The sequence below is a fragment of the Achroia grisella genome, unplaced genomic scaffold, assembly GCF_030625045.1.
Source record: "Achroia grisella isolate CSIRO2021 unplaced genomic scaffold, CSIRO_AGI_Agris_v1 utg544, whole genome shotgun sequence".
NCBI lineage: Eukaryota > Metazoa > Arthropoda > Insecta > Lepidoptera > Pyralidae > Achroia > Achroia grisella.
This window is the reverse complement of record NW_026712929.1, coordinates 5,542,968-5,615,056: the sequence shown is the minus strand read 5'-3', so window position 1 is coordinate 5,615,056 and position 72,089 is coordinate 5,542,968. Positions and strand designations below refer to the sequence as shown.

General features: G+C 31.1%; 2 protein-coding genes across 2 annotated transcripts; one reads left to right on the top strand and one right to left on the bottom strand.

Moving 5' to 3' along the window:
* Positions 1-6,200: 6,200 nt before the first annotated feature.
* Positions 6,201-12,340, top strand: LOC131847982 (neuropeptide CCHamide-2-like; the record flags this gene model as incomplete). Its single annotated transcript, XM_059197712.1, has 4 exons — positions 6,201-6,274; positions 10,362-10,491; positions 11,718-11,785; positions 12,200-12,340. Coding segments are annotated over 4 exons (332 nt in total), but the record flags the coding sequence as incomplete, so codon positions are not given.
* A 24,575-nt stretch (positions 12,341-36,915) lies between these two features.
* Positions 36,916-65,483, bottom strand: LOC131847899 (neuropeptide CCHamide-1). Its single transcript, XM_059197595.1, has 7 exons — positions 65,353-65,483; positions 58,143-58,220; positions 46,856-46,891; positions 40,075-40,166; positions 39,255-39,343; positions 38,880-38,988; positions 36,916-37,173 (listed from the first exon to the last, which is right to left on the bottom strand). Exons 1-7 carry the CDS (start codon positions 65,456-65,458, stop codon positions 37,150-37,152), a joined length of 534 nt encoding a protein of 177 aa, XP_059053578.1. The 5' UTR covers positions 65,459-65,483; the 3' UTR covers positions 36,916-37,149.
* Between the last annotated feature and the right edge of the window lie 6,606 nt (positions 65,484-72,089).

The following is a 72,089-nucleotide window of genomic DNA, read 5'->3' as shown; positions in this document are numbered from 1 at the left end:
ACAATTATGTTGGGTACTTTAAATACAGCAAAAATTAAGAAAAAAATTAAGAATATGTTCATGTAATTAAAATTAAGTAAAAAATAAACTGATGAAGAACGTTGTTGACGGCGCACCAATGATGGATGATAGAGGAGCAGAGATCAGATGAATTTAAAGAAGGTAATAATAAATGATAGAAAACTGATCTGCTTTTAGACATTTACCATAGAAGAGCGAATTACGTTAAGTGGTAAGTAGAAAACAATAGATAAAAAGAATATCATTTTAAATATGGATAAACGAATATACAATTGCCAGTGAATCTTATTGTAGGTCTAACAGGAATTAACTAACGATGGTTTCCAGATGAACGTGGAACTAAATGTACTATATTGCTAGCAATAATATCTAATATTAATTCACTACAATAGTAATAGGTACACATACAATACTAGCTGTCCTGCAAACGTTACTTTGTTATAAATTTTCATTTTGGCTGTGCCCGCGTTAAATTTCACAAAAAATATATCCTGTGTTATTCAGATGCATATCTAAGCTATATTAGTGTAAAGTTTCGTAAAAATCCATTCAGTAGTTTTTGCGTGAAAGAGCAACAAAGATCCATACTTATAACTTTCACGTTTAGAATATTATATTAAGATTAAGATTTCTGAAAACTATTAAAGTGTTAATCATCATAATTTCAACTTCAGGTCTACCCACAGTTGGATATAGGCCTGTCCGAATCTTGGGCTTTGGGTGGTTCGCTGCGTTTGCTACTGCCCATTTATGTACTTCCAGTGGTCGCGGGTTCGATTCCTCGACGGTGCAGATATTTGTATCTTGAGTATGATTGTTTGTGTGGGTCTGGGAGTTTTCTATGTATATGTTTCATGTATGTATATAAAATCTAAGTATTTATTGATATAAAGCTTGTGGTATGGGACAACTGATGTTGTCCCATAACACAAGCTCTTCATACCGTGTGACTAGAAGGCGCTGTTAATTGTTGAGTATTATTTATTTATTTCCAATTTTTTACACCATGTGCGATCTTCCGCCTTTTTTGCTCTATCGACTCCTTGGTCACCTTCGTGATATCGTCGGTTCATTTTGCAGGAAGGCGCTGACACTTTAACTTACATATATTAGAACTAATATCGCTATTAAAATGTAGGAGTTGATGGTAGAAGGAGGAAATGTAGGAGTTCGATGTATGTATTATTATGATTTTTTTATGATTCAGTTAACGATGAAGGTGGTCCAAATCGATAAGTTTGTTGATAACATACTAATAGACCAATCAAAATAAGAAGTAAACCAAAAAAATGTCATTGATCAAATTAATATGTTTCACACATAAAGAATCGCATTATCTCCGCAATCTATCAATGATAAATTCTAGATGAAAGCGTAATTGCGCTAAAATGCATAGTTTATACTATAGTGCATTAAGAAAAACCCAGATTATGAAAAATACTACTCCAACCTCTCAGAGATGGTACTATAATATTAGGTCCTTATGTTAAGGAATTATAGCTATTGTACTGGCCACTTTGATCTCAAATATCTCCTCTTTTCACAGGAATTCAAAGTTCAAATTTGTACAGTTATTTACTCATGATTGTTTTTCGAAAACCGTAATTTGCGTGCTTTTTCCATCTTTTGTTTTTCTTTGATGTCACTGAGTTTACAAAATGAAAACATAAAATATCGCGTTTTTTGGTGAGCATTGAATTCCGTCGTGGCACCAGTGCAGAAACACTCGAAGAATTAATGATGTGTATGGCGATGGTTTTGCAAAAGAAAACACGGTGCGTTTTGGTTCCAATGTTTTCGTTCTGAAATTTCGATCTGCAAAACAAGCCCCGTGAGCAGCCAGAGTCCAAGGTTGATAATGAAGAATTAAAAGCTAATGTGGAAGTATCCATCGATAACCACGTCCGAGTTAACTGCAGGCTGCAGTGTTAGTAACAAAATTGTTTTGATCCACTTGAAGCAAATTGGGAAGGTGAAAAAGCTTGAAAAGATCATGAATTGAATGAAGCAAATCGACAAACGCGCGTAGACTGCTTGTTATTAGCCAACCGGCATAATAATGAAGGATTTAAATCGACATTCATTACCTGTTATGGAAAAGTGGATCTTGTACGATAATCGGAAACACTCATCGCAATGGCTGAATCCTAGCAACTAACCAAATCCTGCCCCCAAGCGAAAATTCAAACTCAAAAGTTACTTGTGAGCACTTAGTGGACTAGTGCCTGTGTTGTTCACTTCAGCTTTCTTAAATATGACCAGAATATGATGGCAGATGTGTCATTGCAATTGCAAACCATATTAAAAGCATTGCTAAACAACCGAGACTGGTCAATCACCGTAGGCCACTGCTGCTTCAGGACAACGTTACGAAATTGAAGAGCTTCAAATGTCCAATATTTCCACCGTACTTCCCGGATCTTGCTTTCTTTCAAAATTTGATAACTTCTTGCAAGGGAAAAAAATTCAAATCCGATTTATCGATACTCGTCCTAATGTATTTTTTAGTAAAAGGGATCAATAAAACTTACATTTTTACATTTTGATTAAATAAATATATTATATTTTGAAAATCAACTGAAATTGGCGTTTTGTAAGGGAGTACTAGGTTACCTCTTACAAATTTCATATGTTAGGACCTAATATATTTACTACACAGTTGAGAAATTAAAGAGATTTCGGCAGATCTTCAATGTCCGTGGTGGTAACAAAAATACGCATTCGCTGATGAGACACCAAATAATAGACAAATAGAAGGGGAAGAGTTATGAGAAAAAAAGAGCTGCACACAGCGAGCCTTCTGAAATCAAGCATTAGTATGATGCACCGTTACCGATACCTAAAATATATACAAAGACTTGATGAATCTTATATAAAGATAAAAACATATCAGACGTTTTATAAGAACTTAAGTACTACATCTAAGACTAAACTAAACTAAACCACAGAGTCTGATTCAAAAGTTGAGGATAATGAACGTTAATAAAAATAATAAAATATTTCACTATTTTGAACATTTTTTGATTAAGTTGATTATATAAAATAAATATTTTTTTAAAAATAATAATAAATTAATAATAACCCTGTTTGTTTTCATATTCTCTAAATTAATTTGCCCCTATATTTATACTTTTGACTTACATGCACGCACATAATAGACTATTTACTGTGCACAGGTATTACATGATATAAATTAAATATTCAGTTACTTTCCGCATTATAAGTTACATTTTTATAAAATACACTAACTAAACTAAAAATAAATGGCTCCCAGAAATACGTAACTCGATGTACAAAAAATGATATTTCGTTAAATAACAACGTAATTATACTTGCAATTCTAGATTTTACTGAAATATAGAGATATAAAGGCGTAAGTAGAGTTAAATTTGTTCATATATGTAAAAATACATAACAATAAAGCAATAATTGTAGTTACCCTGCAAATGTTCTTTGTGTTTCGTGGAATACAGAAGTAACCGTGTTTTTTTAGATTATCTGGAAGTACATGAAGCTGTTCCTAAATTAAATGACACATGTAGTTGAAGGCAACTGTGACCTACGATTTTCTCTTGAAACTTATTTCTAGGAACTCATACAAAAAATATAGGACAGTTTTTTTAAGCTCCTGAAAAGCGGTAAAATCACTTACTTCCTTTTCCACGAATGGTGCGATTTTATAATACTCACCCGCTCATCTCTTATGACTTAAACAGCTTGGTATTTATTAGAACACGGTATCAAGTTTCATATATCGATGCCGCTTTGGCGTGCATTCGGGGCGCTTATAAAGTTTGTTGATACGAATACAGGGTAACTATGGGTCCACACCCTGTAGTTATTCTGTATTCGTGTATATGTTGTTACATATTATATTAACAAATGTAACTCAAATGTGAATTTAAGTTACATTTGTAAATATAACATATAACAATCCACTATTTTTTCATTGATGGGTACTTCTTAGCTTATTGATCTTGGTAGTCCGTTAAGCATACCGTTTTTCTTCCGTTGGTAGCGTCTTCGAATCCTGCATGGTGCAAACATTTGTATTCATAAGTATGATTGTTTGTATCGGTCTGGGGGTTTTCTATGTATGTTATGTATGTATTTACATAAAAATGTATTTATGTATTTATATCAGTTGTCTAGTACCTATAACACAAGCACTGCATAACTTGGGACTAGATGGCGCTGCGAGAATTGTCCTGAGTTTATTACATACCATTCTATAACTGAGAGAACAGACTGGTTACTAACCAGTGTTTTATTTCATGAAATAAAAATACAAATAATATATATTTTTAAAGAGACAAAATACAATTTTGAATAGTAATTTTTTATTATTTATGGTCATTTCTGAATACAGTATAAACACCTAAGAATGGGATACATACAAATAAGATATTTAAAAAAAACTTAATACAATGTTCAATCCTAACTTTTATTAATTTTATCGCCTATTCTAAACAGATTCAACTGATAAGAATAAGCAAGAAACTTAATGCATTTTAGAGTATTTATAGCTTTCGCAGACAAGCAGTGTTACTTAAAATTTTATAAAATTTCATTTTCCAAAAATAAGAAATGAGTAAATAACTATTTTTGAATAGAAATGAGTTAATAAAATAACTATTTTAGTAATAAAAAAATTAAAACCAGTCATTCTTTTGAAAACATCTGAGCACACTTTGAAATTTGTTCTCTATTAAGTTTAGTAATATATTTATACATTTATAGAAACTAATTTTATACATTATAACAATATAACTATACGTATACGTAGATTTTACGTCAATCAATGAATGATAGTTACAAGAATTGACACAATTTTTATTATTATATTATTTAGGTCAATTACAAAATAGTTTTTTTATTGACTATCTGTTAAGTCAATTTAAAACTAATTATTATTCAGAAAAAGTTAACTTAAAAGTTACGAATTAAAAATATACCTAATAAATATAATAAAACATTTTTTTTGTCATTATTATATTTATCTGATAAAAATAAAATGTTTAGTTGTATTTATATATTTATCGGAGGAACAAATTTGCTCTTATTAGAAGATTATATGTAAGAATGACAACACTCGGTACATTTTTTTATAGTCACCTTAATTACCAAAAATCGTCTCGTCTGCTCAAAATTTCGCACGGTTACTGAAAACGGGACAATTTTGAGTCCCAGAATTCTTATCTGGGACACCGGGACTCGTATTAATATAGTAAAATAGTACTATTATATAGCAAAAAAGGGACTGTCCTATTCAAAACGGGAATTCTGGTCACATTAGCCTTTACATATACATTATTATTACTTGACTGATAGAAATACACAATCACAAAAGCGCGATGTGACGACATCGCGCTTTTGTGAATTGTTTCGATTTGTCATATTCTATTTCCTATTTTCTCTAAAAGGTAACGTTAGGTGTGATATTTTTATTTGCATAATTCACTGTAGAAAATGATGTATTAATACTACTTAGATTTATATATATATATGTATATATATATATATATATATACTAACGCACTCGGCGAACGTTGTTTTGCCATAAAATATAAAATATATATATAAAAAATAGGTGTTGGTGTTGGACTGATGAGAGATGTAAATTTAGGGTTTTATGTATTTTTTAATACTACATTATAAAGAAATGTCCAATAAATAAAAAAAATAGGGGTGGACAACCCTTATCCCTTAGGGGTATGAAAAAAGACATTAGCCGAATCTCAGACTAACTGAATATGTATATAAAATTTCATAAAAATCGGTCAAGCTGTTTCGGAGGAATATAGTAACTAAGATATACGAGAATTTTATATATAAGATAATGATTTATTAACATTTTTAGAATTACATCTTCAGTGGTCTAGAAGTTTAGTAGGATGAGCTTTGATTAGTTGCGTAAAACACATATGTACGCACCAGTTCCACTCGCGTGTCATTATTATAAGGTTATATTTAGGTTTCAATTCGATATTTTCATTTTCCCGTACGATAATTGATTCATACAGTCATTCTGTTGCCCCGCCACCGTATACCGTTAGGTGGGGGGTATAGTACTTTGCTAGTACCGTCAATAGACGAATTATTCCATAATCAGAAAAAAATATATATATGTCAAGTGGGTGTACCATTCTATTATAATATATAGATTGTTATTGTTACAGGAGGTTGCTCTGCATTCGGTCACTCGTGTTTCGGTGGACATGGCAAAAGATCTGGAGATACTTCTGGTATGGAGGTAAGAGGACTACTTACTTCGACAGCTCGAGTACGTCGTTGATTATAAATTTTCGTAGTTTTTTATTTATTTCACTATGTCAATATTAAGAGAAGTGTATGTACGCAATAAAATTATGATATTGGTATTCTTCAGTTTTAAAGTTTATAAAATTTATCAAAAAATCTGTCACATCCTTCTCTCTATTGCTACTCTATTACTCTATTACTACCTTGCCTTCTTTCCTTGTCTAAGTGCGATGCAATACTTTCCATCGAAATTTTGCTGTAAATATTTATGCTTTGCTTTACTCGGCTTACCCTATATGTTACAGTAAATATAAAGTTATTTTTCTTATTTTAAAAATTCATAATAATTCCAATGTCTTGCACATTTTTCAAATTCTCATACTGTTGTGGATTGTTCATGCGGTTGAACTAAACAGAGGTCCTTTCTTGCTGATAATAGTGTTTTTCAGTTACGTGTAATTTTAAAACAAACTTTTTGAAAGAAAATCTGACTAGTGTGAATCGTTGATTATAGTTGCCTTCTTAGTCAAAAATTTTTGATCATCATCATCTGCTTCATCCTTATCCCATTTATTTGGGGTCGGCGTAATATGTTTTTCGTTTCCATTCATCCCTGTTCGCAGTCATCGCGTTATTTACTTCCTTTCTTACCATATCATCTTTCACACAGTCCATCCATCTCTTTTTTGGCCTTCCTCTGCCCTTATAACCATCCACATTCATTTGTAACATCTTTCTTAAAATATTATCCTCGTTCCTACGCATTACATGTCCATACCATGATAGACGATAGATTTTTTTTTTTTAGTCAAAAATTTTTGATATGTATTAGTTATTGTAAAAAAATTCACATTTTCATAAATTTCGAAAAAAAAATTTCATGAACTTGTCTACAATTGTAGTTGCCTTATTCTATGGACAAAATATATAGAATTTTATATTTTCATATATTTAGAAAAAAAATAGAAAAATTTATGAAATTAGAAAAAATTATAAAATTTTCTAGGATATGCAGCACACAATGACACATACAGGTTTAATACTAGTCTAGATAAACTTTATGTTAAACTATGTTGGTATGTTATCGAATTAATTTCAGTGCAGCAGTGTTACTTGTTTAAATCACATTAACTTGCCGCATAGTAATTGAACGCCCGACGACGACGTTATTGACAAGTACTTAAATTACATAAACCGCAAATGAAATTCATGTACGTGTTAAATTTAAACCAAGCGACTTTCATTATTGATCAATTACTTATACAAACTTTTAAACAATACATTTTTATTTTTGGATTATTTTCCCAGCGCTGTCTAGTCCCACGAGAGAGCAGCAGAGCTTATGTTACCCGTAATATAAGCTCTGCTGCTCTCTCTATATGTACTTATATCACTTGTCTGGTACCCGTACTAGAAAAGTGATATACGTATATATGTACATAGTATATAGAAAACACCCAGACCGATACAAACAATCATGTATACAAATGTTTGCACCGTGCGAGGAATAGAACCTGCGACCATCGGAAGTAAAACGGTGTACTAAACCGCTACACCACCGAGGCCGTCTAATAAAGATTAAATTGTTAACAGACACTAAGTCAATACTTACTGGTGATAGTGGTAGAGGTGACGACCTCGGTGGTCTAGCGGTCTAGCACACCGCTTTATGTCACCACTGTATGGTCGCGGGTTCGATTCCTCAAACATTCGTATTCATGGGTATGATTGTTTGTATCTGGTCTGGGTGTTCCTTATGAATAATTTGTATTGACGAAAAAAAAAATTTCTATGTACTTGTATTAGTTATCGTAACACAAGCTTCAGCTAGCTTAACTTGGGACTAGATGGTGCTGTGTGAATTGTCCTGAGATGATGATTATTATTATTTTTATATAGTAATGAATTTTAAATGACGAGTTGTTTTAATGTATAACAATGGAATGGTGTACCCGCCTGCGCGTTGGCGGGCACCAGTGGAAGATTGTTCATCTTATCATCCTCCACTTTGGTCAGGTCAATTTGTCAATCATGATATATTCACTAGGAATTTATCATAACGGTTTCTACGGGGGAAGTTAGTATAGTACACAGGTACATTTTTTAATATGATAATGGTGTTAAATGGTAATCACCTGATAGGAAACCATTACCGTATCCCATGGAAACTTGAAAAAAAAGGCTTCAAATGCCCCTTACCAAATTACAAGTTAATTATATAAAGGTATTAATTTGTCTTTGCTAAGCGCATTTTTTAGTAATGAGCAATTAAAAGCTGCAAATTTCGACTTGATCTTTGCAGTCTCTATAATAATGGACATCCTTTGTAATTTTATACAAAACTAGATACTCGCCCCGGCTTCACCCGGCTGTACACGTATTATATATAAACCGTCCTCTAGATTCACTTTATCTATTAAAAGAAATCACTTCAAAATCCGTTGTGTAGTTTTAAAGATTTAAGTATACATAGGGACAGACAGACAGCGACAGCGACTTTGTTTTATGCTGTGTAATAATAATGATGATACAAATAATTATTTATTTTTACAAATGTAATTTTCTCATTTATTAGTAATCTTTATTAGTTTCAAACCTACTGTTCTCATAATTGAAATTTTTAGTGAAAGCTATGGCAAGTCAATCCACCAGATGGAAAGCAACCATCGGCCTATATAGATGAACTATCACGTCATCACGCGTGACCCGTGATACCTATCAGGCATTAGGATGGAAGGGATAGCAATGTGGACTGACGACCGCTAGCAATATAGCAGGTTGAGCTTCACGCAGTTCCCTGGAAACCATCATAATAAATTCCTAGTGATTTTGCCACCATAGGCTAACACAGTTGATCGTTTATTTTATTATGCTCCACTAGTGCCCCGCCAGTGAAAACCGTTAGCATACCTTTCCATTATCATCTAACAAACCCCTCATGCGTTAGGGGAAAGGGGACTATTAGTAATGTGGAATAATAATAATAATACTCTTCGTGCATGGCAATAGTTGTTCATGCACGGGATTTTCATTTAATGTTAGACATAGACACCTATATAAATATACATTGTAAATAAACTGGCTTTTAAAAAAAAGTAATTCAATTGAGTTTCTTGCCAGTTCTTCTCAATTGGATCTATATATACCGAACTGGACGGTAGGGAAAAAAATAAATAATAAATTCAAATTAAAAAAATTCAAAAATAAAATTCAAAATATCTTTATTCATGTCTATTACAGACTCTTATGATATGTCAATTCTACCGTCAGTTCGGAATTATTCCGAGATGAGAAGAACTGACAAGAAACTCAGCTGGTATATTTTTTTTTATTAATGTAAAAAATTTGACGTTCGTCGTTCATAAGCGGTTAATATGTCCTACATGAATAAATGATTTTTGAATTTGAATTTGAATTTACTGTGTTAACAGTAACACAGTAAATTCAAATTCAAATTTTTTACCAGGTTGACTGGTAGACATCTCTTTTAGAGATAAGTAGTCATTATATTTAATTAAGTTTTCTACTCTGTTTAAAGTGCAATAAAGAATAATAACTCCTATTCCCATTACTAGCCATATAATTATATTGGTAGCGTCAAAGGTAAAGACAGGAATGGAAAGTCTTCACGAATTGCAATTCCTGATGACTGATGTATAACTGTCATTCTCTCTTCAAACAGAACTATGGCTTATATAGATGTTTGCAGGCAGTAATAATAATAATAATTTTAGGATAATTCACACAGTGCTATCTAGACCCAAGTTAAGCTAGCTAAAACTTGTGTTATGGGTATGATAACTTATATAAATACATATATTTTTTTTCGTAAATACGTACAAATTATACATAGAGAACACCCATATCTTTACAAACAGCCATAGGCATGAATACAAAATATTTGTGCCATGCGAGGAATCGAACCCGCGACTATCGAAAGTAAGGCGGTGTTCCAAACCGCTAGACCACCGAGGTCATCAATCTATGCGGCACCTACGAGTATGTTTGTATAGTCAACATACAATGTCTTGGTGTTTGTCGTAGAAATTTTTAAACTGTATTAATTTGTTTTGTTTCAGCCGAGTTCTGAAATGATAGCCAGGCATCAGCTAGGACAAGAGGAGACGGCCCCACATCCCATTTACCCAAACTCTGGTTACAGTGGGGTGCTGCCTCCTGGTGATGACATTATCCCCGTCAGAGATGGCGGTGAGTTCTCAGACCAACGTTGTGCATGCGATTTTCTTTGTTCTCCTACATTTGTTCTTCCGGTTGTCTGTAAGAGATTGCTTTAAGCAATAAGGTCGCCTTTTGTTTAGCCTATTTATGTAAAGTTTTCTTTTTATAAATATATTTATGTGGGTTATAGTGCTATTATTATTATTATTTATTCTTCTTTTTTATTTGCCGTCTCCTACTGGAGTTTGGCATCATCATTGCGATCTTAATTTTCTAGTCTACCATTATTCTGAAGGATCTGGTGCTAATCCCAAACCACTGTCTTAAGTTCTTTAGCCATGATATGCGCCTGCCCAGTCTTTTTATTATTATTTAATTTAATTAGACGTTATTTATAACTACCCGTAAATTATGTATTTCATGCATCAGGAACATAGACAACAAATCCTATTAATTTATAATAAACAAAAAAATATTATACAGCAAATTAAATGTAAAGATTTCATTTTTGAATTTATTTGTATAACTGTACAAGGTTAAGTTATCACAGATTTGTAGAATAAGTTGAAGATTTACTTGACTTACGCCCACTTAAACATAATAAGATTTAATACCACAGAATAAATGCAGGCAGTATCACAAAGTAATATTTTCGTTTATTTATATGTATATCTTTTTCAGTAGTAAGCTATATTAAATTTCTTCAGTGATGGTAAAGATTCTTTGCTTTTAAATTTATATCATAAAATAATGATTCATAATAATCCAATACAAATGACCGTAATATTACTAATTATTATATTTTTTCCTGTTAATAATCGGATAATAATATTAACTATTATTATTAGTAAGTATATTTATTTATTATTATTTAAGAGAATTATTGTACCTTCTGTAGAAATATTCCTTATTGTTTATATATTTTGGATTATTGGCCTGTAGCACCAGTACATGTAGCACCTTATATAATTATTTCTTAATTAAACATTACGACATTGCAGTTACTAAAATCAATTAATTCATGTAATCACCTCAGATTTACTATAATCTAATAATATGATCTTAAATAGACTCAATGTGCTTCGCTAACATAAATGTGCATTAAAATTGAAAAGGTTAATTGAATTTAAAACAGTTCTATTCTATTTCAAAAATAGATAAATTTTAACTCTCTACTTAAATAGAAAATAGTTCACCTCTATTCTAAAACAGGTTTCGACCTACTGGTTTATATAAACTGTAATATTGTTGCTCAGGTGTGTACGACGACAGCGCCGCCCGAGACGTAATGAAGTTTAAACTACGAAACATCATCAAACATTGGGTGAGAATTATTTAGACAACACTTGATAGAGTGCTTGTTACTTGTTCGATGTAGAAACAGCAACCGCTGGACATTGTCACATATTGTTAAGTGACACTTCGGCTTAACTATCCTGATTGAACTGTTAATATTAATTATATGTGCGGAATATGTTTGTACAATGTTTAGGTTAGTTTAGACAAGTTTGTACGTGTAAATTGTTTGGCTCGAATAGTTTAAGATATCTAATAGTTATAGACTCGTAGTCGTACTCGTAACTTAATATTATACATTAAGTTACGATATTATTTTATTTTTAATATTGTTGTAATTCATCATAAATTTGTAGTCATATTTTTTTAAAAACTTTATTTGCGATAGAAAAGTCTATAGGAAATATCAATCATGTCTTAATCAAATACATTTTTTTTTCAGATGGACAACTACAGACGGTCACAGCAGAACGACGACGGTTACTTCATGGAAAACTTGTAATTGAACTAAGAAATTTAAATCCCCAGTCCGTTACCTAATTAATAAATAAAACTATCTGTCATATAACCCGAGGATTTTGCTTTTTCACACATTAATATTATATCAAGTAAGTTTAGAAATTTTTGTAAAAATTAACTAAGTCACGGAAAAGGTTTCGTAGAAATTGTGATGAGTTACGAAAAGGTTTCATCCCTGGAGGGTTCAAATATCCCGGATTAATAATAAACATAACTTAATGATGTTGAAATAAGGATTGAATTGGAGTGGAGGTTAAACACTATGATGTCTATATTTATATGAGATATATATATATCTGTGGTAGAAGCCCTCCAGTGTTGAACATTCCCATTCCCATATATTAATATTCAATTGTCAAATGTGCAAATTTAGTTTCATAGCAATTAATGTAATTCTTGCTATATATTTAATTACGTATTACTATCCTATTACCAAACTTGATTCTTTATATTAAAATAAAGTGATATATTTATTATATTTCTCGTCCAGAATAGAAATAATGATGGGCTAGACACAGCCTACATTTTGTAAGAAATCTATCAAAAATTATTAAGAAATTTGTTAATAAGTGGTTAAGAAATCGTCAACGATGACTTGTATACCAGGTAGACTTATCTTGAACTTAGTCATATCCCATATTCTTTCGTTGTAAATTCCTTCAGCTAATGCTTAGACACAACATAATAGTTAAAAAAAACTACAATAAATATAAATCGAATCTTTGTGATTTAAAATATTTACATGAATTTAAAAAAAAAAACAAAATTTATTAAGTTGTTTTTGTAGAAATTTCTAACAAAATTTTATTTAATATCTGTTATTATTTTTGTTTATTTTCGAATTGTAACACAATAATTTTTATTTTATTTTTCGTTGTACAATGATAAAATAAAATGGATTTGTGACAAAATTTGCATAAAAAGAAATGTAAAAAACGGAATTCCTCCTATTTCTTTATTCTCATTAAATATCATAAGTATATTCATATATCTAGTCAATTATAAAGTGTATTTTAAATAAAAAACTGTTATGTAGATACAAGATCTTTTTATTATGTACGTTAAAGTCTATTTTTGTGTAAAGGCTGGCATTTACTTTATAACTATTGTATAGGTATGCTTATGTAAAAATTGCTTTTCTAAAATATCTATCATACTTAGTACATACTGATTTCGAAATAGATGTCTCGCGGCGTTAACTGTTTGTATTTTAATGCTATAAAAAAAAAGGTTTTACTTATTTTTTGTATTGGATGATTAAAAAACATTTACTTTTATAAATTCCTTCAATCATAGAAAGATACTTTACAGTATAATATGGGTTAGATTTTATTAAAAAATAATAGAGATTCCAAAAATTGCACGTGAAGTAATTTTTTAAATTATGTCCGAACATCGAGATAAGAAGTCCCAATCGACTTTGAAAACGTGAAAGTATATTGTTTGATACGGCTGAAAGGATTTAAATAAAATTGGCATATGTATGTGTATTTATATTACCCTAAATTTACACAGGTTTCTTTTTACGCGGGGTATTAGTTATATATATTTTTTTTATTCCGCGAGCTGTCTTTTTCGAGGCTTCAACATATTGTCTAAAAACTGTAAACATTTGAAAATTATTGTCTCCGTACCTGACCATTGTATTGCAGTATTTCTTTAGTATACAACGTAAGTTTACCATCAAAATAAAATTTTATTAATAATTACGTAGTAGAAAAATAACTATATCTGTGAATAATGTTTTGCGTATTAAATAAATGGTTAGATACAATACATTGTGCAAATATTTTTTTCTTGAACTACGAACGACCTTTGCAGAAGTGAGAATTCCCTGTCTAATTCAAACGGGGATCGAAATTACGGCGGCCTGAACTGTGGTTCGAACCCCTAGCTGTGTTCTCAGACTAAAGTCGTATCCGTTAGGATTTGGCCTTCAACCGATCCTTAAGTCTTTACGCAGGTTTGGAGTGCCATCTGCACTCGCCTATCCTATCTTCTGACAAAGCAGTAAAAGCCAGCTGCGGTCAACAGCATTAGAGTTGTTAAAAAAAACGTAGAAACAGAGGAGTAAAGGAGAAAGTAGAGACAGAGGGACATTGATAAATAAACAACTCTGATTTTTAAAAACTCGTATCAGCTCAAATGTTTTCATGTAGATTGAGATTCGTAAATTTTATGTAATTACAATGGTATACAAACTGATGGTAAATGGTAACCGTCGCCTACTACTACTACATGAACAGTAGCATATATTGGTTTATTTTTATATGTAACTAGCTGCCCCGCGCGACTTCGTCTGCATCACACTTATCATTATATATCGCCCAATTTATATAAGATATTTCTAATGATATTTTACCTCCTTAAGGGTAAAATTTTTACAAATTTGATTGTCATATTTAATCAACAGCCTCAAAAATAAGTTTCAAGCTTTTAGCTTCAAAAATGACGATTCTTCCTTACAATCTTTCAACCCCTTACAACCCTTTTTTCGCATTCAAAAGTAGCCTATGTCCTTTCTCAGGGTCCAGACTATCTGCGTACCAAATTTCATTTAAATCGGTTCAGTAGTTTTGACGGGAAAGCGAGACAGTAAGGATTAGAAAGGCACACCATCTGACATCCTACCTAACGTGGTAACCGTCGCTTATATATACGAGTATGAACAATACTACGAACATCATGTGAAACCATTATTCCCAAGGACTAAGATGTCAAATGTCTTATTCTCTAATGTCACTGCCGATGCCGATGCGCTTCATTTGCCGCTTGGCAAATGAAATAGGTGAGACTATAAACCAACAAAATCTACTCAAGTTCTATGTGAATTGAACTCAATTGCTTAATAATTGATAGTTAATATTTATTGCATTTCATAATGTCTACAGTACAGGTATTTACAATTGATATGTATATCATGTGTGTCCCCAAGTATCGTTTAGAAAAAGTCAATAAGTCTTATGGGAATAGGTATAAAAATTTACAATAAGATACCAAAGGATATATTGGAATTACCCTTAAATTAATTCAAAACATCTGTTAAATCATATTTACTGAGAAAGTTAAGTTATCACTATTACTCACTAAACGATTACTTGAATGACGAGCGTGCATGGCAATAGTTTTCATGTACGGGATTTTCATTTAATGTTATACATAGACACCTATATAAATATATATGCATTGTAAATAAACTGGCTTTTAAAAGAAAAGTAATTCAATTGAGTTTCTTGTCAGTTCTTCTCAATTGGATCTATATGTATACCGAACTGGACGGTAGGGAAAAAAAAAATTATAAAATAAAAATTTTACGTTCATAAGCGGCTAAAATGTCCTACATTAATAAATGATTTTTTAATTTGAATTTGAATTTGAACCCCGTTCGGGCACCCAAACAATAAAATTAAGGAGTAGATACTACATTGTAGATATGATTAACACGCAATATTTAATTAATAATGATTAATACTTTTCTTCATCATTAGCTGACAAATAGGGGTTGATGGTATAAAGGTGAAGATTTTGGGGTTGTATGTACTTTTTAATGCCACATCATAAAAATATATTTATTTTATCAAAAAAAAAATTTAGGAGTGAGTCACCCGTATCATTGAGCAGCATAAAAAATAGATGTTGGCTGATTCTCGACCTACCCGATATGCACACGTAATTTCATAAAAATCGGTAAAACCGTTTCAGAGGAAGTGAGTACTATACCAAAACGTGTATCCAAAGCTGCATTACCGGACCAGCTCTGGTTGGGCAGGAAGATAAACACGAGCTTTGAAGGTGAGTGTTGATGGAACTCAAGTCCTGGGGACTGCTCGAGGTTTCCCTCTCTGCCACACGATGGACCCGGCACTTGTACGGTGAATTCATGTAATGCTAAGAATATTTCTATATTTTATTTTATATATGTAGTAATAATATTGGCACTGTCAAATCTATAGCTGTATAGTTACAGCTATAGATTTGACAGTTATTATTAAATATAGTTATTTATAATCACAACTACTACTTTTTATTACAAAATAAATAGACAAAGTCAAGAGTAACGGCTAGTTTACTATATTTTCAATTCTAATTGCATTTTTATGCTTTACATTTAATACTAAGAATGGCAAAATGGAAAGTATGGCAAAACACAGGTTCTTGTCTCTAAATTTTTACCTTTCTTCTGTATTTTAAGAGAGAAAAAAAAAAATAATTATTGAATAAAAATAATTAAAAACATCTCCATGTTGTAGAAATAATCTTTAAATAGTATAAAATGAAATCGCTGCCGCTGACTGTTAGCTTAGTTCTTTTAAACCACGCCACAGGTTTTAATGTACTTTTTAGAATAGTTATTATATAATATAATAATATATATAATAAATATTTAATTGTATAATAATTATAATATAATATAATTGCAGTAGATATAATGATTCAAGTCTAAGGTTTATATGTACAATAGGTACCTACATGTACACCCTTGCGAAGTCGGGGCAGGTAGCGAATAGATAATAATATTAAGAAGCTGTGTAATTCAAATTACATTCAAATACACTGTGATCTATAAATACTTGCTAAATACTCAACTATTGCTCTATATTATTTAATATTTAATTGAACGGAACATAGTGAAACATCTCGACTCGAATATTCTGTAGAGATTTCTGGACAGATATCTAATGTCATTATTGGTATTAAACATTTACGACCGAACACAGATCTAATAAATAGTTGTACAACTTAGTCAAAGGATTCAGATGGGGGAACGAAATGTAGAAATTTTAGGAAATTCACTATGTGCTATTTATGTATCATTATAGTGAACAAAATGAAGAAATTTTAGGAAATTTACTATGTGCTAGTTATGTATCATACAGTGAACAAAATGAAGAAATTTTAGGAAATTTATTATGTGCTATTTATGTATCATACAGTGAACAAAATGAAGAAATTTTGGGAAATTTACCATGTAAATGCTATTTATTTATATTATATAGAGTTGTGTTGGCCTCAGTGGTCTAGCGATTTAGCACACTACATTATTTCCAATGGTCGCGGGTTCCATTTCATACACGGTAAAAACATTTGTATTCATTAGGACGATTTTTCGTATCCCACTGGATGTTTTCACAGTATGTATTGACAGAAAACATACTAGATGCATGTTTTCTGTTAATACATACTGTCATATATCTGTATCAGTATGTCTGTCAGTTGTTCTTGTATTACTTGCGATGGTCACGGGTTCGATTTCTCGCGCAGTACAAACATTTATGAGTATGTTTCTGTATGTATTTACATAATAATATATTTGACTATTTCGATAAGTTTTGACCCATAATACAAGCTCTGCATAGCTTGGGATTAGACGGCGCTATACCTATGTATTGTCCAAGTATATTATTATATATATATATATGTACATTTTCCAGCCGGACGAAGCCGTGGTAAGTGGCTAGTGGTACATATGTATACAATATAATCAACGACACGCCCTCAATTCCGAGTGTTTCGCTGCAGATAATTAAAAAAAACCTTTTTCATCCATTAACGAATTACGCACGTATTTTTTTTTTTTAATATTTTCAGAAAATCTCTGAAAGGTTTATTTTTTCTGTATCGATATATAGCTTCAATATATATACGTAAATAATTACAAACAAGCTTTTGTTAAAAAATGGTCTTTATTTAGATTTTATAGTACAAACAAAATTGATTGTTTTATAAAGATAGCCTTTCGCTAACAAACTCAGATTACTGAGCGACGGCAGCAGGCTTCAATCTTGGTATTTTTGAAGCAAATATTTGTGATGAGTCTAATGCAAAAATAAATAGCTTTGGACAACTCATCATTTGTTGAGCACCTAAAATATACACTCTACTGGCTTCATTGTTAGTAATGTACTTATAGAGCAAGAGCCCACGACTGCCAGATATTCGTCATTTTCACAGTCAGAGAACTCTCAATAATATATATAAATTTTAGCTTTATTAAAATGACGTAAGTTTATTTATAAAATAGTATAGTTTAGGGGGTCCGGCGGGGGTTGGAACCACACTAAGTGTCTGGCAACGAGCAGAGTTATAATAATGCTACGAACAATATATGAAAATATGGAGTTTCTTAAAATAACGACTTTGATATGATTTTTTTTACACCTTTGTTACCTGGTACCTGCCAAAGGAACCACGATCCAGGTTTCATGTTTGGGGATCGTTCTTACCTGTGTTGGGGACACACATACAAGAACTTTCACGTTTACTAAAATGACGTATGACTGGCAGTCGTGGACTCTTGGGCTATTAGTGTATTGCAGACTTCTGGAAAGGGTATTTATTTATATCAGGGATGTTTGGAGCTCCGTAACTGTAACCGAATATCGAACCTATCGGATATCCGATATATAAAAATATTCGTAACCGTAACCGAATCCGAAATAAAAGTTTCGGATAGGGCCGGAGCCTAATTGAGAGAGAGCTATTTGTTTTTTACTTTTGAAATTCCTTAAAAAATTATTATCCGAAACTAACAGATGATCCGAAATAATTCCATATCCGCATCCGTATCCGTATCCGGTATAATAATCATTACTATATCCGAAACCTATCCATATCCATAACAATCCTGATTTATAAACTCTTTATTGCACCAATAGAATTATAATTATGAAAGAGATATGGATGTATAAAAGGCGGTCTTATCACAAGAAGCAATATCTTCCAGACAACCTAATAAGGTACATTTAGTTTAAAATTTTTGTACGAAAGAAGACGAGGCAGACATTCAAAGTACAGTATTTAATTCCTATTAAATTCCCACTTGATGAAATCAGAGGGACTGACTTCATCCTCAGCCGCTCTCTGCCTCGCAACAATCAGTCCACAATCATTTATCATTACATAGTATATAACAAATTCGCTGTCGCCGTCTGTCCGTCCCTATGCTTATAGTATGCTTTAGTCTTAAACACGCAACGGATTTTGAAGCGGTTTTTTTAATACATAGAGTAATTCAAGAGGATGGTTTATATGTATAATACATGTACACCCAGGTAAAGCCGGGGCGAGTAGCTAGTTAAAAATGAAATATAAACTCTTATAAGTTTGTTATTGAATGGAGACTAAGTTACAGATATAGATATATCTATACAATAGCTACGATTATTGATATCGAGCGATAGTTGAGTTGTACATTATTTTGGTTCATGGATTCAATGATCTAAATAATAAGCCACTTCCTTTATTACAATTTATTTTTAGGTAAATGCCAAATGTTGAGTATATGTGGGTATTCTTTTTATGTGATTAAAATGTCATACACGCTGACCGTCCATTTGCAGGTAAGTAGTCGTTTTATTTGTTACATTACTATTATTATTTAGTATTTAAAAATTCATTTATTTTATGAATAAATAAAAAAAATATATATTCATTGGTTTATGCTGGCGGAGCACCAGTGGAGCATGACAAGATGACCACGACGTCAGGTCAGCCCATCGTGGCAAATTCACCAAGAATTTATCACGATAGTTTCCAGGGGGAACCGCGTAGTTTCAACCTGATATGTACATTGCTAGCAATGAGATCGTCAGTCCACATTACTAAAAATCTTCCTTCCATTTATATACTTTTTTTATGGCTGATAATGGAGCACCTGCCTGCGCTAACGGTTTACGCTGGCGGGGCACCAGTGGAGGATGGTAAGAAGAGCATGGTGTCAAGCCACTTAGACCATCGTTGTAAATTCACCAAAAATTATCACGATGATTTCCAGCGGTAACCTGACAAGGTATATTGCTAGCAATGGGGTCATCAGTTCATTAGGTCACATTACTAACACACCTGTTTCCCTCCAATTATATTCCGTTACATCTATGCATGAATAGCACCACGGAGATCACGTTATCATGTGACATATATATATATATATATATATATATATATGTATATCGCGGAGCACTGAGATATCACATCTCTTAATCTGTAATATACTGCCTGATCTCAACTTAAAACCCAAATAAAACGTCTACGTTACAATATTAACTTATAGCCAATTTTCCAGTAAATTTGTATCGTAAACGTCAAAGTTAACTTTTAAAAGTTCGCTAGGTTAGGTATCCGGTGACTCATAGTTTTCACGCTCTATTGATATATGCCTACACATGTTTTATTTTAATAATAGATATTTCATATTTATATACTGTTTACTATTGTTTCCAATATTTATATCTGTTTGAAAAAAAAATTGGGACCAGAGTATTCCCAATTTTGTTTTTTAAACGGATATGACATTGAAGATCGCTTAAGTTCTAAAAGTAGTAAATAAATATATATATTTATCAATATAATTATGATCGGCGAACAGAGGCAAATCTGATCAACTTTTTAATGAGATTAAAATCTAATTCGGGACGGAGCACAGGGCTGTGCTATATCTAGATTATCCATCCTCACTGACTTCGGCGTCTCTGCAAACTTTAGCTTAACTTCACTGCACAGTTGGTTCAAATCTGTATAGTGACGCATCTGCATAGATGCATATAACGGTTATATTTTGAAGGTTTCGTTGTTCTAGCGCCGCACACCGCCTTAATTCTAATGCTCGCGGGTTTGATTCCTCGCACGGCACAAACATTTCTGTTCATGAGTATGATTGTTTGTATCGGTTTGGGTGTTTTCTATGTATAATATGAATGTATTTACAAAAAAAGACATGTTTGTGTATTTATGTCAGTTGTGTAGTATACATAATACAAATTCTTCTTAACTTAGGACTAGATGGCACTTTGTGAATTGTCCTAGCATATCTTATCTAAATATACATATATGTAACTCAAAGGTGACTGACTTAGTGATCTATCAACGCACAGCCCAAACTACTGGACGGATCGGGCTGAAATTTAGCATGCAGGTTGATGTTATATCGTAGGCATCCGCTAAGAAAGGATTTTGATTAATTCTACCCCCAAGGGGATAAAATAGGGGATGAAAGTTTGTATGAAACTTTGTCAATTTTAAACCGATCGGGCTGACTTTGCATAAATACAGCTACTATGACGTAGGCATCGAAACGGCTTGACCGATTTTTATGAAATTTTATATGCATATTTAGTAGGTCTGAGAATCGGCTACTATATATTTTTCATACCCCTAAGTGATAAGGGTTGTCCACACCTAGCATTATTTATATATTTTTTTATATATATTTGTTTATTATGTGTCATTAAAAATACATACAACCCTAAATTTTCACCCTTCTATCACCAACCCCTATTTTTTATAACGTTATTAATTTATATGGCAAAACAACGTTTGGCGGGTCAGCTACTTATTATTACAATATTTCTGACAAAAGTACTTGATTTTACGTTGTGTGTTTAGAAATGACTTCATTGATATATAATGCGATCGTTAGGGATTAAGTCTATGTTTAAATCCTAATATTAAGTCAAGAATTGTGTCTATTGTTTGAGAAGAACAATATAAATACTAACCTCCTGATCTTTGTTAGGATTACAATACTTTGGCACATTGTTTTATAGTATAAGATAGTAACCAACGTGGAATAGACTGGTTTTTTTTTATATGTGACTAACTGTTACGACAAACTTTGTTATACCATATAACATAAAATCACTTTTTAAAAAATAGTGCATCATGCTAGAAGGGTGAAAATTTAGGGTAGTATTTATTTTTAATGCCACATAATAAAAATTTTTTTAATCTTTTACACCCTTAACACAGGATATAAAAATTATGTATGAACTATTCTTAGACTTACTGAACATACATATAAAATTTCATTATAATCAGTCAAGCCGTTTCAGAGGAGTGTAAACACGAAATCTGTGACACGAGAATTTTATATATTAGATTGAACTGGTAAGCACGGACGATCCATCTGATTGTAAACGGTAATCATCGCTTATATATAAGAACAGCACTACTAATATTACGGTAACGCGCACTGCCATACCTGATGATAAGGTGAGATGTATAGCCACTTATTCTGTACACGTAATTTCATTGCTTAATCTGTTCTCTACAACTAAAAACAGCTTATAGAGCGAGATGCTTGGCTAGTAGAGATTGACCCATGCAGATGTTTATTTACAGTCGTCTGATCTTGTTAACTATTACGGATCATAAAAAATGACACTTATCACACTAAAATATAACACACACATAAAAAATCTTTTCTATCTGTGAATAAAGTTTATTATTTATTATTAATTTTATATACAATAAATAAAAATAGATAACGGATAGATAATATGTTTTCAATTATGCTATAAAAAAATAAAAAAACAAAATTAGTGGTGAAGCACAAATAGATAGCATATATTGCTAGCAATGAATTTAACGGTCCCCATTACCACAGCAGTCTAAATATATATAACTCAAAGATGACTGACATAGTGATCTATCAACGCACAGCCCAAACCACTGGACAGATCGGGCTGAAATTTGGCATGCAGGTAGATGTTATGACATAGGCATCCGCTAAGAAAGGATTTTGATTTATCCCCAAGGGGATAAAATAGGGGATGAAAGTATGTCAATTTTAAACCGATCGGGCTGAGATTTTGCACATATAAAGCTACTACGACGTAGGCGTCCCCATAGAAAGGATTTTGATAAATTCCACCCTTAAGGGGATAAATTAACGCGAGCGAAGTCGCAGGCAAAAGCTAATATATAGTTTAAGAATAATAAAACTCTTTATTGTGCATAAAAAACTAATAATTAAAAAAGAAAAAATATAAATATGCAAACAAAAGGCGGCCGTATCGCTGAAAGCAACTTCTTACAGACAACCTTGTATATAATAGGATATAATATATAATACAGTAGTATAGAAATATTACTTTTTTTTTAATTCAATTCAAAATATCTATATTCATGTAGGTCTATTACAGGCTATAATATGTCAAATCTACCGTCAGTTCGGAATGATTTCGAGATGAGAAGAACTCGCTCCGATTTCGCACGGGTTTATTATATATATTAACCTATCTCTAGAATCACTCTACCTATTAATAAACCGCATCAATATCCGTTGCGTAGTTTTAAAGATTTAAGCATACAGAAGGACAGACAGCGACAGCGACTTTATTTTATACTATGTACTATACTGTATTATCTACAGTCTTCTAGTAATAAGAGGAAAATATTGTTAAATGTAATATCAATAAAGTTTAAATTTAATTACCAGTGAGTAAAATAGGCTGGTTTTCATTTTCAAAACAATTGCAAATCTCTAAACTAATTAAAAACGCGCGAAGACGGGGCGAATCGTAGCTAAGTATAAAATCTAAAAACATATTCGCTTCCAGCAAACAATTGTGTTTGTTCAGTTTTACAAAACCGATTATGAATATAAATCGAGAGACAAGCACGCAATTATACAAAAGCCGAGGTTTAACACGATAAAGTTTGATATACAACACGTTACGGCTTCAATTTCGCATTCGGGGCGTTAGGATTATTTTTGAGTCAAAGATATAAATTGTGCACTCCCGGAAATTCAAAGGTTACATGTCTATACCATTCTATTCCTAACTAATATTATAATATTTGCATGAAAACAAAAGTAAATATTAAAAAAAAAACAGATACAGTTTCATCAGTTTTCGATATATAAAGCAGCTCATGAAATACGCGTGCTTTATAAACGCGAATAATGAAGTTATATTCCATAACCACACTATTTGTTTTTTTTTATCAAATTCCGACTTGGCCGCCGCGCGGCGCCACCAGCCCGTAGGTAATGCGCTGATTTAAAAAAAAGTTAAACGGCGGGAAAGCAACACATTTATGTACATTTGTTTTTTAATTTGTAAATATTTTCTGTGCACAACTATTATTATTACTAATATTTGGTTACTATACTGTGAGTTTGTTTGCCATTCTGTGTGTCATTTCTAAATAAAATCGGTATTTTATTATCTCATTAAAACCTAAACCGTCAAAGCAATGTTTTTGACCTTTAACTCTTATGGAGGTTGTATTTATTTTAATCACTTAATTAAATTTTATTTTTAAAACAGAAAAAAGAAATGTATTTTTTTTTTATAAGATCTTAGAAAATATATTAAAGAATGGTCTTTAGAAAAGAATGGTTGGAAACAAAAATAATATTTAACACTTGAGTGAAGCGAAAGAATAATACAAGGGGTTTTTAATTATAGAAGATGTCTGCTTTATGGGCGAGTCGAGTTATGAACAAAATTTTGTTTATACACTTTATTAGTAGTTATAGTACGCGGTTTCATCTGTATGTGTGTCTATTGTAGGTATTCGTAAAGTGTTAGAAGGGAAAATATTTCCTCATTGATAGTTTATAGATAGTTATTTGGTTTATACATAGCAGCTAAGTTCTTACCAGGGATGTTATGGATATGAAATTTCAGATATGGATACGTTTCGGATATACGAATGATTATTATACCGGATACGGATACGGATGCGGATATGAAATTATTTCGGATTATCCGTTAGTTTCGGATAATTTCGGTTACGGATATAATTTTTTTAAAGAATTTCAAAGTTAAATTCAAATAGCTAATAAAATGGTGTAACTATAACGTGTCTCAATTAGGCTCCGCTTCTATCCGATATTATCCGAAACTTATTTTGGATTCGGTTACGGTTACAGAGATCCCTAACATCCCTGGTTCATACTGTATCGACACATCGAGGTCTATCTTATAAAATGTTAAATCCATTTAAAGTTAGTTCCAATAAAGAAATAGAAGCAAGCAAATGTATTTTAATTCTTTGCAAAATAAATAGTACAGAATGAAGCAACCAAAAATGGACCATATTATAAAGAACACTCATACTTTGTTCAATTTTTTTATTAATTATATTATCTGTTATTACGGTTTTATCAAAAATAGTTCTGTTTTAATTTTGGCGGTCCTGCATATATGCACAAAATCTTCAAAATATATCTGTAAAAAAAACTGTTACACAGATTCATACAAAATGTATTTTTTTGTTTCCAATGACACAAACTTGACAAATACTGAAACTATAGGAATTGAGAATAGTTACAAACTGAAATTTTTTAAATCGTTTAACTACTTATTTTCCTAATTTATTTTTGGAATTGCCTCTAACTATTTATTATTAATACCATAACTTGTCTAAGTTTAATTAAAAAATAAATAAATACAATTGATTAAATTTCATTCCCACTTAATAATACAAAATACAACATTACATATCACAAAATAAACTAAAATAAATTAATCATCTCTATCGAAATTCAATAGAATACATACGATGGAATTTGAAAATGATTTATACCTTATAAATAACTTGTAAGTATTGGAAGTTATTGCTTTGTTTTTTAGACCTTTGTGGTTTTAAACGAACAAAATCGCGTACTTTGTTTATTGGTGAATTGTGGCAAAATATTTATTTTGAACACTTTATACAAAGTTTATAAAGTTGAATAAAGTATAACGCTAAGTTGATGGAATATCAGCAAGAGTTTTGTTGATATTTTTCTTTACATTGAAAAATAATTTTAATGAATCAACATTTTATATTTTATTTTTAAACCTACAAAACGTAGCTACTCTGTCACTATTGTGGGTGGTTGTAGGTAAAAGTAGACGTATTTCCTAGTACAAAATCTATTTAAAGAATAACCTATTTATTATTAAAAAGAAAATTTGTCACAAATAATTTGGGATTACTATTGGAGTTTTATATCACACTAACTGTGCCTGCAGTGCTGTGGGTGAACCACATGAAATTTGTAGTATATGTATTATTCTGAAGTATAAGCTATATAACTGTAAAATTTTATCAAAATTTGTTCAATAGTTTTTGCGTGAACGAGTATCAAATATCCATCCATACTCACAAACTTATACGTTTATAATATTATTAAGATTTAGCACACTTTACTTCAGATGTTCGCGGGTTCGATTGTCACGTTTTAAAAATTTGTATTCCTGAGTACGATTATTTGCATTTTTTTCATTGGGTTGTTTGGGCTATTGTCAGGTGATTGTAGCACCTGTAGCACTGCGACCTACATAGATCTATTGTGCTCGCCTTTTTTTCAGAGTTCGCTACCTAGACCCGTCAGGGACAAGAATTGAAGGATATTCTTAGGAGCGATGGTTTTAACTCCTCGGGAAAGAGTGTAAACTTTCCAAAGGAGATATTTCGTTTATGCATGAGTGGGCTATAACCATATAGGATGTGTAGTAGCGTTTTCTCTTCAATTTATGTGGAATGTAATTTGAAAAAGGAATTAAATAAAAGTACTGCTGCATCGACGTATCATATCTGAAACTTCCCAATACTATATACATATATATATTTACTTATATATATGTATATATATATTTACTTTATTTATTCCTACTTACTTATTTATTTTCATGTTATTTTCTTAATAATGCACCGCCCACTAATCTCTGTTTACCTCATGGTCGACTGGGAGAAAATGCCTTATGGTGTTAAGTCCGCCATTTGCACCTTTATTTTTTGTATTTGTGCATTAAAGTTTTAATAAATAAATAATTATACACTGTCCAGCCGGGCGAAGCTGTGGTAAGTGGCTAGTGGTAGGTGATTGCTTATTTCGGTCTGAGTGTTTGGCTTAAGAGACGTTAATGTACGTTATGATAATATATGATGAATGATATCTATCATCACCTTAGTCATCTCCCTATTAGTATATAGTATTAATTTAGACAGTGAGTGAGTGAGAAATGGGTATGAAAATTTTATTTTCCGTTCATTCCATTATTTTATGCAGTAAATATTTAATGAGATCTGATTCCTCCATTATTTCATAACCATTAGTTGAATCCAGCTCATATTATCTGTACCGTTTGCATTTCAAGTTTTATAGTTAGTTATTAACAGTATGTTTGTTTATGTATCTCTCTCTTGACGGCCTCGGTGGACTAGCAGTTTAGCACACCGCCTTGTTTCTGATGGTCGCCGGTTCAATTCCTCCAACGACACAAACATTTTTATTCGTGACTATGATTATTTGTATCAGTTTGGGTGTTATATATATATATAAAAACATGTATGTAGTTACGAAAAAAAATCTATGTGTCTGTACAGTACAGTTATCTATACCCATAGCTTTAGCTAGCTTAACTTGAGTGTAGATGGCGCTGTGTGAATTGTCCTAAGATTATTATTATATTCTGTTTATTCTTTATTGTACACGCACAGGAAAAACAGTAATGTAATAAATATACAAGGGCTACCTTATCTCTAAGAAGAGATTTTCCAGCAATTCTAGAAAATGTTGTATGATAATGTATTCACTAGATCTAGTGTACATACATATACGAAAAAATCTTAATACAATAATATCTTAATATCTTCAATATTAAGATATTATCGTACATATAATAAAAGTCAAAACTATAATGAATACATATATGAAACGAAAGACATACACAAATTTAATATTAGTAATGCAAGAATATATATAAATTATATATATATATATATATATACTGCGATTGTATTTATCACTCAAATATTTTATATAGATAACTGGCGACTGGTTTTTATAATTACTTTGTCTAAATACAGATGTTTACTATTTATACTAAAATATTCTTTTGTTTATACTAAAACTTTCTATGTAACCAAGAAGTAAAAAGCCTTTTTTCTTTTATTATTTTTTATTTATATAGATATACAAGGTCGAAAGTATTTCGTGTAAAAAGAACTTAATTATATTTATTTTCACCGACAAAAATATCTTATTCTTAACGATATTAAGATTTTTCTGGAATTACAATTTGAACAAATTAATAAGCTATTTTCTTTTTAATATACTTTATTTAAAAAAAATGGAGTGTAGCCTGTTGACTGGGTAAATTTACGAAAATAAAAATTGTTATTAAGCAACACGAAAAATATGAAGAACCCTTTTTAACTTTAATTGAAACAATTAGTACAAAATATTTAATTTTAAACGTCGGATACACATTTATCAACGCGCAAATTAAGGGTGCTAGTCTAATTAATTTTATATAAAAGAACTAATTTAGGGTTTTTATATATAATAAATTTAGACAGTTTTTTATTGTAAAAGTTAGTGGTGGTAGTTATTTATTTTTATTCCCATGCATTTGTTATAACACTAAATCCAGTAAGGTCCTGAGAAAATATCAGTAATATAATTATTGCCCATTTTTCCAGAGATTTTACAAGTTTTTTGATAGTATTATAGGCTTTTATTTTCTTAGTAGCTTGTAAGATTAAATACATACTTTTGTTACTTTGTTCAATATTGTAAGTTTCCTTGCGAGCAGTAAATAAAGATTATTATTATTATTAATACAGAAATATTATAACAATCGTATTCTATTCTAGTGATTTATAAAAAAAACAATCCTAAACTACCATAAATATAAATAAAAATTACAGCATAGTTAAGAGTTCCGGACTAAAATTCATTATATGTCTTGTATTGTACATCAAAATAGAATATATTTATAGAAAACTAATGCTACTATATATAATATGTATATTACTATTAAGATATTAAATAGAAATGCCAAAAATTCAGCAACAAAATCGACTAAATTATAAAACACAACACATTTATTGCTTATTCCATACAAAGTGGTTTAAATAAAACTACCATAATATAAATATTGTCTAATGTAAATATAAAGGTAAGATTTCAGATCCCGTATCGATTACGCCCGGATAGTTACCGATTATACTGCTGTCCATTGAATCTCCCGATCGCGTCATTTTCCGGTATTTACGACAGTATGCCAATACATGGCTGAATAAGGAAATGAGCTCAGTAACGAGCCTCGTTATGGATGCATGTGATAGTTTTTTACAGGGTTGATAAATCGAAATAGCCATTTTTAAGGTTATATTAAGGTGAATATAAAAATTTCCGTCTTTAAGTTTGATACTTTTTCACGACTAAACGGCTCTTTGAAAGAAAGCAAGGCTTGAATGAATCTTAATGAAAATTGATCACAAGTATAGACATAAACAATCTCAAAAGAAAAGCAACTAAATCATATGTACTACTACGACGTCCTCGGTGGTCTAGCGGTTTAGCACACTGCCTTACTTCCGAGGGTCGCGGATTCGATTCCTCGTACGGCACAAACTTTTGTATTCATGAGTATGATAATTTGTATTAATCTGGGTGTTTTCTATTGGCCTGTATAATATGGAGAACCTTCCATTCATAGTACATAAGCGATACATAAACCTGTGAAAGATGTATTGTCGAAAAAAAAATCTATGTATTTGTATCAGTTATGTGGTAACACAAGCCTTATCTAGCTTAATTCGGGTCTAGATGGCGCTGTGGGAATCGTCCTAAGATTATTATTACTATATATATTTATGTTACTAAACATATCTCTTTGGGGGGGGGGGGGGAAGGGATTATTAGTAATGGGAACAGTAGCCCCAATGCTAATAATTTATCATGTTAGGTCGACCTCCACGCGGTCCCCCCCGGAAACCATCGTGGTTAATTCCTAGTGAATTCGTCACGATGGGCTAACTGGCCTAACTTCATGCTCATCCTATCATCCTCCACTGGTGCCCTGCCAGCGTAAACCATTAGCGCAGGCGGCAGGGTGCATTATATCATTAACATCTATAAAAAAAACATACCTCTTTTAATATATATACAATATCAACAGCAGTTAGTTAGCAATATTTTTTACTTTACCCTATAGCAATTTACCTTTGACATATTCTAGCAAATAATCCAGTCAGCCGGACTTTCTATAAAAGTTAAAATTCTAACTGCGTTGTTTAAAGTGTAAAACGAGGGTATTAGCCGCCTGTCAGTAACCTATGCACGAGACACGGAAACGTTTAAATATCGGGTAATACTGTAGATGAAAAATTCAATTTAACTTACTCCCAGTAACCGGTCCTCGAATATGCGCAGATGGCAAAATAGTAGAAGTGGTATTATTATTTGTAATGTTCTGATTAATGGTATAGCATAGAATAGAATAGAAAATGCAATACAAAACAATTTTATTGATGTGGGTTTTCCAGTTACAGTTTTCGTATAATGGCAATCTTAAAAAATATAATAATAGATATAGAACATTGTTATGTACTTGGCTTAGGCCCGTACATACCAAGATTACCGGCGAAAGTCGAGAAAAAATAATATAAAAAAAAAAAAAATAATAATTTATTTTTTTCTTTCACATATTTTTACAAATAATTTATGAAGTCCCTGACTTCTGAGGTAGGTATAGAAAATACCTGTGGTTCAGAAGTCAGTGTCCTCTTCCATATTGAGATGTACTTTAAGTGAGTTTGTTATGATATTTTACAATTTAAGTACGTTGGTGTAATCGTAGGTGTGTGTGTGTAATTAGTATATATACGTCTATATATATAAATTGTAGTGTCTGCCTGTAATATTGAAATAACAGTTTTTTTACTACATGCATATGAATATAAATAAGTTACATACACCAAAATAATATTTTTTCAATTTTTGTCTGTCTGTCTGTTTGTTCCGGCTAATCTCTGAAATGGCTGGACCGATTTTGACGGGACTTTTTTGGCAGGTTTTAGCTGATGTAATAAGGAATAACTTAGGCTACTTTTATTTTAGAAAAAGAAAGTTAAATTCCATGAGGACAAAGTCGCGAGTGCAGCTAGTATAATATATAATCCGAATCAATCAATACTTTAAAGCTAAGGTCAAAGTTTGATCAATAGTAATAATTTAAATTTTGTACCACTTACTTTAGATCTTTGTAAATCCATATTCAGTGAACGAATTTTGCAGTTTTGAATTTTAAATATCACGAATGTGAAATTGTAGTATTTGACACGTTGTATAGATGTTGTTTTGTTGCTTGCCCCGGAAAATATTAACCGATTGAATTTGAATTCAATATCGCATTTTGTTTTTTGAAATTTTACTTTTCTACTGATGCTATGTTGACAAAATAAATTTATTAAATGACGTTTTATTTGACCTTGAAAATATTAGCTTATTTTTTTAGCATTATTTTATAACAATTTTGCATAATTTTGGCAAAATTTTAAGAGCAACCAGTTTAGTAAATATTGTATTAGTCATGTTGGCAACACTGTACGTAACCTACTACTACCTATTTGTAATAGGGTACTCCCACGTACACTTAGATTGCGAAATGAACTACCTGTCGAGGTTTTCTCACGAGCCTACAGCATAGGGTTCTACAAGAAGTGTTTATCAAGGCTTCTAGAAGGTCTTCAACGCAGATGTGACACCACTGGTGCCTCTGACGTCTATAGGCTACGGTAACCATTTACCATGAGATGGGCCGTAAGCTTGTTTGCCAATATCGTAGTACAAAAAAAGGCTGTTTACCATAAAATTGTACTAATTATTTTAATAAATATATATATATTACATTTTTACCAAGGGGACCGGAGCTGGCACTCCTAAACACAGGCACAGTCTATCTCGTTAGCTACCTTCTTTACTATTACCTATATTTTTATATTACTCTTATTTTAGAACCTATTATAACTACAAAAACATTTTTGAATCAATTAATTTAATTTCATATTAGGCATTTTTCCCTTTTATGATGACGTAATTATAAGAATATGCACTAGAAGCACATTACACTATATTACAGCCTTCCGATCGATCCCCTGTTCAATTCAAATGAGGATCGTAATTACGACGGCCTGAGCCGAGACTCGAACCACTAGCGATGCCCTCAGACGTGCCTGACGTCAGGCGTGTGTATTCCATAAGTCCTTCCGCTGATTTGGAGTGCCATCTGCATTCACCCCGTATCGTCCTGTAAAGCTGTAAAGACCAGCTGCGGCCAACAGCAGCAGAGTAGGCCGAAAAAATCTATTTTACAAATTTAAGTGAGAAACAGTATGTTGAAATATTACCAGTAGGAAATTTCTGTTTCTTTGCTCTGCTAAAAAGCACTCTTTTTCTATTATCATAGACTATAGGTATGAAAAACTATGGAGAAAAAAATAAGTTTTTTTATAGGATAATAACTCTTTGAATCGTTAAAATCATTTTTGTTTCGTTAAAATCAGTTTTTACTGATTTTAACGAATAATATAAAATGTCATCTTTTTTTTAAACTACAGTTTTATTTGTATTTTATTTTTAAATAATTAAATAAGTTCTATGTCTTACTATACCTCTAGTTTGTGTTACAGATTAGGACAATTTTTAAAGATTTTCAGGTAGCAGAAATACAGTTAATGGTACAAGGAAGGTCAATACATCTTAGTTGCGTTCTAACACTACAATAACACGAATCTGTCAAGAACTGAATAGAGGATGTGCGACCATATGAACTGTGAATATGGGTAGCAATTCAACAAGTAAGAGAGTACCTACATACGAGGTACCAGCATCTTATTGTGGAATTGCGGTAAAATTCTAACGCAAGTTCGTATTTCAGACAATGGCGGATCAGAGCTATTTCGTCTGGGTTTTAATGCACAAAAATTTCACAGTCCACACCTGCACTCCCTCATGTGGGGGGATAGCCTGTAAAAGATTTCGGTAGCTGTAGGGTTGGATCAATTGGTCACGAATTTCAAGTCAAAGCTACATATTACCGGAATGTCACTACATTCTCCCTAATTGAATTAATATGAATTTGTATTTTTGTCATCACATGCGTGAGCTTCATTTGAAAAGTATAAAAGCTGAGATTCTTGACAGTTCTCCCTAACTCTAAAATATTCCGAACTAACGTTAGATGTGATATATCATAACACTATATAGACTTTTGTTAATAATACTAATCTCAGTACAATTCACACAGCGCCATCTAGACCCAAGTTAAGCTATCTAAAGCTTGTGTTATGGGTACTAGATAACTGAAACAACCATACTAAACGACGACGATACTAAAAATACGAGCTGAGTTTCTTATCAGTTCTTCTCATTTCGAAATCACTCCAAACTGACGGTAGATTTGACATATCATAAGAGTCTGCAATAGACATGAATAATGATATTTTGAATTTTTGATACAAACACATAGATATTTCTTTGTTTTTTGTAAATACATACATATTATACATAGAAAAGACTAAACCGATACAATAAATCAGACAGATGAATACAAATGTTTGTCGTGCGAGGAATCGAATCCCGCGACCATGGAAAGTAAGGCAATGTACTAAATCGATAGGTCACCAAGGCCGTCTAACATAAATATAATCCTGGTAATTTGCTACAATGGGTTAACGGACCTGTCTTTATGTTTATCTTATCTTCTTCCACTGGTGCCCCGCCAGTGTAGACTGCTACAAGACTCGGTTGCATCATTTATCACGCATCCATTATCATTATTGAAAAAAACTCTTGTTTTTTTCGTCACCATAAGAGAGATATGTCATAGGTTTATAGTTTTCGTTGTTGGTGGCAGTTTTGTCGTCAGTAGCGAGGTGGCACTTTTCGTGTTAAATGACCAATGACGCTATATGTGAACGGTGATTTCTCACAACACTGGACAATATGTTATTTTTGTCCAGTTATATATCTCTACTTTGCCAACTCCTGTTTGGAGGACAGGTTATATTTGTAACGTCTATTTTTTAGAGGGCGTCCTGGTCTAGCGATTGACTACCGCGACCTACACCCAAAGGTGGTAAGTTCGAATCTGCTCCTCACTATATTTACGAAAATATCATGTATGCCAGGTCTTATAATACATGTAAAAAAGCTGGTTATAAAAATTAAGAGTTTATAAATGATAATAATATTTTTGTAGAGAAATTAACTTAAAATTCTTAGCATTGACAATATTATCTGATTGCACATAGATTGAATGCCTAGCGATTTCATACATTGACCATCGCATGCCTAATCCTTGTTAATATGTATTTACTTAGAACAACATTTATTTACAACAGTAAAATGCAAGTTATCTTCATAGGTAATATTATTTAATTTTTATATATTGTTTGGTTTTATATACGGTTTAAAGAATACTTCAGTATTTTTATAGCGATTTATAAATTACATTGTTTTAAAAGAAGATACCCTATTAAACACTTTGTGAACTAAAAATGCAACAGATAGAGAACCTACACCCGCTCTCATAGCGGTCAAGTATGTTCGCTAATAGGGCCCGCTAGTATTTTGATGGTCATCCAGTTCAGGGTTGGTCCAAATTATGAGCGGATATAATAATATTTCAGACATCCTCTGAAAAATTGAAGTCACAAAAAATTACCAAAGATATACTGCAAATAATCGTCTGTGTGTGTGCCTCAGTATAAACTATATTAGTTGTCAATCAGTTTGCTTTGTAAGTGTTGTGTTTCGGTTGTAGGGCGTAAATTAAGTAGTGAATTAACTGGATAAGAGAGATGACATCTTAGTCCTCAAGAACGGTGTTTCCCAATTAGTGGTACACGTACCCTCAGGGGTACGTAAAGTTGCATCAAGGGGTACGTGCGGCTATCAGTAAAACAAACATACACACCCATTCACAAACTTTTACATTTATAATATTAGTATCACACTAATACAATAAGTGGTACGCAGCAAAAACTATTTGAGAATTGCTAAACATTGCTCTAGAATGACTACACATGAGTGACGTGCCGACTGTTAAATTTAGTATGTATATAAAATAACTGATTACATTTTTTTCTTTTGTACAAAATCGTGTGAACGGCAGAACCGCCATCGGCTATTGCAACAAATTGTAATAGCCGATGGCGGATGCAGAGCATTTCCCGCGGCGCTTATGAATTGGACCCTTTTTATTTAAGCAATTAGCGCTACATTTATCCGTCGAGAGTTATATAGCAACAAAGCTTTTAGTGAACTGGCCTTTACCTTGTGTGTAAAGTTATTTGGCATTTCTTTTATTAGTTGTGAGTTTAGTACAGGTAGGATGGACATATATATGGAATACTGCATTATTATAGAATGGTTAATTTCAAAATAATTACATACGTTTACAATACAGCACAGATTAAAAATAAATAAACGTACATATACTTATTAAGATATATAATTGTACGGTATTACAAAATGTAAATTCAAAATGGTTTTTCAAATTTTAAAATTTATTCATACTCAATATTTCAATATCTAGCAATGTTATTTTTCTTTAAATTTAACTATGTATTGATTGGTTGATTGATTGATTTATTTAATCTGAAATGTTTTTGATTCAAATCGTAGGTACTTATATGTTTATTGTCAGAAATCATTACTTATTAATCAGTGTAATTATACTGGATTTCGCTTATTTGTAGTTTTAACAATGTTGCTGGCAGCTTCCTCATCTATCCTTCTTTTTATAAACGTTATATTATTTTGATATCTGTTTTTTATGTTATTTTTTTACTTCTTTACTGAGCCCTTTTGGGAAATATACACCTATTATTCTGATTATGAACAAAATAGTTATTGTAAATAATTTCTAATGGTATACTATTATAATGTAAAAACTTGACGTTCATAAGCGGCTAAGATAGCCAACACGAATAAATGTTTTTTGAAATTGAATTTGAATTGTAAATAGTCCCGCTTCAGTCACAAATTATTTGAAGAATGATCTGATTATAAACGATTTATTTCTTCTATAATAATAAAATAAAATAAATAATGTAAACTTGAACCTTGTGAGGGATCTCCTCTCTACCGGTTTGAGTATAATTTGTTTCAATTAAATACAAATATTATCTAATTTTAGAGTAATTGCAAAACGTAGATGGAGGAATATTAATATTTCTTATAATACATTTATAAAAAAACATGATAGGTTCTATAATAGTGTGAGTTCCTATGTATAAGAGCGTTATAATTTCTACAATTATATTAGAAATGTGGTTGTATTTTAATAGTAACATATGAAACCAATATTACCCTCAAATACATAATAAAAATTAGAAAGGGATATGCCTATTAGTTGAAATATATAAATGAATACGCCACAATAAATCTGCTATGTATTTCATTTCACAGTTCCAATTTATATATTACATTCAATAAACATGAAACAATGTTAGCAATTTTACACGTAAATAACATTTTCTTTTTATAGAAAACAAAGTATCAGACAAAGCATTTGTTTTCATTACCCGTATGTATACATGATTTATCTAGTTTCACTTTCGACGATTCATTGCTACATTACGTAACAGTCACGTGATAGTTTAGTAACTACTATTAATAATTTAGTTTAACTAAATTAATTAAATATAATCTTTTTTTGTTTAGTATCATTGTTATAACATATGATAGAAATGTATATATAGAGATATCTAGATTTGGAATAAGGTTTACTAGCATTATCATAATATGATCATAGACCTTAAAAAAATTGAGTTAAAAAAAATAGTTGTAATGATTTTGTGTAGCTTTAGAACTAAATTAATATAAACTTATATTTTTCATTGCGTTTCTAACTAGAAACATAATAAAAACTATAAGTTATTATTAATAAGTTATTGTAATACAAAAACACAGAAATATTTCAATTAATATAAATGAATAGAGTTAAATTTAAACAATATTATTAACTCAGTTATGAAGATAAATATGTTTTTATAATTCATTTCGATAAAATAATGTTAAGGAAACTAAATTAAAAAGTAAATTAGTTTTATTAATCTTAAAGTGATACGAAGTGGATGTTATAACAGCTTTATTAACATGGAGTGGCACATTTTATACTATAGTCTATATTATACAAGCTACGGTCAATTGTAACCCAGCCTTACAATTGACAATATTAACTAAATACGATGAATAGACTTTTATTAACTATGTTAACAATTAAATAAATTATTAAATAAAATTTTTGAAAATGAAGTGTGGAAAATAACGTCAGTCCATATAATTGTTTATTTTGCTATTCATTTGTCGTCTGTCGCGTCTCTCTGAAAAAAATTTTTGCAAAATTATTAATGTTAGTATATATAAATGTTAGTTACCCTACTAAAACCTATATAAAAACTAAAACACATAAAAATAAAAACACATGTTAGGGGTGGACAACCCTTATCACTTAGGGGTATGAAGAATATATATATAAAATTTCATAAAAATCGATCAACCCGTTTCGGAGGAGTATGGTAACTAACATTGTGACACGAGAATTTTATATATAAGAAGATATATATGTATATAATGAAAATTATTCTAATCGCCGTCTGTACATAGAAGATATACCAGAAATCTATTATTATACGACATTATTAATATAACAGAATATAAAGCTATGATTCCTAGAATTATTGTTTGTTTGTCGATGAGGTTGTGCTCGCTAATTTCAGAAACAGATTCACCGTTTTGAAGGCGTATTTCAATAATGTGTAGCAGATTATATTAATTACATTTACTTAAAACTTTTTGATTGTTTTATTCTAATCACCTTAGTAACAAAAATGATTTGGAAATAGAAATAATCTTAATACAAATGAACTCAATATTGAAAAGCATTATTGCATTATTAAAAAGTCATATTTTTGATTCTACCACTCATTCGGAATGCAGATTCATCACAAGAAGATTGAGCAAGAAACTTCTGTGTTGTTCCTTGGAATAGTTGTTTTTTTATATAAATAATTACACAATAACAAGTAAGAGGCATGCAATAATCAACATAGAAACCGCTAGTTCAATCATATAATATTGTCAGCGCTATGAATTTTAAGTATTTCTACAAAAACATTACTATCCTTAACGAACTCTTTAATTTTATAATATGTTTTTTTACAAAGGAAGTGTTTTATACGACATTTAAATCTTTTTTCAGATTTAGAACAGTTGTATGAATGATATAAAGTATTTTTAGTCTGAATGCCACGGCGCATGGCATAGTTTCGGGCTCAGTCAGTAATTAACATAATTAATTAAATAGATTACAAATAAAGTTGTTTCCGTGAGATATACCGAGTTGTAAAATTATAATTACAGACAGCCTCGGTGGTCTAGCGGTTAAGCACACCGCTTTACTTCCGATGGTCGCGGGTTCGATTCCTCGCACGGTGCAAACATTTGTATTTGTATCGGTCCGGACGTTTTCCATGTATATTATGCATGTATTTACAAAAAAATATGATATCTGAGTATTTCTATCAGTTTTTTAATAACCATAACACAAGCTCTGCTTACCGTGGGACTATAGAGTGCGCTGTGTTAATTGCCCAGGGGTTATTTATTTATTTATGTGGTATACAGGCAGGTAACATTACTCGGAATACAAGTTCCTCAAGTAATGTTCGTAGTCCTGTTCGTGTATGTAGGCGACGGTTACCACTTACCATCATGTGGGCTGTTAACTTGTTTACCATTACAATAAAAAATCAACATTATAGTTCTCGAGAGAAGTGTATAAATCGTTAAAATTTTGTATAAATTCTGGACAGGTCGCTTTTTTATAGCTTAGCTTTGGTTTCAGCTGGTGGTAAGTGCCCGTCCATGATCACCTGCAACACCAGGGGAATAGCAAGTGCTTTGTCGGCCTTTCAAGAAGGAATACTTGAAGGTAATATCGTATCGGTTCGGAAATACCATTGCTGAATGGTGATTCCACAATATGATTGTCCACAGTAAGTAATAAAGTATTTTGTTTCCATTTTACCATCATTTGCCAGAGCTTGATCTTCGCCAGTAGTTCATCATCTAACATGGGTTTTGCTTCAACGTTCCTGCTGGCTGTGGAGTCCACGATGATGTTTTCATTGTCAACGCTGGAATTTTTTTTTTATTAAAAACACATTATTATAGCGTTCCTTGATAAGTACTAAATTACGATTGTACACGACACACCTCTATACATAATATTTGTCATTTTTATCTATTATTTAATATACAAAAATATATATGTAACAAACATCTATCCATACCCACAAAATTTAGCGTTTATTATTAACATTAATGTTATTAAATCTAAAATAAAGTCATGATGTTAACTACTGCTATCTGTTAAAGTATATAAAAAATATTAAACCCTTACTTCAGTTTGTCCGCAGCGCTCGAGTCATTTGGTGTGTCCACCTGGTAGATGGCGACATCATTCCTTGAATCAATTGGCTGAGGGTGAGCCTGTAAGTTTATAGGTACAATAGATAGATGGCGTTGTATATTAAAACAAAATATTTGATAACAGATGTCGCTCTATGTTAATGTTAATTATTAAAGAACTCAAGAGGGAAAGTGGAAATTCGTTATAAATATTTTTTTTAATTACAACTGTACGCTCACTTATTTTTTGTAATGTAACGGAAGGGCAAATAAGCTGATGGTCTACTGCATACATTAATGTATAATATCTCGGGACAATTCAGACAGCTTTGTCTAGTCCCAAATTAAGCAGTGCTTTTGAGTCAGCGCTTAGATAGACTAGGTAATTATTTTTGGTAAATAAATTAATATACATAGAAAACACCTAGACCGATATAAAGTGTCATACACATACATGCCGGTTGTAATTTTTATATTAACTTCTAATAAGCGAGTTTTATTTAGTTGTAAATGGTTATTTTGTTTTAAATTTCTCATTTAAAAAAACACATGGATATGGAAGGACGGGATTCCTGGCTGTATCATAATAGAACATCCCATAACTATACTATTATAATCCAATTGTTTTTTAGGTAAATCATATTTTTTCTTTTTTCATTTCATTGCATACAAATGTGTGACAAAGCTAAACACAGCTTGTGTTATTAATACTACATAACTGATAAAAATTCTTAAATACAATGGAAAAGGCCTTACATACAGACGTAACTGTGAATAGATACATGCTGAAGTGATAACGATAATTTACTGACCAGTTCCGAGTTAGAAGCTATACGTCGCAGCATCCTTGTGAGGTACCAATCTGGGGCACTCACCGGTGGTCTGCCTGATCGCTTTCCGTGGGCTGTAATTGTAAAAAAAAATTGGTTTATTTTTAATCTATGATAGAGTTATAATTTATTTATGATTATTAATTAAAAACAGAAAAAAAACTTTGGTTCTCAAATATTGATTTTGTGTAAATTAGAGTCCAGTCGAACTAGAGTAAAGTGGTAACCCTCGCATCTAAACATTATAATTGACCTCACGTCTTCACATGACGCGTGGTATCCCTGATAAGTTCCTATTCCTTTGGATTAGGGCATCGCCACCTTACTCTGTACCTTCATACCACTACCCTTTTTTTGATTGAAAGGTTTGTGCTACTACTCAGTGTTTTACATGAGTAGCACTGCGGCCTACAGAGATCTATTCTGCTTGCCCTATTTCAGAGTTCACTTACTAAGGCCGTCAGGGGCAAGAATTAAAGGAAATCTTATAAGAGAAGGTTTTTATCTCCTCAGGATAGAGTGTATTCTTTGCAAAAGAGATATTTCGTGTATGCATAAGTTGGCTTCAACCACGTATAATAAGATGTGTAGTGACGCTTCCTCTTCAAAACAAAAGGCACAATACTACATATACAGACGACTTTTTTTATAGATGATATTGAAATGGTACACCCGTCTGTGCTTACGGCTTATGCTGGTGGAGCACCAGTGAATAATGATAGGATGAACACGAGGCCAGGTTAGTTAACCCACCGTAACAAATTCAGAAGGAATTCACCACGATGGTTTCTTGGAGAAACCGCATGGAGGTCATGGTACATTACCAATAATCCCCTTACATCGATCTGCATGGGACGTATGGCTAATCTTTTTTGAGCATACATGTTCAAACATGTTTTAAAAGGTGTTCAAACATTTGCAGCACTGTTTGTTGTCGGAGTTATATGTATTAATGATCTATAAATCCCTTACAAGTCACGCAAGCAATCGGCAATTTTTTTTAGCAAACATGTCCAAATATTTTTTAAAAGGTGTTCATACATTTTTAGCAATGTTTGTTGTCGGAATTATATTAATGATCGATAAATGCCTTACAAGTCACGCAAGCAATCGGCTAGTTGTTCCAAACTTAGTTCTCTGGGTAAATCCGGCTCTTTGTGTGAGTTCACACGAAAATTTGCCATATCATTTGTATTAATTTAATATTTCGGGTAGTTCTTGTAGGTAGGAAATAATAACTTTACCATACTGTATGCTTTTAGGTATATTTCTACGTGTACACTCTACTTATGTAATTACTTTTTGCGGAGAAATTTTATGCGTAGGTTTTGAGAAGCATGTATGTATGAACTAGTATGTTTAATTGCTGCTTTGCCCAATTCAATTAGTGTAATAATATAACAATAATAATCCTGAACAATACACACAGTGCCATCTTCTTCCAAACTAAGCCGATCTTGTGTCATAAGTACTAGTAAAGTACAATATTTTTGTTTATTCATATAAATAACTTAATATGTGTCATTATTATAAATAAAAATGTAAAAATAATGTCCGTCTTTTCCTATATTTTTACCTTTTCTAATAAAAAAAATACATGACGATACAAGTGCAGATATATAAAAAATAATATTGAATGGGAGATGTAAAATTGGACACGAAAAGTCTCGGGTTACGGTTTGTTTTATATATAAAAAGAAAAAAATATTATAATAATATATATAAAATTTCAGACTACTGAAGTTTCATACTCTCGTATATGAATGATGCATCCACAGACAAAAAAGAACTTTATTTTTATTCCATACTTTGAACCATTCACAGGCAATTTTCATTTTTCATAGTGTTGAATTGACCTATAATAATAATAGTAATTTTATTACGCCGTGTAAATGCAAATTCATACATCCAACCAGCACATTGTATGTGGGTATGTCTCACCGTTATCAACGCCTTTTAATTACAGTTGTAATTATAATCGCTGGCTTGACGGAACAGCTTAAAGTAGTCAGTTGTCGGCTTCACAATTAAATTTACCGTCACCTTATTGAAAACAGCGGGCGAGGGATCCTTGCCTTTGCCGTGAGAAGCTTCATAAGAATTGTAATACTATAGAAGTTAATTTACTAACGACCTTACATACGACATTTCGTGAAATATGAAAGTAATGTGACTTCTTGGGCATTTTTGATCCCTCCACTAGTTACATTTATGTCCAAAGTGGAGCCTCTAATTAATAAGCCTAAGATATAAGTATATATAAAAAAATAGGTTTTGCCCGCGGCATCGCTCGCGTTAATTTATCCCCTTAGGGTTCAAATTTATCAAAATCTATTTTTATGGGATGCCTACATCATAGTAGCTTTATGCATGCAAAGTCTCAGCCCGATCGGTTTAAAATTGACAAAGTTTCATATAAACTTTCATCCCCTATTTTATCCCTTTGGGGGTAGAATTAATCAAAATCCTTTCTTAGTGGATGCCTGCGTCATAACATCTACCTGCATGCCAAATTTCAGCCCGATCCGTCGAGTGGTTTGGACTGTATGTTGATAGATCACTACGTCAGTCACCTTTAAGTTATATATATTTAGATAGAGGTTGATGGTGAATAGGCGAAATTTTAGGAGGATGTATGTATTACACTACGAAAGCAAAAAAAGTAAATAAATAAATAACAACAGATTCTCAGACCCATCGAATATACGCGCATAAGCTGCATCGGAGTATATACTACTAATAATAACTAATAATAACACGAGAATTTTTATATTACAGATATATATATATATATATATATATATATATATATATATATGTTTCAGTGATCAATTATTTAATTTATACCAACAAATACTGATGCAAAACAACATTATTCTAAGAATTTTAATATTATGTACGAACTAATAGGTAGTCATATTTATTATTTGAAGCCTATGACACGTATAAGCTAATAAAACGATTAAACGTAAGCTAACGGATTAAAATAACACCGTTATTGATGATACGGCGGTAACGATAAATGAAAGATATTACCCGCTGCTACTATCTGCGTTGAACTATCATTGTAATCAACAATATTATCATATTGGTGCAATAATTGCATTTATATAACTAGCTGACCATGTAAACGTTGTTTTGCCATATAAATTGAAATCGCTATTAATAGAGGTTGACGGTAGTAGGGTGAAAATTTAGGGTTGTATGTAATTTAAATGCCACATAAAAACAAATTGGCAAAAAACAAATGTTACAGGTGGACAACCCTTATCACTTAGGCGTATGTAAAATTTATAGATTATCATAAAATTCCATAAAAATCGCTCAAGCCGTTTCGGAGGACTAACATTGTGCCACGAGAATTTTATACTTATATAAGATAATAATAATAATATATTTTATTTACAAATGTATCTCATTAATGAGAGGTTTACATACGCCTTGTTGTAGTCTTTTTTCGGACTGCTCTAATACTGTTGACACAGCTGGCCTTTACAGCTTAAATAATAAACTAAATAAGTAACTGTGTCCCATATACCATAAGAAACATTACTAGATTTCTTTTTCGATTTCTTTCAAATGTAATATGAACAATATATATAATCCTCCACTTTATCTCTGTTTGCTCTATGCTTAATGGGAGAAAATGCCTCATGCTCACTAAAATGTCCAGACTTGTAGCGGCGTGGTGGGCCGGGTCATTGGGCTCCCTAAAATATGGTCGAGCGCAGTGGTGGCTGGCTCATCCGTCATACTCGTGAACGGGTGCTGCTTGTGTGGACTGGTCTGCTCTAATCATTATGACTTATTTTCTCTTATTAATTGTTTAACCAGTTGTTGTATATTAAATGTTTTTTCTATTTTATTATTTCATTGAATTAGTGCTAATCGGTGGTTTGTATTCACACACTTAAACTTAAATTGTAACTAAGAATAAATTATTTAAAAGAGGAACACACAAGTTTCTTGCTTGTTCTTCTTGTGATGAGACAGCATTCCGAACGAGCGGTAGATTAAAAAAAAATGTTATGACTATTCAAAAGTGCTTCAATGTAAGTTTATTTGAATAAATGATTTTCTATTCTATTCTATTCTATTCTATGGTGTTAAGTCCACAATATGCATTTTTATTTTTGTATTTGTACATTAAAGCTCTTTTACATCGTACAATACAAACTTACAGCCGTTGTCCGTTCGCTTATATCTTTTAAATTACGCAACGAACTTTAATGCAGTTTTCAACGATAGATAGAGTGATTCAAGAGGACGTACTTGCTAGTTATTATATTGTATAGAACAAGCAGAGAAATTAAAAAAATTGTTATGCATCCGTATGAAGCCGGAACAGGTCACTAGTTAATCCTGTATTAATTGATAATAAAGGGATTATATTTTAACTGCAAAGAGAAAAAGAAATATATTAATAGAAAAAAAGTTAAACATAAAGCGATTTGACAGTTGTAACAGCAACACAAAGCGTTCAATAATAACTAAAAATATTAACTTTACCGTCTATTTATATATTGGAGATAGCTATATTTGTTCATGAGCATTTATCATATTTTAATTTTAAATGTAATAATAGATTCAAAAGCCGACTAGTCCTACTAGAACCTAAAATAGAAATATTTAGGGCAAGTCCCTATTACCGATCTATTGCAATATATAACAAAATTCCGGAAAACATTAATTTATTTAAAAAAAAGCTTGAAGAATTACTGACCGAAAAACCTTCCTATACAGTAATATAATTTTTAACAGACGTACTGTATCAGCTAAGTAGACACTACAACAGACTTAAATTTTAAAAATCGTTTTGGGAATGAGTTATCTACGTAATTGCTATACTCTTTAAACAGAGTCCATGTGTATTGTTGCTTTATTGTATGTAAATTTATGTATATACATGTGCAGTTATAAATAAATAAATAAATAATATTTGTCAATTATCCAGAAATGTATTTCAATTATACGATGAATTATTACTTACAAAATATACTGAATCGAACCCGTTGCTCAGTTATTTAAGTTAAGGGACTTAAAACTTGTTTTAATTACAGTGTATAGTGTATTGAATTCGATTTCGTTCGCTTTGGTAGAAACTAAAAGGAACCAATTTATGCAAGCGGATTAAATTCAAATTGCAAATGGCAAGCAATATGAATTTGTCCATATAAATATAATTTTCCGTTAATGGAAACACCGTTAGAGAAACAAATTAAACCATGGTATTTACAGAATACTATATTGGATTCCAATACTTATGGTTAGAAAATGTAGAAAACTTTCCAATGAAAAATAGAGCAATGAACATATTACTCTATGGTATTAACTCGGAAAGTTATTTCTTTTTCCCAAAAATAGAATACAATTTATCATTACGTTTCTATTATAAAATAATAAAACAGCGAGAATTTATATAAAAATCTGTTAGAACGAGAGACAGTTTAGTTTATCTTTTGGTAAAAAAAACAATTATGTTTTTTTTTATTTCAGCTATCTTTATAAAAGTATGTAGTTAGTTATATCAAATCAGCTTATAATAATTGCGCGCCAAAACATAAATTCTATATTTAAATGCTTTTAAATCCGATGAAAATAATTCGAAATTCAAATAAATAATTGCAATGTCTTTGAACAAATTTATACATTGTGATAACATTCTTAAAATAGAAAATGATAAATATTACATTAAAAAAAAAAAACAAAAATATGTACTAAAGTTTTAATATTGGACTAGATAAATCACAAGAAAAATAATGTGCATAAGCTTTCAACAGTTCTCTTAGATATTTTACCATGGTATACTTTGTACTAAGTCGTTTGCTTAGAATGCATATACTTCACTTATTTCTACCTACAGTATAAATTACTTTCAGTTTGTTACTGAGATGTTTCAGTAAATTACAGTCAGAGTCATATCAACTATATCTTCAGGACCATACGGTTCGTAACCGTACGGTTACCATGTATTTTGAGACAAGTGTGATGCTCTTCATGAATATAGGTGACAGTAGACCACTTTTTACTAGATGGATGGTTAGGTCGTTTGCCAGTCCAGTTATATAAAAATATTTTATGTAAGTACTTTATAATGGTTATAACACACGAGGCGAAATTTCATTACATTTGCGTAATATACCTGAGCGTGTTTAATACGCATGTTTAATGTAAGACGTTTTTCAACACACTTGTGAAGAAACAGATTAAAAAAACATCATGTTGTTTATTTTTCATAATTGAAACAGTGAAAATACAAATATTATAGTGACACATATTTCGCGCCATTTTAGTTTTTTAAATCATCGCCTACTGATGACGCCGCTCGGCAATCTGTTCGAAATTTGAAAAATAGCAACGATTATAGAATATATCTTCACTATTTACATTTATATATCAAAAACCGGTGAATTTAGATTTACGACGGCCTCAGTGGTCTAGCGGTTTACAATACCGCTATACTTCCGATAGTCGAGGGTTCGATTCCTCGTACGGTACAAACATTTGTATTCATGAAATAGTTTGTATTAGTATGGGTGTTCTCTATGTATAATATGTATGTTTTGCAGAAAAAAAATATATATCTATTTATCTATTTGTATCAGTTATCTAGTTCCTACCCATAACACAAGCTTTAGCTAGCTTAACTTGGGTCTAGATGGCACTAGGTGAATTATTCTGAGATTCTTATTATTATTATTATTATAATTTAGGCTTAGGTGTGTTAAAAATTATTTTCTTATGTATGTATATCTCTACTCACCTCCCCAACACGAGTGACCGTAGCTTAGACACGAGCCTGGAAAATAAAACCAGAATAATTTGGATGAGTTACAGAATTTAATAGTTATTTAAACAACATAGTTTCTGTTATTTTTGAATCTAATTATAAGTTTGAATTTATTAGTCGAACTACTAAAATGGACACACATAATAAATAGTTGAAAGTTATTCTTAACAAAATAAACCAAATTGAATTAATAAGTACCTCTTACAGTTTCAACTAATATAAAACATCCGTTTGGGCTTCCCACGTGTTCTTGTAGAGACCTCTATGTTTTTTTAAATAAAATAAATCTCATGATATTCGGTGATAAATTAACTTTTCAAATGTTTAAAAGATTCTTAAAAGAAGATTCATTTTATCTGTTACAAAAACGTACAAATCAAAGAAGGTTTTATCATAACAAAAAGATTAAAAAAAAAATCTGTTTAGATGGTTATTATTAAAAAAAATATATATACGTATATAGTGACTCACAAAAATGCCCCAATGTTTGACCATTTCGTATTCCATCGCCTGTTATGATATGAGGATAGTTATTAGTTGTGATAGCCCTGCTTCTTGGCTTAAGCCGCCAATGATGAATTACTATTGGCAGGCTATGATCTTATGCCACTGTAAATATAAAAACTATTGGGGCATTTTTGACCGTTTAGGACAATCTCGCGATATATGTGATATTCCGTTCGATCTACCTATCCACTGAAGATAAAAACACTAATAGCTAACTGGAAATATATCTACTTCCTCCCTCTCTTATCCAATACTTTTCATCCAACTTGACCATGAAGCCTATTTCTCCTGCCCTCAAATCCGAAGTTATCAAGCGAATTAACGAAGGCGTATCCGCCCGTAGGGTGGCCCAAGAACTTTCCGTGAGTTCTACAATACTAAAAAGGGCGCCCAAGGAAGTTATCAAAATGTGGTGAGGCTTATCATTCCCATGTTTTACCAATGCCATGGACGTCTCCACAAGTGCCGAAACTATACGTCGGACACTCAAGAAGGCCAAGCTTGGTAGATCCGCAAGCCGCTTTTAACGAAGCGTCATCGGCAAATATAGTTTGTACCGCCATTGGACGGTGGAGGATTGGCGCAGGGTCAAATAAAATAAATCTGGAAACGACCAGGTAAAACGCTAGAGACCCGCGTCATTGAGTCGACGCTGATGGTGGAGGAAATATCATGGTATGGGGCTGTATCACTGCCGATGGCCCCGGATATATTACTGATTGGAAATATGAACTCGGAGCTCTATCAAGGCATCCTTAAAGAGGAACTTTCCAGACCATTGAATGGTATGGCTTTGAAAAGTCACGCGTCATCTTTCAAATAATGACCCAAAGCATACAGCTTTGGATTCATTTTATCCAATCGAGCACAAGAAGGTCAAATTCGTCTTGCAATTGACCCAAGACGACCGAAAAACAAAGACCAGATTTTAGAGAATCATAACAAAATGCCAGAGAGGGTGCAGGCGCTTCTCCGAGCTTACAAAATACTGAAATGAAAAATGAGATGTTGTGAAATTTGATCAAACGGTCAAAAATGTTTATAACTGTTTAGTTAATCATGCAACTTATATTGTTTAATATCAATGGGAGCACTAAAAATATATATACGTATATTACTTGTATATTTAAAAAAATGTGTGCTTGGGTTGTGTGTGATCTTCATGCATGACATGTAAATTATTAAGCCAAGACAAGTCTGCCAATCGATTAGAATGTCTTAAAAATAATGAGTTTTTTATCCAAGGCAGGTCGTACTTGTATTTGCCATTTGCCACGGAGAAGTTGGACCCGTGGAACCCAGAAGCTAAATTATTTTTGGACGTGTATTCCAGCGCGGCTCCTCGAGGTTATGCGTGACCCGAGAGCTGGTTGCTTTTCTGAGAAGGTAAGCATGGCCATTCAAAGAGACAACGCTGCCAGTATCTTAGCACTGCCTCGATGTGCCGCGTGATTGTTTTTTTTTTGTGTCAATAAGTGTTATGACATGTATGATTTTTTTTTATTACATTAGCTTTATCTATATTGATATTATAAAATTGCAGTTTGTTTAGTAGGTTGACTACAGTCATCTTAGCAAAGGCTGTTTGCAATTTAAAAAAATATTTAGTATTGGATACATTTGTGTGAGAATGTTATATGACATCATGTTTACTATAGAAGCAGAACACGAAGATCATTGAAAAATGTTGCAAAAACTTGTAAAATATGATACACGTAGGTCGGCTCGTATATTAATAAGTGAAGAATAAAACATTGTTGGTATTTTAATATAAGATTTGGTATATTTGAAGTTATATGTATAAATTTAAATAAATTAAATTAAATATTCACAGGTACAGTCACTAGGTCTACGAAGTTCTTATTGTAAGGGGTACACAATACCTTCACATTGAAATAGAAACAAGTTAACATGAAAATTTAAATCGTACTTTACGAATAAATATTCTTTTAGGTATTAACGATATAAATGAAAAGCCAATTACCCCGATTTATATATTATGACAGGATCTGGAAAATAATGTTTTGCCATATAAATTAATGTCGCTGTTAAATAATAGTGGTTGATCGTAAAACGGTAAAAATAAAAATTACATCATAACAATAAAAAAATGATGTGAGCCAACCTTGTCACTCATGAGTATCGATAATAGATAACAACCTATTCTCAGACCTACAAAGTGGACATATAAAATTTCATTAAAATTGACGTTTCCGAGAAATCTGTATAACATAACTAACACGGTGACACGAGAATTTGAATTTTCGAATTAGTTGAATTCAAATGTACTTACTTATATATAAATATTTTACCAGCTCGACGTTCATCATCTAAATGTACATATATATATCGAAATTTAATATTTAACTTATTAGATTTTAATACATATACACTTTACCAGCTCTACGTCCATTATCAACTGATTCGGAGGTTGAAATACATTTCGATCCTTTTGTCACCTATATGCCATAACCTATTTCACTGTTACCACCCTATATGTCATTGCGTTCCCGTTAATACTCGTGTATACGCCTTCACTTATCGTATACGGGATGCATCGTAAACCTAACAAGACGTATTAGTCCTGAGTGACCTATAATGGGATCAGCACATCATAACATTCCCATAACACATAAATTGATAGTGAAGTCGATTATTAATAGACGTAAGGTATAATATATTTATAAACGTAAAGGTGTACCAGAGGTTAGGTACTATAAGTTTCTTAACAAGACCTTAATCGTAAAATTGCAATCGATCCAATTTTGCGTAAGATTCTACGCTAGTATCTACGCTAAATCTGACAGAGAGGCAATTCAAATTTTATATTAAACAAATGTTATGTAAAAAAGCCTATTATAGGATAGATGAATTTATAGATGATAGCAATATCTAGCAAGAATAAGTTTATTTGCGGACAACAACGTTATAATTTATTTTTCATACTGCTTTCTTGATATATGATAGCGTAGCGGCTTTTGTATTGATTGCCGCATACATCCTCATGTAAAGTGCGAATACTGTGACTACCATATAGTAATTTTAAGTAGCTGTGACGTGGTCGAGTGGAATGAGTAGTCATGATCACTAAAATGTCCATACATGTGGCGGCGTGGTGGGCCGGGTCATTGGGCTCCCTAAAATATGGTCGAGCGTAGTGATGGCTGGCTCATCCGTCATACTCGTGAGTGCTGCTTGTAGGGACTGGTCTGCTCTAATCACTACGACTGATTTAATCTTATCGTATATTTATATCTGATTCAAAAAAAATTGTGCTGGTTGGTACTTTGTATTCACACGTTTCGACTTGTAAATGTAAACTTACAAGGATTATTTAAAAGAGCAACACACAAGTGTCTTGCCTGTTTTTCTTGTGATGAGACAGCTTTCCGAACGAGTGGTAGATAAATAAAAAAAAATTGTTAAGCCTATTCAAAAGTGATTAAATTAAGTTTATTTGAATAAATGATTTTCTATTCTATTCTATTATATCTTAACACGCATTATCATCTCTTACACCGGACTTCTTCCGTGAAAGAAATAAAGAAAGTCGCGTCAAAATCGTCCAGCCCTTTCATAAATTAGCAAGAATTCATTTTGTGGTAATATGTATGGTGTGTAAAATGGTATGTAAAACTTTACGCAAATAAGGTTTTACAACAAACTACCAGAGTCTGAAAGATTTAAATGTCGTATAAAATACTTTATCTGTAAAATTTTTTATTATAAAATTGAGGAGTTTGTAAATGATGAATGAAATGATTTTGTAGAAAAAACTTAAAATTTATAGCGCTGACAATACTTTATGGTTGCACTCAGAATGAGTGCGTAGTGGTTTCAAGAAAAAGTTAAGATGTACATTAACCGATTCACATGCATATGTGAAAAAATATAGTTATATTAATATAGTTAAAACTACATATATATGTATATATGTAGTTTTAAATATAACTATATTTTTTTTACGAAAGTCAGTATATTATGTGATGAAAATTATAATAATAATATGTATTTATTGCAGTCTTAGATTGTGTTACATAATTAAGATGTACATAAGAGTAAATACAATTTAAATATACGAGTGTAATTGTGCTACCTGAACTACTATAGAATTACACTGTATATATATAAATTTTGTTATTTTTACAATGCACCTTTTTTCAGTATGCTACAAGTTAATACGGGATTTAGTCCGTCTGTGTGACATATTTCATTCAAATCCGTTAAGTTACAACCCTTCCGTAACCGGGTCGGTTCACAGGTGAGGATTTCCAGGGGGACCCAAATGTCCTTGGATGTATCCGCGGTGCAACACGAAAAATGACCCTATTAATATCCTGTCTCATCTGTCACGTGTTGCCGTATTACGTAGCGCGGTTGCTAACAATTCGAAATTGTAACAGTTTTTTTTTTAATATTTTAGTTACTTTACTTATTTTTTTATAAAATTATTTAAATATTTAAGTAACTTTATTTATATTTTCCTATAAATATATTACTTAATGGATTTGTATTATTTTATTTAATTCCTATAACTTTATATTTTATTTTTATTTTTTTATTTATAACTCTTTATTGCACCTTAAAAACAATCCAAAAAAAAAAACAATATTCATAATGTAATGTTTGATGATCACGCGCTTATTTCATGTTGTATTTGAACAGTAATAGAATGTAAAAATCAACTGTAAGTGAATACAATAGAGCCTATATTTAAATGTATCATTAGTATGAACCGAGCTTGACTCATTACCTTGCCGTAACACAGTTTTTAATAAAAACTAGCACGGGGGGTAGTTTTCTTTCTTTGGTACTGGTACTGCTGTATGCTTAGTTTATTATGTACCCATTATAATTCTGCAAAATAAGGATTGTGTCCAATTTAACATACAAATTATTATCTAACTACTTAGAATTGATAATTGTTTCATCAGCATGCATTTAATAAGGACTTAAATTTATTTTGTTACCGCACTATGTCGTTTTTATTTGTTTGATGTTTAATATTATTCGAATTGTTTAACTATAAAGTAAACGTGTACAAAACGCTGCTGTATTTATTAAGCAATTTTATTTTTGCAAGAATATTGTCAAGGCTGTACTAAATATTAGTTCAATAAACATTATTATTATAATGTGTGAGTCAGCAAATATTCAGTGCAGAAACCTGACCACCTCTACCGAAAGCGCACTGAGCTTTTTTATTAGTGATAAAATTCCGCCCATTGTTGGATCTACACGCATATATGGGTGAAATACAAAATAATACGTGATATTGAGTAATGAAATTAACTTCGGCGAAATAACATCTAATTCTATAAAATAAGTCTAGTTGTCACCCGCGATATCATCTGCTTTTTGTGAGATGAAAGATAGAATATGTTCTCATGAAGGTCCATTCAGCCGTTCACCCTTAAAAAGGCAACAAACAGATACACACACTTTAGAATGTATAATTTTTGTGTGAAGCATATATATAAAAAACACCCAGATCGATACAAACAATGAAATTCATTAATACAAATGTTTGCACCGTACGAGGAATCACATTTGAAAACATTTAACAACCCTCAAATTATAGTTTTTAGTATGTATGTAATACTTGTAGCAGATTACAATTACTATTCAAAAGTGTCTTAAAAATTAAGTTTATTTGAATAAATGATTTTAAATCTTTCTATTCTATTCTATAATACGTGATTCACCCGGAAAGTTTATGTATATAATACATGTCCACCCGTGGACATGAATATATAGATAGATAAAATTTAAACGCAATTTTTTTTCAGTGTCGGCTAGGTTTGAACTTACGGCCTTTGTCTTATAAGTTGGAATGGTAAAGCGCTAAATCATAGGGCTTTATATAATAAATAAAGATTTGTAAAACTAATGACACCATTATTTATAAGGGTTGTGTAATTGAATATGCGTGTAGGTATATTAATTGCAGATATGAACATTAATGGACTCGCATAGACATAGATTAATATGTTTTTGTCATAAAAAACCAATGACTGGGCAGTATGAGCTATGCTCTTCGCCTGTCCGAAATGAATGAATTAACAAAAATAATCTATTAGTCATAATTTACAGAGGCTTACCTCTATATGTTTAATTTGGAGGTCTTTAATAATTTAAATTTGGAATTATATGAATCATTCTATTTAAATTACTGGAAAAATATGATAATAATAAAATGTGATAGGGTTACCGTGTTTCCACAATAATATGTCACAAAATAACATGTATGTGACATATTTTGACATTAGTACTTTGTTGTTTCAAGTTTTTACATGTTTCTTAACATGAATAAAATTTTGCGTGACTACTCTATGTATACGGTTTAAACATATATTAAGTATTGTTCAATATTACACTGTGCTTCCGTCAAAACCTGTATTTCATTTTTGATCATTGTTCATTTAAAATTTAACATACATGGGTTATGATAAATGTTTTAAAATAAATTCTGAATCATTATAATTAAATTATGTATTATTGTCAGATGTACGTTAAATGTTTATAAAAGATAATATTCACAAATTTCTAAACACGGCGCAGATTACATATTAAGTTATTCATTTTAAATGTTCCCATAAATATACGGACAGTTGTCATAACTAAAAGGAATGGAAACTGTTGAAACTAACGAAAAATCTGATTTCATTCATAATACATACAATAGTATTCATATTTATTCCCCAACCGTGTAATGATTGAGCTCGGTTGGTGGTCTTTATTTACTTTCATACCAATATATAAACCGAGTAAATCTCCCGTTTTTAATACGTAAATGTATTTTCATGAATAGATAAAAAACCCTTTCGGAATATATTGTAAATTTCTAACACTAGCTTAAAAATAGGGGTAAAAAAGCACGGAAGGTGAAAGAGAAGGAAAATATGAATAATAAAATCCTATATTTACTTGTTATTCTTATATTAGACCTCGGTGGTCTTGCGGTTTAGCAGACGGTGCGATAGTTGCGGGTTTGATTCCACGCACGACAGAAATGTTTGCATTCACGGCGATTGTTTGTGTCGATCTGGGTGTTTTCTATGTATAATATTTATATATTTACAAAAAAAACTTAAGTATTTATATCAGTTGTCTAGTACCCATAACATAAGCTCTGCTTACCGTGGGACTAGATGGCGCTGAGTTAATTGTTCAGGGTTATTTATTCTTAATGATTATTACATTAAATGAGATAAATTATCGGAAATTCCGAAAATAATAAATAAAAATAGTCATATTTCATTTACAAAATTCAGGCATGCGGGCATGGAAAATAAAAAACCTATTTGTTATGATAAATGCATTGTAAACTGGATGCAAATCGAAATAATTCTTTCACATATCGGTACCATGGGAAATCTTTATGCGTTTATTGGAACATAACAATTCTGTTGTTTTAAATGAATGACTGACCTTTATAGATATTCCCGGTTATAATCGAATAAAAATATTCTCTCAATATTGAAAGTAAATATTTCTTTATGGCCTGTGTTAAGTTTATGTATGTTATAATATGAATCTTATGTTATGAATAAGATTTTAAGATTCCAAATGTATGTATGTTATGTAAATAAGGCTAGAAATTACAATATAACAGTTTCTTTATGGTGTAGGGGGCAAAAGAGCTTGCAGCACACCTTTTGGCAATACAGGAATTGCAGGTAAATTGCCAGCGTTTTAAAATTTCCTTTCTTGTAGGTTTCACGGGTGCCAGGTGTGGTTTTTTAATGGGTAAGAATACCACAGGAATTGCCCCATTTTAAAATTTCCTCTTGTTGGTTTCACGGTTGCCAGGTGTTTTTTCAATGGGTACTGGGAGAAAGTCTTTTGAAGAATTTCATACGAAATAATAGGTCTCAAGACGTTGTGAGTGTTGATTCCATAATATGGTTGTGTGTGATAAAAAGATTTTGGTAATATAATATGTATTAGTGTAGGATCGCCATTCACCCGGTTAATCAGGATGGTATTTTATTTGCTGGTAAGTTGCCCAATCATGGATTAATGAAGAATAGAATAGAATAGAAATCATTTATTCAAATAAACTTACATTGAAGCACTTTTTAATAGTCATGTGTGACATTTTTTTTATTAGTGTAATCTACCGCTCATTCGGAATGCTGTCTCATCACAAGAAGAACAAGCAAGAAACTTGTGTGTTGCTCTTTTAAATAATTTATTCTTACTTACAATTTAAGTTTAAGTGTGTGAATACAAATGGTCGATCGTGGTAATTGATAATTGTATGCAAAATTCTATTTTGATTAATCTATTAGTAAAAAGTTATTCAAAACACTGTTGTTCTAAGTCATCTTATTAATTTTATGTGCATTGAAATATCCATACGATTTTTAAAACCGTGTTTTTAGAATAAACAGATAATATGAAAGTGCAAGTGGAATACGACTTTTTAATCGCAATATCAAAACAGCTAATGGCTTATATGATGGTAAGAGGTAACCGTCATCTTTACATGAACATCACTATAGACATCACGTTATCATGTGATAACTGCGATACTGCTCATGCATGCATTTCATAGCACTAATATGTCATGCCTCTTATCCTGTAATTTATTATGAAGTTTGAATTATGCATTGTAAATTATGTGATACAAAGCTTGTAAATGTTATCCTATCTAATTTAAAATATACCTAACTAATATTTTAGTACTCATAACTATTACCTGTCTAATCTGATATTATTTATAATGAGAAAATCTTTTAAAGCACCTTGTACATTTTCAGTTAGAAGGATGATGTACTTTGTCAAAATGTACAAGCAAACGTAAGAGGCATTATATATTTGCTAAAAAAAAAAAACATAGAACCTCAAATGTTGAATTCCTTTTTTATTAACGACATAGCTGCATGGGCATAGTTCCATTGCCTTTCTTAGGATTTAATAGAACAAAAAATAACTGCTTAGCTTGCTAGATGTTCTATTGTTTTGTCTCTCTATTAACAGATTAAAAGCGCTTTATTTTTTTATTTGCGTAATTTCATATACAGTTATATATTTTGGCAGTTTTGTAACTTTGGCTAATAAGATACTACTGTTTATAGTTATATTAAATAATATCTACATTTTTATATGTGAAACTTATTAAGATATCTCTGATAGTAATGTATAAAATAACAAATACATGTAGGTACATGTATACTCTATATGAAGACACAGATACGTAACATATGTTTAAAACTTAGTAAAAATACTCTGCATGTGTTTTACCTGTTCAATGGTTTGATGGTAACACTGCGAAATGCTCAAGGCTTAGATAATAATATGTCATGACTCCATGTTGGGTGCTTAGTTGTTCAGGACTGAAATATGATTCTGTAAATGCTTATGGTGGTTTAGACAGGAAAAATGTATTGCTGTACATTTACTATCGCTTTAATAAAGAATACTGAGAATAACTGTTTATATAAAGCATTATATTGCTCATTATATTTTCTTTAACTATTTTTATTTTTTCTTGTACTGCAGTATTTAAGTTAAGTGAAAACTGACTTTATTTGTTATATATTAGATTTATAGACAATATATCGTACAAAAGATGGACTTAATGCTATAGCATTCTCATCTTTGGGAAGTGCAGAGATACTCAATTGCGGCTTAGCTATAATTAAGAGTATAATTTACATTTTATTTTAATCGTAATATTAAGCAGAATTGTAAACTATTGGTTAGATCGTGATCAGATATATGTGACCACATTAAAAGCAGTTTCCAAATTAAAAAGAATCGGTTCAATTAGAAAATAATTCTGAGCTATCGTACATAAAAAAATGACAAATTGAGAAGTATCTCTTTTTTAGATAGTTGAAAATAAAAAATAATCATGATATTGAAAATATGGATATGCTTGATATGGTACGATAAACATGTGGATGTTATTATTGAAGAAAATATAGAAGAAAAGAGCGAAAGAGAAAGATCAAAATAGATACAGATAGATACATCAAGCATTATGCAATATAGTTTTGAGTCATATCGTACCAATTATAGTTTAAAAATTGGCAAAAGTTTAATGCTCCAGAGCGCTGTTTAAATTATGAATTGTATAATGAACCAAACATTCTAACATAAAGTTAGACAGTTCTCTAGTTAAATTGTATAAATTTAGACATTTGTAAGTATTAGTCTAATTATAATAGAATAATTTTCTATGTAGGTAGTTACTTACATAAAATTATTCAATTCGAATAGGTATATGAGAATTTTAATTGTAGCTAAAATTTTTCCCTGAAAAAGCTTATAAATATTTCCATTTATAATTAATTTCTTATTAACAATTATAATTAATTGTTAATAAGAAATTAGCCTTGACAGTGCACTCCTCCAACATATTGTGTTAAAACATTAGTTGCTGCCATTCTAAGAAATGTATGCTGTGACAAGGCTACTCGATTCCGTGGAAACCGATGCAATTATGTGCCAGTATGCAAACGCATGCATAGCAACAATAATTAACAATGTTATTTCCGTGACCACTCGATGTTCCATAAAAAAAGTTTTATTATACCTACAATTTCGAATTTCGAATAAGCGCGGTGAACTAAAAACGTGCAGAGTAGAGAACGAACTGAGAGGCGACTGGTAGGTAATTCAAAGTGCCTGTAATAAAAAAATGTGCTTTTAGCTTTCATAAATCATAGACTATCGCTACTTTTGCGTGGTTCCGCTTATTTACAGCCAGAAGCGCATGCTCATGAACTCATCACCGACATACCTCCACGTTGACTACGCCAGCCGTTGACTTTCGCAACGATATCAGAGGACTTGGAGCCTCTACTGTTAATTCTCTGCTCTGTGGATGAAATATACAGTATATTAGTATTGTCTATTGCGAAAACGCATCGGAAACTGCCAACTGGCCGCTCCCAGCTTAACTGACATGTACGAACGTTGCCGCACGCGGTTAAATGGCTTTTAAATCGCATTACTGGAATAGACAATTGTTTTTCTATTAAAGACTTTTGTTTGAACAATATTAAATTCTTTATTGGTTTCTCGATAGTGTAATTTTGTCTTTATAGTCTTAACGCTCGACTTCGATCTTCGAGAGGCTCATGAGTCAATCGATTTGCAGGTCTCCTTGCGATTTTAGTTTTAATATCAATTTTAAATTAATCAATTTTACAATGTTCTATTTCAATAGAAATTCTTAGAGTTGAAACATAAAAGGAGAGTAAACTTACGTTTACCTATTTAAAAGATCCATGTAAAGAAATAATATCATGAACAAGTATCGAGATATTTTAAGTGAATATGAATAAAGTAAATATTAGTTTTAAATTTTTTAAAGAAAAATGTGTGTATATAGAAAATTATTCGATGTAAGTAAAAGTAAGAAATAATAAATAAAAAAAAAAGAATTGAAGCAGAAAAGTGTAATATCGAAAAGGTCTCTGTCCGCTCTTTTCGCGCAGCATATGCCATGACGAAGTGACACGACGCTGGTATTCTGCGTATACCTTCATACTGTATAAACATCAACATATTTTAAATAACGTTTCTTAAAGATAATGCCTAATTTATGTATAAAATGTACAGTCTATTTTAATATTTCCATTAGTCTATAATGTATCGTGTGTGGAGCGTCGACCTACCTCAATACAACACGTCATATGTTTTATATGTACTTTAAAACACGTAATTAAGTTCGCCGTTGACTTTTCCATCATTACGTGGGTACAAAATTAGTTTAGAGGTGAGAAAAAATGTATTTCTGTTAGGTACTAGATGACCCGGAGAACTTATAAGATATAAAATGATAAATATACATATATACAGCTAGTATATATGTATATTTATCATTTTATCCCGGCAAACGTTGTTTTGCCATATAAATTAATAACGCTATAAAAAAATAGGGGTTGATGATAGAAGGATGAAAATTTAGGATTGTATGTTGTATCATAAAAAAATAGAAACTAAAAATTTTGTCTAAGAAATAAATACCCCTAACATTTAGGGGGATGAAAAATAGATGTCGGCCGATTCTCAGACTCAATACGCTCACAAAATTTCATGAGAATCGGTCAAGCCGTTTCGGAGGAGTATGGGAACGAAAACTGTGACACGAGAATTTTATATATAAGATATATATATTTATATAAACATAGTAAATCCTAAAATGAGTCCTCCAGTCTAATCAATTTTTTGCTTGTGCACTATATACGAAATATATTTTAGAACAATTCAAGTGTTTGTTTGTCATAATTCATACAATCACATTTTATTTACATTAACTAGTTGACCCCCGCAACTTTGTCTGCATCCCACTAGCTTAATATTTATCATTATATATACATAACATCTTTTTAAATTATATGTATGAACTATATTACTGTAAAGTCTCATCAAAATCCGTTCAGTAGTTTTTGCCTGAAAGAGTAACAAACATCCATCTATACTCACAAACTTTCGCGTTTATAATATTAATAATAAGATTTCTAAATGTACTACTATACGTATAGCTACGTGGGTTTAGAATTAACTAAACTTACGTAGGTAGTTTAGAAATATGGAAAAGAGTATAGGCGACACATATCTACTTTAAATAGGATCATTTGGAAACAAAGATTGTATGTTTCAACATAGAATCTTTGTTTCCAAACGCCCACCGAACTTTAGTTCAGCTCAGCTTGTGCCAATCCTAAGATCCTATTTAAAGAAGTATTTGGCCGCAAACGGACCACATTAAACGAAAGGCTGATATAACTCCTCAGGGCTACGTGCTAAATTCTAGACTGAAATAGAAGTGAAAATAGTTGTAAAATAATTTTCAGTTGTAGTTGCAGCTGTAATTTGCGTGACTGTGCTACATAGAAAACAGGGTTAATTGTGATATGTTGTACACATTTGTACAACATATTACGACCAGTACCCTATAGATAGCAAGCCAAAACTCTCTTATAATATGGGATATGGTAGATCATAATCTTTTTCTTAAAATTGTCCCACTATGTGTGGTCGGACTCGCCAAATTTTGCGGTGCCAGGACAGTCTGTCTTGGGTTGTACGGCAATTTTTTTTAAGTTTACTTGCTGGTCCACCGTTGGTGGCCGGAGGAAGTCCTCTAATTTTTTTACGTTCGGGAAGATCATAATAATATTTATGGACAATTCACACCACATTCGATGGTCGTGGGGTATTGCCTAAGTACTACATGTATTTTAAAAAAATGCATTAAAGTATTTAAATCAGTTGTCTAGTACCTATAACAGAAGCTACGCTTAGCTTGGGACTAGGTGGCGCTGTGTCAATTGTCCAATTACCTATTAGTTATTCGTATAAACATCCGAACCAATATTCTAAAAAGGCGTCTACGTAAGTATCTCTGTCTCACATTCCATCAGTCGCCAATTAGTTTGATTTATTAGCTGTGTTTCAGTTGAAGGGTCGATATAAAGCAGTAGGATTACAGAATAATACAACATTATCATAATCCACTGAAATGGCAACGCATGAGTGGTATCACGGACATCATATGATCACGTGATGTCCATGGTACTCATAGACATGGCGACAGTTACCATTTACAGTATACGTGGCATCATATTAAAATTTTCCGGAATGGCAACTCATGGTGTCAGCTTATAACTCTGTGTGTGTGTGTGAATGAAATTGGATGACTTCGGTAGTCTAGCGGTTTAGCATACCGCTTTACGTCGCGGGTTCAATTCCTCGCACGGCAAAAACATTTGTATTTATGAGTATGATTATTTGTATCGGTCTGGGTGTTTTCTATGTACAACATGTATGTATTTATAAATAAGTAATCTATGTATTTGTATCAGTTATCTAGTGCCCATAACACAAGCTATAGCTAGCTTAACTTGGGTCTAGATGGCGCTGTGTGAATTGTCCTGATATTATTAACACTTTCTTCCAGTTACATAAGAATAGAAAAGAAGATTACCTAATACATATTTCCTGCTTTAATCCAATATTACGAAGCTCGAGTAGGTATTGAACAGTTTTTACAACTATTTGCTTATTCGATATATTTTATATTGACCATTAAAAGATGGATTAATATCTTCGGCAAACATTTGGCAGATTTACGACCATACTTATTAATAGACTATACTGCAAACTAGTTTATTTATGATTAAAGTTAGTCATCATTTAATAAACTTCATTACTGTATGAATAATGTTTGTTAACCACCATAGTAGGTATATAAATTTTTTTTTTGAGGTTTTGGGCTATTGGCATCGCTAAGACCTGTAGCATTGCGATATACATAGATCTATTGTGCTCGCCCTTTTCAAAGTTCGCTACCAGAACAGTCAGGGACAAAAATTGAAAGATATGCTTAGGAGCGATGGTTTTTATCTGCTCAGGACAGAGTGTATGTTTTCCAAAGTAGATATTTAGTTTATGCATGAGTGGCCTACAACCGTATACGATGTGGAGTGGCTGTCGAGATCGAAGTATAAAAAATGAACAAAAAAAAAATATAATATATACCCTAACTTTAATGGTATGTTAAATACATTTATATAAGAAACTAATATAAGGAAATAAGTGATTGCCATTTTTTTGGGCAAATCATGATATATGCGACTACTATTGTCCTATTAAATATTTTTAATAACAAATTGTTATTTTTTTACTTGAAAAGGCATGTTATATTTGCCTCCTGATGGAAGGTTGAAACCGCCAATATACATGAACAATCTCTAGGATCTCATAAACTATAAAGTAACTTCATATATAGTGATAAATTCACTATCAGACTTCATCCTTCACACTAGAACATGGCTAACAAAGTAAGCAGGTGCTTTCATTATGAATTTAAAAACAATCAAACTTAAATATTAGGGAAAATTAAACCGATAAAATTATAAATAATAATTTTTTTAATCTTCAATTTCAAGCAATTAATTATGAAGCTATTTTAAATACAAATATAAAATAAATCCTATTCTTCATAATCAAGTATACGTACGAGAACTTCTGTTATTTTATTATATAAACATACTAGTTTTATAAAACAATAACTAAAATTATCAAACTTAAACAAAGGAAACTATTGTTTGAAATCAATTATCCAAAAAGTGTCCAAGTGAATAAACATCTGGAAAGTTCGACAAGTTCCGAATTAGTTTAAATCAAATCATCTTACCACGCGCTTTGAATTTATTATCGTTATATTTATTCAAAATAATATAATTTTCCATTTAATATTTATTCTGTAATAAAATGACAGTGCAAGTAAAAAGTATCGGATATGTTTTTAATTTATATGATATTGCAATAAATGTCGGCCATTTTGAAAACTTTTTTCTTAAAGTACGAAGCAAAGACACAAAGTGCAAACAGAATGCGTCGCTGTAATAAAAATTAAAAAATAAAGTAACATTTTAATTTTGTTTATATACCAGATTATTTTTGGGTTATTTGATTACACAATTACACATCTTTAGAAACACAAAGCGACATTTGAATGTGAAATAAATGCTTTATTTTCCTCGTATATAATTTCTTTTATTACGATAAAACAAGGTACTCATTTATTTTCATTTTCATATACACGCCTAAACTCGGCGAAATTAAATAAAATACTATTCGTCATGTTTTTCCCGTGTTGTAATTGTGTGTGTTTGGCTTAAGATTTTTTTTACCAATTTCAAGAAAGGTGAAAGCTTTTTCGATAGTATTTTTGCGTGTAAGTTACGCTGTATATACTTTGCTTATTATAATTTGATTTCGATGATTTTTATCAATATCATTTATTCTGCATTGGTTATATAACTGTTACAATAGATACTGCATGGCACATAATTAACCTTTACGTTTTTAATATTACGTATGTCACAGATTAAAAATAACGTTTTAATTGGGTTTACTAGACATTACATGGCACAATCCATTACCAAACGCAAAACCATTTTTTTCTATATTAAGTCATAAACTGTTAATAAATATATTTGCAAGGTTCAAATAATTATGAATTTGTATAATGTAATTCCGAGGTTCAAGATATGGCAAAGTGACGAAGAAAAAGAAGGAAAGTCGATATACCACCTTGTGGTATATATGGTTACGACGACAGAGAGAAACAACAATATGCAAGTCAAATTATAATTGAAAATGGACTTATCCCGAATATATTTATTCAACTTGTAAGTATCTATTATATTTAAAAAAAAAACACTTGAATTTATGTGTTTAATGAGCATGCCATGTGCTAAGGAAAACAGCGTGTGGGAGCTTGTGAGCGCATACACCCGTTTCATAAATTATACATTTATACTTAATCTTTGAAGGTTATTTAATTATCACACCTACTCTTTAAATGTCCAGTATAGACGGAAGGAGAATAGACGGTAAGTTTGTTAAGTATCTCTTTTATAAACTTACATAATTCATTTTTATTTTATCACATAGTATGTAGTATGATTAGTTATTTAATAAATTTAAAATAATTTAATTTGCAGTCTGAGAATAAAAAGCAAATTATAGCCTGCCATTAATAATTAGACTCCATATTGTATAAGAAAAAGTTCGAAATTCAAATATCTGTAATGCTGGTACAAAAAATACCTCCGGACACAGAAGAAGAAAAAAAAAAAGTCACTTAAGAATATTTTTTTACTATTGAACTATTAGTGAGGCAAAGGTAAACCATATGGTTTCCCAGTGCACTCAAAATTGTTAGAAATTATGTAGGTGATGTATGCAATTGCTGGATATTCAGAAGCGATTCTTAATAAAGAGATTAAAAAGGTCGAGTGAACTTTATAAGATTATATTAGATAGGTATATCATCAACGGTTGGCTATATAGACTTGACTATTTGATTTGTCTTGCTCTCGTGTATAAAAATAGCAAATCATATCGAAAAATTCTGATAAAGTACCTGAACTTCTTCATTGTAATATTTAAATATATATATATCTCTTAATATAGTTACATTATAAATGCAAAATATAAATAATGCATTGAAATGCATACAAACAATCAGAGAAATATGGCGAAATTACAAGAACCCATTTTTATAATTATTATAATGTAAATAATATAGGATTTCGAATCACATACCGTAAAATTAAAGATTTGTACTTATTATAATACATTTTCCTCGTGTGCGTTGGTGGTGTATTATTACAAAAGGTAGGACTTATAATAATGAAGTCATATAGTCTAACATAAACAGAAACTGTTTTAGAATTGTAATCTTGTTTCCTTTGGATATAATGTGTCACTTATTAAGAATATGTGTAAAGAGTGTTGTTTTCAGAAAGTTAATGACAACATTATAATAATACAATGTAGTAATAATTGCAATTATATAGTTCTAACCATAATACTAAATACTGTAATCGATGTATTTATAAGAGTATGGTTATTTTATAAATTGCCAAATACTTCCTGCTATCTGGTAGTTAATTATTTTTTTTAAATAGAGCGATACCAAAATTGTTAATATGCAACAACCTGTATTATTTCCAAAAAAGAGCTTGTATAGTTTTATATAAAAACCATGTTGTTTAAGGAAGGTGAGCTTGCACATGAGGACTAATCCTTAAAAATGAATCTATCCAAACAATTGCCAGCAAATATGCCGTGCTAAGAAAATACATACATAGTTTCACACAAAAATAAGATCTATGCGAGTATTATATACAACTTATTTTTGATTAAATTATAAATGTAAATATGTATAATATTTATTTGAATTTCGAATTTATGAAAAAAACAATCATGAACTTTTTTTTCAGATATTCGAAATTCAAATAAATTTTCAGATTCAAATATTGTGAACTCTACTATACACTATGTAAAGTGTTTATTTATAATTTTTATAATAAAAAGTTCTTAACAGTGAAATTAGGAGAATATTTTTATATTGAGATTATTATATTTTTTATATGAGAAAATAATACTGATTAAAGTTTAGTATAATTCACTTATATTCATTTTACCTGTAGCACTTTCAGCTAGGCATATGACGAGCAGTAACGTGAATATTTTTGTAGCGGTCGCTCTGGAGAAACCGGATCTTCTTCTGTTTGACTTGATGTTCTCCATTTTTGAATTGGTGAAGAAACTTACTGTTAATCTGTAAGAGAATACAACTATGAGATTGTATTACAAATGTTACGGGTAATGTATATAATAATATAAATATATGAACAACACTTTGTGAGATCAATGTGGCAATCAATCTTCTACAGATATAGACAATAAATTTCTTTGAAATTTTGCGATGGGAGAATTAGTACTGAATGATAATGATAGGTCGTGGAAGTTTCATTATCACTTATTTTTACAGCTTCTTTTAAATTCAGTTTTTTTAATTACCTAGTACATGCCAGATTTTTTTCTAATAAATAAAATTAAAAAAAAATTGTCAATTACCGTGTAATTGTCAATTTTTTGTTTAAGGATGAATAAAGATTTTTTTTCCTTTAAGAAGTATTCATAAAAGCATCATATATTTTCTGTAGTTTATAAATTATTAGATCATCATTGTTTAATATTGTTTTCAATATTTTTTTATTCACTATTACGTGATGAAAATTGTGAACTTATATTTAAATAATAGTTCATGTATATTTTAAATAATATTTGAATTATGATTGATAATATTTAAATAATGAATGCTATTTCATTTATTTATTGCTAACAATATTACAATGGAATATCAATTTACATTGCTAATGTTAAAATAGCAAGTCCATTGAATATTTTACATGCTAAATTGAATTTTATTATTTTATGTTTTAGGTAGCTATTGTTTCTAGACTAGCTCACACCAACGACTATATTCTTGTGGAATTACAATATTATTATGTTCTATTTTTGAATTAGCTATACGTTTTGATTCGGGCACTATCATTAATTTTATAAGAATTTAATGAATTTATATCTATTACTAACTTTTCGAAATGATTCTTGAAAAGGCTCGTTATTTTTAGAATTAATAACAGTCTTACACAGCAATTATTTTATTGTAAGTAAGACAATAAAGATGGCAATGGAGATCTTTGGGGGAGGCCTATGTCCAGCAGTGGACCTCTTCCGGACTATGATGATGATGAAGGCAATAAAAAAATTCATACAAAAAATATTTTGCGTATACGACTCAAGTGTTATAATGCTGAAGTTAGGTTTATTTGAAAAACTTTTAGCATCAGATTAATTATCGAGGAAAGTTATAAGCTATATATTAAACAATTAGAGCGCATTTCATTTACTGTGAAAGACAATTGATGCAAAAAAGAACAAAATCTGTTTCTTTAGAGAGATTTGGTTAGGTTAAGTTACGCAGGACAGCATGTATTTCAAACATATACGCGGCAAGTATAAAAATATTGGAATAAAATAATTTTTTCTTACTTTAATAATCAAATTGTTAATATAAATTTTAATAATAAAAACTATTTAAATATTGCTATTACAAATGATTGCTTCATATTCCGTTGATAAACAACGTCTTAACTGTTATAATGATTGTTTCGCTAGGAAATATAGCATCTGATTAAACCGCGGCTGTAATGAATATCTACTGTAAAGTAAACAAATAAATAATACGAATATATTACCAACAACAGTGGAGTTTACATTGGAATATCATTACAAATACTATTATATATTTATTATTAAAATGTATATTTAGATATATACATAATGTAACGTAATGGTAATAATAATATTTATTATAAATAATATAATAACTAAATTATTAAAATTTATTTATTAAGAATATATAGCAGAGTAACTAAAATAGGTGTTTCTTTTTATTTTTGATTGGAGGTTTGGGCTATTGTTTGTGCTTGGCCCTGTAGCACTGCGACCTACATACATCTATTGTGTTCGCCCTTTTTCAGAGTTCTCTACCTAGACCCGTCAGGGACAAGAATTGAAAGATATTCTTAGGAGCGATAGTTTTTATCTCCTCAGGATAGAATGTAGACTTTCCAAAGGAGATATTTCGTTTATTATACACTTATATTGTGCATGAGTGGGTGTACCACTCATGCACAATATAAGTGTTACATCGTTCGATGTTTGAACGAATGTATCTCAGAACTCAAACTATACTAGCCCCAAGAACATAGTCAGTGTTTTACAGTTCTAAAATGAAATTAATAATATTCCAATTAAAACTATCCAACTACTATATTGAAATTGAGATTTTACGATCTGGTTCATTCTTCGGCGCGTGCAAGTTCTGCTCTTCAGTACTTTTCGATAGAGTAGTGCAGTGCATATGTAATATATATTATATCTTTGTTCTTTGAATTAGAAATTGAACGTATGAGTGGTTTCCACTTCTCCTGGATGAGACAAGGCTGATTGTTGTTATTAGGGACTAATATGTTTATGATAAGTGATAGACCTCACTTATTCACAGGCACTATTTCTCATCTTTTTACCCTTTCACACTCATCATAATTTTTATGTGAATTCACTAGGAATTCAGGAATTGAGTTCTATATATATATATGTAGTGATGAATATATATACATATATATGAATTCATCTCAATAATATAAATTGATCACTGACCAATTTGTGATTGAAATTAATAATAACCCTATACTATTCACACATGTGCCAAGTCGCTAGCTAAGTAGAGCTTGTGTACGGGTACTAGACAACTAATGTACTTATACACATTATTTTTGTATTATTGTTATGTGTACATACATAATAAAACAATCATAATCATGAATACAAATATTTGTACCGTACGAGGAATCGAACCCGCGACCATCAGAAGCGGTGTAAATCACTAGACCACCGAGACTGTTAAATTATAAATTAAATGTTACATTAAAGTTATAGTCCATAATGAACAAAGACGTAACAATACTAACTCGGGCACTTAGTGGCGAGTTAGTATAATTAGTTGATCGGGAAGTTGCTAAAGACTAGACACTTGGCTCCCCTGTCGCAAAGTTAGTGCTTACATTGGGATTTATAGGAATTGAAAATAAGAGGATTGCACTTTAAAGGTAACTTGTAAATGCTTTACAGATTTGTCATCTTTATAGGACTAAAAGACCGAACTGAACGTTATGTTTAGACTGTATTACGAAGATAGAGATAGGCTATGTGTATCACAATATAATCTCAAGGCTGTAAAACAGGGGGATGTTTTGTAGACGAAGTCACATATATAACATTAACTTGTATTGTGGATATAAGACAATTGATAGACTTAAATACAAAATTTTTATTTGCTTATAATATATATGGACGGTTTGACTATTTTTTCTTTGTGTTCCTGATTTGCTGAATTTTTATTTCTTTAAATTAGATAGCACTTCAATCTCCGTACACCTCGCTATAATATTATAAGTAATTTTTCTTATATGAAAAGTTGTAAAATAAATTTCTATATATTTCTGAGAGTCTGGTTAAAAATACGATCTCCTACGCAAGTCGTATTAAAAACAATCCATTCATATGAGCAGACATTAAGTTGTTTCCGTTAGCGGCAGACATGAAATGCATTGTTCCAACAAACGCTGTTGTTTTACATACACGGTGTATAATTCATAAGATGTAGCGGAAATACCGAAATTATATTATATAACATGTTGACTGCCCCTGCAATTTTCTGAAATCTGGCCTAAATTATGTTCTTAAGAACCCTAAATCTAGTGCAGAGGTTGTCATCATAAAGTATAAAATATGTTTATTAAAAGCACAGTTGTCATAAAGTATAATACAAAAAGTTCCTTGAATAATAATATATTATTTTATTTCTTGAATTTGAAGTATTGTAATTATATTTTTGGTCGTTTTTTTAATAAATTTCCTGTTCCAGCAATCCAGTACAGTGGACCCCCGGTTATCCGACAAACGTTTTGCAGGGCAGTGTCGGACCATCGAATTTGTCGGATTATAGAGTGCCGCCTAAGTGTCCCCTATAGTCCGGAATTTTTTACAAAAGAGTATCTTGTAATCCGACAAATTACAGATCCAGTGATAAGATTCTATGTTATATATGTATGTACATATATGTACTCTGAAGTATATTGTTTAAAAAATATTCCATAATAAATAATAGACCATGTCGGATGCAAGAGGGGCAGGATAAGACAGGGGCTGGATTACCGCGGGTCCACTGTATTGATTATTTGATTTTTTCCTAGAAGCCATTAATCGATATTATTCCGAGTTTAATCATAACTGCACAAAAATGGAAATTAAACAGAGTATGAGATAACTCGTAGTTGTCGTCCTAGGAGAGAACAAAGTCTAAGAGAATGAAATCTCATAGTTAGCAGTACCGTGTTGAATGAATAGATTAACTTTATGGCGCACGTATGGCTTGGGATTAGGTTGATATTTTCTAAAATATATTAGTATATTCAAAATGTTTATTTCAGTGTACCTTAAATAATAAGAATAATGTGAATGTAAAATATGAGTATCATAATGTATATGAATTCTGAATTTATTAGAAAAAAATATTATATGTCGAAGCTTGTAAATTACGACACCTACATGTAAAGCTATTGTAGTGTTTGAGATTATTTCATTCTTCGGAGATCTGAACAGATTCTGTAAGTTGAAATTTATTACTAGTTACTCGCCCCGGCTTCGCATGGGTGTACATATACATGTATTATATAAACCTTCCTCTTGAATCACTCTATATATTAAAAATAAAACGCTTCAAAATCCGTTGCGTAGTTTTAAATATTTAATCATACATAGGGACGGACAGACAGCTACAGCGGCTTTGTTTTATACTATGTAATGATATATGTATAATGTTTAATTATATTATAAAACCTAATTGGAAAAATAAAGATTATTCAACATAGAATATTTAATTTATTTTATTACCGATAATTCTATCAACAGACAGTCAATTAGCAAATTATTATCAATAATAGTAGAATTATTAATAATAGACTAAAAAATAATAATAGAGATCAATCAATCATATTAATTTATGAGAATGATCGCTTTTTGTGTTCATGTTACACGATATATTTGTCAACTCTGATCTGATTTGAAATATTTTTATAATGGTAAGATTCTAATTGGTAGGGTAAGACCACGACATTCTTTAATATAACTGGAATGGTAAATAAGCTAACGGCCTACCTTATGGTAAGTGGTAAACACCCTATGTACATACTGCAAACAGCATCGCTGAATATTAGTATTCATGGATTTAGTTATTAATTCACTATTTATATCATTAGGTTAACTCGCAATTACTGAACCATAGTTTAGTTATTATTAATTATTTACACGATATTTAGCTAAAATTTGCAATGGCAATATTAGTTCGAACTTTAGTTAGAAGTTTGTATTAACATTTATTTCCGATTTTACAATTTATAACAACAAAAGTGAAGCCAAGGAACATAGCTTAGAGCTATTTATTGGTTGTTGGTAATAAAACAAAGTGTTTAATCGAGTAGAATAATAGGTTTTACTAAGATGGACTTCATGCAAAGTCTTTTGCGTGGGTACATCTGTTTCACCTATTTCAGCCTCCGAGCAGTTTATTTTGTTTCAGTTGAAGGGTGAGATATTTTTATTTATTTTTATATATTACTAGCTGTTCTCGAGACTTCGTCTGCGTGGAATTAAAAAAAAACTTAATTACAGAATTTTTCTAAAATAAAAGTTGCCTAAGTTACTCCTTATTACATCAGCTACCCTTCAATAAAAGTCTCGTCAGAATCGGTCCAGCCATTTTAGAGATTAGCCGGAACATACAGACAGACGAATAGACAGACAAAAATTGTAAAAAATGTTATATTGGTGTATGTACCGTATTTATAATCATATGCGTGTAGTAAAAAATGGTTATTTCAATATTACAAACAGACACTTCAATTTTATTCATATGTATAGATAACAATATTAGTCCATCTGTACATAGTATAAAATGAAGTTGCTTCCACTTTCTATTCGCCTAGATCTTTCAAACTACCAACGGATTTTAATACAGTTTTTAACAATAGATATAATAATTCAAGAGGAAGGTTTATACGTATAATAATATGTACACACGTTCGAAGCCGGGCGTGTAGCTATTTCTAAATTTATCTAAAGGACTTTAAAGAAAATAATACAATGATTTATGACATCTCAATCATTGGAAATAGTAACATATGAACATATCACTGGTGTCGTATGATGACATGATCTAAAGGTACTGTTCTGTACTGGTACATGTATATAGACAATCCCACTTATAGTTCGTGATAAATACCTGGAGGTGAAGCTGTAAAGGGCAGCTGCGACCAACACCATTAGAGTAGTCCGAAAAAAACACAGAAGGGATCTTAATACTTTAAATATGTTTTTTTTTATAACACAGGGGACAAACGAGCATGCTTAATACTTTAAATATGTAAGGTTTCAATATCGTATCGGTTCGGAAATACCATATGTATATTTAAAGATGTGATTCATCCAGATGATCAGGATGAATAAAAATAATATAGAAAATGTATGAGTTGAGTCTGTAGCTAGTTCTTCTCAACTGAAGTAGCTAGTCAAACTGGACAATAAGGATAATGATAAAAAATTTGATGTGCATGATAGGCTGAAATATCCTATATGGGGGGTAAGAGAATTGTTAGTAATGTGGACTATTGACTCTATTGCTAGCCACATCGAAGTCAACCTGACATAGTACATGACTATGTCAGGTTGACTTCCATGTGGTTCCCCC

Bases quoted from the DNA above. Each gene is read 5' to 3' on its own strand.
- LOC131847899 (XM_059197595.1), bottom strand. From the start codon at position 65,458: ATGGAGAACATCAAGTCAAACAGAAGAAGATCCGGTTTCTCCAGAGCG. The intron at 39,344-40,074 runs GTCAGTAAATTA...ATAAACTTACAG, and splicing joins TAGCTTCTAACTCGGAACTG to GCTCACCCTCAGCCAATTGA. The intron at 38,989-39,254 runs GTAAGGGTTTAA...AAAAAATTCCAG, and splicing joins AGCGCTGCGGACAAACTGAA to CGTTGACAATGAAAACATCA.